Below are 72,089 nucleotides of genomic sequence, written 5' to 3'. Positions count from 1 at the left end.
TATTTTGCAGAAATCAATAAAACATTTTATGTATACCACAGGAATATTAGAGACGAATCCAATGCCTTGAAAGTAAATAAATAAAAAAAAAAATAAAAAAATCAGAGGAGAATGAATCTTCGGCTGTCACAAATGAGAATACTGAAGCAATGCTGAACAAAATTCAAACTGGTAATCCATTTGTATAAATGGCTTCTGATAAAATACCAAATTATGCCACTTAAAATTAGTATTAGTAATAGAAAATGCAAATGTCAATAAAATTATAAATGTTCTAGGTTTGACGAAAAATATGCATAATTATAGTAATTAATAAAGTTTTAAAATATTTAAATTTTTATTTTCAAGTTTGGAAAACTAAAATTTTTAATAATACTCCCATAATATGAAATCAAATCTTACTTTTAAATTTTTTCAATGATTCACCATTCATAACATGTCATTCTTTTATATAATGAAATTGTAGCTTTTTTTGAAAACTGAATTAGCTTTATAAATATTGTATTCATTAAGTCGCAAGTTTCTATGTAAGTTACTGCCGAAGCCTATCGGCTAGCTAGATGACGGATACAGAATAACAACTGCTAACTTAAATAAAAACCAAAATAATTTATTAAAGCTAATACCTTACCTTAGCTTACAATTTTTTTAACAATTCAGTTTGAGTTTAACAATAAAACACAAATTAAAATTAGTTCTGTCAAAATTCATGACATTTATTTCAGTGCTAAGAGGTTACAGACCCCACTGGCATCTGTCGGAAGTCTCGGGAAAAAAGTTTCTTTAATAATGCTTCAAAAGTGTCCTAAACCTTTTAAAAACAATGTAATTGGGGGAAAAAAGTGCAAAAGGAATAATAACGATTCTGAGGTACAAATGCAAGAAAGTGATGCATTGTCTGTTACTCTGGCAAGACAGGAGAATAGAATTTCCAAATAATGCTTAAACCTAGCAAATTATTTTTAAAAAAATCCTTGAGTGACGATAAAACAAAAAGAAATTTATGAAAGTTACATATTTAATATTGATACGAGATTACTAAATTCAAATTTAAGACTACATTTAAATCACTGTTACAACTAAAATTCCCCTCAGTTATCCATTACCAACCGCACAGTTTGATTAATTTAATGCTTTCATTACTTTGCTTGAAAAGTATTTGTGCTTGGTATACACTACCTACCAATGAGTATTTGGACACCTGTGATAGAAATGAAAAACAAAATATATTCATATTAAATAGCTGGTAGAGCCTTCACGATCGGCAATCACAGCCTCAAAACCTTCTGGGGTATGCTTTCCACAAGTTCTTGTATGACGACTGTTGATATTTTCTTCCACTCGACTTGAAGAAGATATGTAAGTTCATTCACTGATGTTGGACGTTTCTCTCAGGCCTTAATTCTGCGATCCAACTGGCCCCAGAGGTTCTTGAAAGTGTTCAGGTCTGAGCTTTGGGCAGGCCAGGCCATTCAGTTATCCCCATTATCACCATACCAATCCATGGTGGACCTCGTAATATGGCAGCAGGCATCAAAGTAACAAATCAAAAGTCGCAATCAAAGTAACGAGTTTCTAACTCTTAAAACTGCCACAACATAGGAAGCTCTCTGTCATCCAAAATAGTGCGGTAGGCGTCGGCATTAAGCTTACCAAAGTTTGGGCCGAGGGTCCCAGTTCATACTAGGAGACACACCTCCAGACCGTAATTCCACCTTCGAAGTTTACTATGGGCACAATGCATTCTGGAAGCAGACGCTTTTCCAGTCAGACGCCAGAACCAATGTAAATGCCACCCGAACAGTAGAGAATAAATCTTGATTCGTGGCTCTTGAGAACTTGTTTTGACTGATTTACGGTCCACTTCCCACGTGCTTTTGCACCACATTAACCAAGTAACGCGGTTGAACTTTGTGATTAAAGGCATATGAGCGGCAACACAATCATGAGACCCATGCAGATGTTCTTCCTTAGGGATGATACACTACCCGACATTAAAAATGCAAAACCAAGAAGAATACCCCTAAAAATTCTGCAAATTTCAAAGGTAGACGCACGTCACCGAGTTATGCAAATGATGTGAAATGCGCATCACTCAAGCATAAGTTGAAGAAGATATGAGGGAAGGAACATGCAGGATGTTCAATTTTTGTGCCGTTATTTCTGCTAGGCAAGTCATCGTAGAAAATTTGTTCTTATCTCAGAGGACGCGTGCAATAGCATAGAATGCCAGGCCGTCGTACGGTGATCGGACTCAGAAAGAAAGGTTGGTCCATACGGCAAATCTTAGCTGACAGACACCTAGACGCGTCCACAGTGAACCAGCTGGGGTGACGATGGTTGGAACAAAGAAACGTGGCAAGTTTGAGCGATGCAGGTGCAGCCAGAGTGACGTTAGAACGCGTGAATCAACGCATCCGCCGACAAGCGGTGGCGCACCCACAAGCCACTTCCTCTGCTATTCTGCAGCATATTCAAGACACAAGACACTGTCAGCATACCTAGATGTTTCCATATCGGCCAGCACCATTTCCCACCGATTGGTGGCTAGTGGCCTGTACTCCGGGCTTCCATTAAGAAGATTGCCATTGATCACACATCATAGACGCTAAAGTCTGCAATGGTGCCAGGCTTGAGCAATGTGGAAGACGGAATGGCACAGAATCGTGTTCTCAGATGAATCACGCTTCTGTTTCTCCAATGATAGTCGCCGCGTATGAGTGTGGCGTTGATGCGGAGACAGGTCCAATCTGGAAGCAATTGAGGAAAGCCAAGAAGAAGGTCTGGTCCAATCCGGAAGCAATCGTACGAAATTGCGCCTTAAACCATGACCCTGCATTGCCGTGCGGTCACCTCTAGTTCGTATTCAGGGCGCTATGAAGTATAAACAATAAGTAGATCATGTGCTGCGGCCAGTGACGTTCCCCTACCTTCAGGGAGTTCCCAGTGTCCCTTATCAGCAGGATAACATCCGACCACACACTGCTCGCATCAGCCAACGTGCAGATGCTTCCCTGGCCACCAGCAAGGTTACAGATGCTTCCCTGGCCACAGTTCTCTCTAATCTCTTACCAATCGAACACATTTGGGATGTGATTGGACGCCATTTTCAGATCCTGCCATTGCTGCGATCAGAAGATGAACTGTAGCAAATGGTTGATAGGGCATGGAGAGCCATTCCTCAGGATACCATCAGTAGCATGAAAATGGGCGTTCTGCGGCAGGAGGAGCTGAGGGCGTGGTCAATGACATCACACAGAGGGCGGGGCCAAAGGCAACGTCATCACACTAGGAGGCGTGGTTTCGAGTGGAGTTGAGTTGTTTTTAGATTGCTGGTTGAGTTGTAGACCTCCTGCTTTTCATTTAAAGTTAGTTTTTTTAAATTGGCAACGGGGTCATGGCGTCCTCTAGGGACGAAAAAAGAAAATAATCTATTTAGGAATTGCTCATGGCGTCCTCTAGGGACGAAAAAAGAAAATAATCTATTTAGGAATTGCTCATGGCGTCCTCTAGGGACGAAAAAAGAAAATAATTTATTTTAGAATTTTTTTTTTTTTTTTTAATATTCTATTATTCAAAATATAGAATTGAACTCTCAAACAAAATATCTCACCAGCTCAGTAGTTTGAAGATTTTAACCACTAAGCTGATGTGATACATTCAGATTCAGGTAAAAAAGCCTATTTAAGAAAATGGAATTTGAATCGACTCATCAATTTATTCTGATACTTTTATCCTTTCTAGTTTTTCATGAAACATTAACTTATTTCTTAGGTTTTCTGTTTCATAATAACATATTCATTTACTGTCATATTTTTTTAATACTTAACGTTTCTAATTTATTTGTAATATTTTATTTAATTTCCACATACTATTTTTTTTCATACCTTTCATAAATTTCAGAATACCTGATTTTTAACTTATACGTTATATTTCACAAACGTTCCCGCACGTGCTGTTTATTTGTTACATTACTTAATTTTAGATGCAATTTCACACTTTTTTTAACGTTATAATGTTCAATATATTCTGAATTTTAACTTCATTTACTTTTTTTAAACCATTCTAGTAGTCTATACACACTTTAACTTAGTGGTATGAAATTGTATTTAAAAAGAAATGTTTATTTTTCATGATCTTAGTTCTTTTACTTAATTTTCTACAGAATTTCTAATTTCTTTCACGTGTTTAACAATATATTCCTTACATTACCGAATATTTAAAAAAAAAAAAATTAAGTCTATAACTGTTAATTGCTTTTCTTACGTTCATGATTTCCCTTCTGTGTTTATATTTCTTAATTCTAGCTTAACTTATTAATTATAATGTTTTTATTTCTGTCTCATCACTCGTAATTCTAACATTTTATCCCTTTTTATTCATTTTAACGATATGGATTGTTTTCATTTACTCCATATTCAAATATTTCCTTACAATTTTTATAATACTTGTTTTATTCCTCGATCATAATAGATCATCTACAGGTTTTACTCAGAAATTTCCATTCACAACTTTACAGTTTAATACCATTTATATCTAAATGTATTTCTTTCTCATATAGTTTTATGGTCTTCAAAGTTTCTAACATCATGTTTAGTTTTAAATCCCGATTACCTTTAAGTGTGTTGATAATTTTCATTTCTAATTTTACAACCACGTTCAGTGTTTCATCCACACATACCAAAATATTTCTTACATTTTCTGATATTTAGTCTATGTCATATTTCAGTACTTCAAATGAATTTACACTGCGCACACTATTATTTTTTCATGTTTTAGAGACACTAACTATACTAATTTTACTATTTTCCTGCACTAATTGCATCTATGTCAGCACTCATGATAAACTAGCAATTGTTTTGCATCACATGCATAAAGAAATTCTTAAAATCAACTTTTTCAATATCCTACTCAAATTACTGTTTTCCAGATGGGAATTACCAGTATTTTTTGGTTTTACTCTGTTACATCTTTTTAAATTTTAACATCTTACTTTTAATTCTAACATACATCTTTTAAACAGTTTTTTCTTTTAATGATAGCCTTACCTTATTTGTTCAAATTAATTCTTTCATTCACCTTCTTTACTACCTTTCAGTACCTTCATAATTCACTATGCAAACGCAATGTCTTTCACTGACATTCTGTTTAATAATACCACAAGTTTCCTTAATTGACAAAAAGCGAATTATTTCTCATTTCAAAATAGAACTACTATATTTTTGCACAAACATTACCTTCATCCATTCAAGCCACCCCTTAACCTGTAACTGACGTAGCGATAGGAAAGGAGATTCTTATCATATGCTCTTTCGACATTTGAGGTTTCTAGAACTTCTTTGACAAGTATATCAATACCATCAGAAAATATACTTAACACTTTTACCCAGTTTAAAGGTAACATACTGTTATAAGAATGGTTTTAGTTAAATTTATAACACAAATAAACGCATTTTGTGCTAAATAGGCATAAACATTTAGATTCAGAATATTTCTTTTTAATCCGATGTAAGACTTGAATTTCATTCATGATACGGATTGTCTCTTGATTTTCTTTTTGTTTACCTTACACTAATAGAAAATTTTTATTTTACAAGTTCAGCTTTTAATGAAATAGAAATAAAAACTACGATACACCTGCTGTTTTTAAGAAAAGCAACTTTGATATATTTCTGGAAATGTAAATGCTTTTAGAGTTTTCTTTCAATAACGTTGATTTTCATTACTTTACTAACTTCAATAATTCTCTTATTAGCTAATATGAATGAAAGATTGTCAAAAATGTGACACAGTATAATTCTTACGAACATACGTACCTTTACCAGCATACAGATATTACCAATTGAAATGAAGAAAGATACAGATATTTTACTCCAATCTACATTAAATTAAAAAAAAAATATTTAAACTTTCATACATTCCAAAGAATAAACGAAAACTCAATAGATATTGTCATGTTTGTATATATGAGATAAAAGTTTTATGAATGGTATTTAAAGTAATGCTTAGAACTTCATAAAAGCGAACATTCACTATGTTAATACACATATCATCAGTTATTTACATTAATCAATGTAATATTAATCATTACATGTACTATATGCATATATATTTAAAGTTTAATTGTCTTACAATTGAATAATTAACTATTGAGAGAAAGAGGTTCATATCTTACACTATTTAATTCACATGGAACAAATTTTTCCATCAACCACATTGAACCACGTTTATTAAATTCGCCAAAGCTCTTTTATTTCTGCATTTTCACACTCACGACACATTTTAAATGTAACTATTGATTACCATTTCAAACACCGATATCATAACTCAGTGTAAAACTACATCATAACTCATTTTTTCCCTACTAACTACAATTTTATATATTCAAGAAGTACATCTAAGACATGATCATTTTCTATGTTCTAGCAAATCGATTCAATTGCGAACATACTATTAAGACTTGCGATTTTAGAAGACTTGTATGTATTAACGATGTCAACGTTTCTTCGTTTTTATAAGATTCACATCAAATCATGTCGCATTCGAATGTGGTGTAAGAGATCACTTTTTCTTTTAAACACTTGTAAACAATGGATGCAATTTATAAGAAGAGAAGTATCATGCTGTTTCAAAACATCATCATCAGCATATTTCTGTTTCTTTTGACACCGGCAACATTTAAAAAAAAAAGTTTCCTGAGATATTCTTCAAATTCTGTTTTACTTGAAAAAATGTCCGAACATTCAATACGATGTAAAGATTCATATTGCTTTAAATTCTCATGCTCACTAAATATTTTTTATCATGATTTACTCTTAAAAGTAACTTTATTAGTTTTCATATCCTTTTTACATGAAAAGAACTTGTGATTATTCACTACAAAATTCTAAGACGAGAAGCTTCGCGACTTTTCAAACTATAAACTTAAATTTCTTAGGACATACACTACATCTGATGTTTCTTTCATGAGATTTCAAATATCTCTTCAAATTACTCGTATTCAAGAAACCTCGCAAATATATCACATAAGTTCAGCGAATAATCGCTTCATAAACTCTTAAATTTTCAACACGAGTGAATCACTTGAAGCATATACTGCACTGTAAACATACAATACTTAAAAAAATTGTTATAAAAAATAAAAATACATTCATTTCACCAAGAAGCTTTTCTATTTAAATACATTTATTTATTTCCAAAGAACAAGTTTCTGTATTATACATAAAATATACTTAGAATTTTCTTTCATTAGTTAATATCAAATTAACAACAATATCCATTTACTGATATTTGATATACATGTTTGCTTTAAAATTAAAACTAAAATTTCAATATATTTCTATTAAAAAAAACATAAGGAAAAAAAATACTCATAACATCAACCAAAGACAGAAATTTAAATAGAATAGCTGTACTTATATTAGTGCATTTTTATAATCTTCATAACATTTCGATTCAAAAAACCTATTACAAAATAAATGAAACATTTTTTTCTGCCTTAAAGAATCTCTTATATTTTTAAAATTAATACATAAAAATATATCTTCACCAATATATTTAATTCTATCCTCAACACTTATTATAATGCAATCATGTCTTGTTTGTGAAGGATGATTTACAATGCAACCTTCGCATTTATATAGCTTTTTTATCACTGAATTTAATTCAGTTTTGATAGAGTTTATGAGTTCTTTAAAAAGTTCATCATCATCACTTACCATATCCGAACAATTGTTTTTACATTTGATTTGCAACGGTAAAATAATTTCAAAAATACTTTTATATAAAGTATTAGATACATCAGGAATAATTTCTTTCAATTTTTTTAAAATATCACAGTTTACTTTTAGGTATGTAGGTTTTAGTTTAAAAGAATTTTCATCTTGTTTAAAAACTTGTTGAAAAATACACTCATCTTCTTTGTTGAAAACTACCAACTCATTATTGCAAATGATGCTGGCACTCGTATAGACAAGATTAAATTCAAATATTTTTGAGGAAAATTCTTGCCATGTTGCAGGAGTTATAACAACACCGCGTGTAGTAGGGTATAATATTTTATTTTGTTCCACACATTCACGTAGATGAATGTTCATTCTGTTTTCAAAGTGATTTATGGACACAAAATATCACCAACCAAGAGTCCACTGTGCAATCAACTTCGAACTTTCTTTTTTCTGTTCTCGATTATTCGACATGAAGATATTTTCAGGAACAGACTTCATATAGTGGGCAAACCAGTCATCCTCTGGAAGTTCATCCTCATTATCTTCCAAGCGTCGTTTTTTAATTTTCGAAATTTTTATGTTTCGGAATGTGATACTAATTCTAGGATCTTTAACGTCAGGTTGAGAGGGTATTCCATGCATCCAAAATTGATTCGTTGGGGGTTTCATTACAAGGAGAGTTCCATGAGTTAAGTCCACGCTTCGAGATGTGAAATTTCGCCTGGTAAATACCATTTGACGTTTTGCACCTAAACTGATGATAGGTATATCACTTTCAGGTTCGAGACAAGTTTCATTGTCTTTATGCGTTGAAATTTTCGCCACTTCGTCAGGATAATAGTTCAATAAAGCAAAATTATATTTTTTGCCAGTTATCGTTTCAACATAATCTTTTACATTTAGAAGAGTTTGAGTCCATGGTTCTGCACAAATGCTCGTTCCAGAGAATTCGTAACTAAGTCCTTCATCACCAAAACCGAGTACTTTTCTTCGTGGAACATACTGAGTCCCATTAATTTCAAAACTAATATTTTTAAAATCATAATTTGATAGTTCATCTAGCAAAATATCAGCTTCATTTCGTGAATAAAATTCTTCGTATAATTCCACATTTAACTCTGTATCACATATATTCCTCATATTCGCTTCTGAATCTAACGACAATTCTGAATGATATAGAAATACGTAGCATTCTTAAATAGCAAAAATTATCTAAAACATACATTAACGAAATGATTTCATCAACACTTATCGTAATACATTCTTGTCATGTCTTGTTTGTGAAGCCAGTCTTTCCGGCGTCATATGTGTAAAAATAATCATGATAGGATAGTGGGAAAGAGTTATAGTGTCCTAATGTTGTTATTCTGAACCTCGATATTACATATATGCATAAGGAGAATCTTAAAAGCATCATCCACTTATCATGATAGAGTAATGGAAAATTTCTAAAACTCTGATAATCATACGCGAAAGAATGTATTATCTTAAGGTTATTGTTGCTATTCCAAATTTGACAGTACATACAGAAGTGAAGGAAGATCCTTGATAAGTGCTGTAGACTTCACGTTATCATGATAACGTGCAGCACTTATCAAGGGTCTTCCTTCACTTCTGTATGTATTGTCAAACTTGGAATAGCAACAATAACCTTAAGATAATACATTCTTTCGCGTATGATTATCAGAGTTTTAGAAATTTTCCATTACTCTATCATGATAAGTGGATGATGCTTTTAAGATTCTCCTTATGCATATATGTAATATCGAGGTTCAGAATAACAACATTAGGACACTATAACTCTTTCCCACTATCCTATCATGATTATTTTTACACATATGACGCCGGAAAGACTGGCTTCACAAACAAGACATGACAAGAATGTATTACGATTAGTGTTGATGAAATCATTTCGTTAATGTATGTTTTAGATAATTTTTGCTATTTAAGAATGCTACGTATTTCTATATCATTCAGAATTGTCGTTAGATTCAGAAGCGAATATGAGGAATATATGTGATACAGAGTTAAATGTGGAATTATACGAAGAATTTTATTCACGAAATGAAGCTGATATTTTGCTAGATGAACTATCAAATTATGATTTTAAAAATATTAGTTTTGAAATTAATGGGACTCAGTATGTTCCACGAAGAAAAGTACTCGGTTTTGGTGATGAAGGACTTAGTTACGAATTCTCTGGAACGAGCATTTGTGCAGAACCATGGACTCAAACTCTTCTAAATGTAAAAGATTATGTTGAAACGATAACTGGCAAAAAATATAATTTTGCTTTATTGAACTATTATCCTGACGAAGTGGCGAAAATTTCAACGCATAAAGACAATGAAACTTGTCTCGAACCTGAAAGTGATATACCTATCATCAGTTTAGGTGCAAAACGTCAAATGGTATTTACCAGGCGAAATTTCACATCTCGAAGCGTGGACTTAACTCATGGAACTCTCCTTGTAATGAAACCCCCAACGAATCAATTTTGGATGCATGGAATACCCTCTCAACCTGACGTTAAAGATCCTAGAATTAGTATCACATTCCGAAACATAAAAATTTCGAAAATTAAAAAACGACGCTTGGAAGATAATGAGGATGAACTTCCAGAGGATGACTGGTTTGCCCACTATATGAAGTCTGTTCCTGAAAATATCTTCATGTCGAATAATCGAGAACAGAAAAAAGAAAGTTCGAAGTTGATTGCACAGTGGACTCTTGGTTGGTGATATTTTGTGTCCATAAATCACTTTGAAAACAGAATGAACATTCATCTACGTGAATGTGTGGAACAAAATAAAATATTATACCCTACTACACGCGGTGTTGTTATAACTCCTGCAACATGGCAAGAATTTTCCTCAAAAATATTTGAATTTAATCTTGTCTATACGAGTGCCAGCATCATTTGCAATAATGAGTTGGTAGTTTTCAACAAAGAAGATGAGTGTATTTTTCAACAAGTTTTTAAACAAGATGAAAATTCTTTTAAACTAAAACCTACATACCTAAAAGTAAACTGTGATATTTTAAAAAAATTGAAAGAAATTATTCCTGATGTATCTAATACTTTATATAAAAGTATTTTTGAAATTATTTTACCGTTGCAAATCAAATGTAAAAACAATTGTTCGGATATGGTAAGTGATGATGATGAACTTTTTAAAGAACTCATAAACTCTATCAAAACTGAATTAAATTCAGTGATAAAAAAGCTATATAAATGCGAAGGTTGCATTGTAAATCATCCTTCACAAACAAGACATGATTGCATTATAATAAGTGTTGAGGACAGAATTAAATATATTGGTGAAGATATATTTTTATGTATTAATTTTAAAAATATAAGAGATTCTTTAAGGCAGAAAAAAATGTTTCATTTATTTTGTAATAGGTTTTTTGAATCGAAATGTTATGAAGATTATAAAAATGCACTAATATAAGTACAGCTATTCTATTTAAATTTCTGTCTTTGGTTGATGTTATGAGTATTTTTTTTCCTTATGTTTTTTTTAATAGAAATATATTGAAATTTTAGTTTTAATTTTAAAGCAAACATGTATATCAAATATCAGTAAATGGATATTGTTGTTAATTTGATATTAACTAATGAAAGAAAATTCTAAGTATATTTTATGTATAATACAGAAACTTGTTCTTTGGAAATAAATAAATGTATTTAAATAGAAAAGCTTCTTGGTGAAATGAATGTATTTTTATTTTTTATAACAATTTTTTTAAGTATTGTATGTTTACAGTGCAGTATATGCTTCAAGTGATTCACTCGTGTTGAAAATTTAAGAGTTTATGAAGCGATTATTCGCTGAACTTATGTGATATATTTGCGAGGTTTCTTGAATACGAGTAATTTGAAGCGATATTTGAAATCTCATGAAAGAAACATCAGATGTAGTGTATGTCCTAAGAAATTTAAGTTTATAGTTTGAAAAGTCGCGAAGCTTCTCGTCTTAGAATTTTGTAGTGAATAATCACAAGTTCTTTTCATGTAAAAAGGATATGAAAACTAATAAAGTTACTTTTAAGAGTAAATCATGATAAAAAATATTTAGTGAGCATGAGAATTTAAAGCAATATGAATCTTTACATCGTATTGAATGTTCGGACATTTTTTCAAGTAAAACAGAATTTGAAGAATATCTCAGGAAACTTTTTTTTTTAAATGTTGCCGGTGTCAAAAGAAACAGAAATATGCTGATGATGATGTTTTGAAACAGCATGATACTTCTCTTCTTATAAATTGCATCCATTGTTTACAAGTGTTTAAAAGAAAAAGTGATCTCTTACACCACATTCGAATGCGACATGATTTGATGTGAATCTTATAAAAACGAAGAAACGTTGACATCGTTAATACATGCAAGTCTTCTAAAATCGCAAGTCTTAATAGTATGTTCGCAATTGAATCGATTTGCTAGAACATAGAAAATGATCATGTCTTAGATGTACTTCTTGAATATATAAAATTGTAGTTAGTAGGGAAAAAATGAGTTATGATGTAGTTTTACACTGAGTTATGATATCGGTGTTTGAAATGGTAATCAATAGTTACATTTAAAATGTGTCGTGAGTGTGAAAATGCAGAAATAAAAGAGCTTTGGCGAATTTAATAAACGTGGTTCAATGTGGTTGATGGAAAAATTTGTTCCATGTGAATTAAATAGTGTAAGATATGAACCTCTTTCTCTCAATAGTTAATTATTCAATTGTAAGACAATTAAACTTTAAATATATATGCATATAGTACATGTAATGATTAATATTACATTGATTAATGTAAATAACTGATGATATGTGTATTAACATAGTGAATGTTCGCTTTTATGAAGTTCTAAGCATTACTTTAAATACCATTCATAAAACTTTTATCTCATATATACAAACATGACAATATCTATTGAGTTTTCGTTTATTCTTTGGAATGTATGAAAGTTTAAATATTTTTTTTTTAATTTAATGTAGATTGGAGTAAAATATCTGTATCTTTCTTCATTTCAATTGGTAATATCTGTATGCTGGTAAAGGTACGTATGTTCGTAAGAATTATACTGTGTCACATTTTTGACAATCTTTCATTCATATTAGCTAATAAGAGAATTATTGAAGTTAGTAAAGTAATGAAAATCAACGTTATTGAAAGAAAACTCTAAAAGCATTTACATTTCCAGAAATATATCAAAGTTGCTTTTCTTAAAAACAGCAGGTGTATCGTAGTTTTTATTTCTATTTCATTAAAAGCTGAACTTGTAAAATAAAAATTTTCTATTAGTGTAAGGTAAACAAAAAGAAAATCAAGAGACAATCCGTATCATGAATGAAATTCAAGTCTTACATCGGATTAAAAAGAAATATTCTGAATCTAAATGTTTATGCCTATTTAGCACAAAATGCGTTTATTTGTGTTATAAATTTAACTAAAACCATTCTTATAACAGTATGTTACCTTTAAACTGGGTAAAAGTGTTAAGTATATTTTCTGATGGTATTGATATACTTGTCAAAGAAGTTCTAGAAACCTCAAATGTCGAAAGAGCATATGATAAGAATCTCCTTTCCTATCGCTACGTCAGTTACAGGTTAAGGGGTGGCTTGAATGGATGAAGGTAATGTTTGTGCAAAAATATAGTAGTTCTATTTTGAAATGAGAAATAATTCGCTTTTTGTCAATTAAGGAAACTTGTGGTATTATTAAACAGAATGTCAGTGAAAGACATTGCGTTTGCATAGTGAATTATGAAGGTACTGAAAGGTAGTAAAGAAGGTGAATGAAAGAATTAATTTGAACAAATAAGGTAAGGCTATCATTAAAAGAAAAAACTGTTTAAAAGATGTATGTTAGAATTAAAAGTAAGATGTTAAAATTTAAAAAGATGTAACAGAGTAAAACCAAAGAATACTGGTAATTCCCATCTGGAAAACAGTAATTTGAGTAGGATATTGAAAAAGTTGATTTTAAGAATTTCTTTATGCATGTGATGCAAAACAATTGCTAGTTTATCATGAGTGCTGACATAGATGCAATTAGTGCAGGAAAAATAGTAAAATTAGTATAGTTAGTGTCTCTAAAACATGAAAAAATAATAGTGTGCGCAGTGTAAATTCATTTGAAGTACTGAAATATGACATAGACTAAATATCAGAAAATGTAAGAAATATTTTGGTATGTGTGGATGAAACACTGAACGTGGTTGTAAAATTAGAAATGAAAATTATCAACACACTTAAAGGTAATCGGGATTTAAAACTAAACATGATGTTAGAAACTTTGAAGACCATAAAACTATATGAGAAAGAAATACATTTAGATATAAATGGTATTAAACTGTAAAGTTGTGAATGGAAATTTCTGAGTAAAACCTGTAGATGATCTATTATGATCGAGGAATAAAACAAGTATTATAAATTTGTAAGGAAATATTTGAATATGGAGTAAATGAAAACAATCCATATCGTTAAAATGAATAAAAAGGGATAAAATGTTAGAATTACGAGTGATGAGACAGAAATAAAAACATTATAATAAATAAGTTAAGCTAGAATTAAGAAATATAAACACAGAAGGGAAATCATGAACGTAAGAAAAGCAATTAACAGTTATAGACTTAATTTTTTTTTTTAAATATTCGGTAATGTAAGGAATATATTGTTAAACACGTGAAAGAAATTAGAAATTCTGTAGAAAATTTAGTAAAAGAACTAAGATCATGAAAAATAAACATTTCTTTTTAAATACAATTTCATACCACTAAGTTAAAGTGTGTATAGACTACTAGAATGGTTTAAAAAAAGTAAATGAAGTTAAAATTCAGAATATATTGAACATTATAACGTTAAAAAAAGTGTGAAATTGGAGCTAAAATTAAGTAATGTAACAAATAAACAGCACGTGCGGGAACGTTTGTGAAATATAACGTATAAGTTAAAAATCAGGTATTCTGAAATTTATGAAAGGTATGAAAAAAATAGTATGTGGAAATTAAATAAAATATTACAAATAAATTAGAAACGTTAAGTATTAAAAAAATATGACAGTAAATGAATATGTTATTATGAAACAGAAAACCTAAGAAATAAGTTAAAGTTTCATGAAAAACTAGAAAGGATAAAAGTATCAGAATAAATTGATGAGTCGATTCAAATTCCATTTTCTTAAATAGGCTTTTTTACCTGAATCTGAATGTATCACATCAGCTAAGTGGTTAAAATCTTCAAACTACTGAGCTGGTGAGATATTTTGTTTGAGAGTTCAATTCTATATTTTGAATAATAAAATATTTAAAAAAAAAAAAAAATTCTAAAATAAATTATTTTCTTTTTTCGTCCCTAGAGGACGCCATGAGCAATTCCTAAATAGATTATTTTCTTTTTTCGTCCCTAGAGGACGCCATGAGCAATTCCTAAATAGATTATTTTCTTTTTTCGTCCCTAGAGGACGCCATGACCCCGTTGCCAATTAAAAAAAACTAACTTTAAATGAAAAGCAGGAGGTCTACAACTCAACCAGCAATCTAAAAACAACTCAACTCCACTCGAAACCACGCCTCCTAGTGTGATGACGTTGCCTTTGGCCCCGCCCTCTGTGTGATGTCATTGACCACGCCCTCAGCTCCTCAGCTCCTCCTGCCGCAGAACGCCCATTTTCATGCTACTACCATCGGTAATATCATTGGCTCTGTACCTAGACTTTTGCTTCGTGTATCGCCATCCAATGCGGTTTTACAACTTACTGGGCCGACGCTGCTCTCGTTCTATATTATGGATATCATTTCGAAATAAAGATAACTTATTGTTCGTTGCTGTCTCTCTTTGTTTGCCGAGTGTCATTACTTTTTGGCCACTCTTCTTTGGTGTTGCATTTTCAATGTCGTGTAGTGTATTTGTCAAAACAACACTTTGATGCCTGTTGAAACTTTCGGAGTATGGGCATCGGTGGAAAATGGTTCATTGGAATTTCTCTGGACAACACCCGTCTGTTTTTTTCCAGTTTCGAGGGTCTACCGTCTCGGGGCAGATTCCGCTTATTCATCGCTTACCTTCCACTTCTGAAACACTCACGATTTTGTGTAATTCAACTCTCTAAACATGGCCCTTAAGAATGGGCCATTTCTGTGACGATTATACCTTTTAAGGTTCCAAACTTTGAATGTACTGCAATGTGTCTGGAACGTTGAGAACTGATAGACGAATAATCGCTTAGTTCAGAGAGATAGAAACGTAAACGTACGAATGGTTAATTACCCTTTATTATTCAAAATAAATTTAACAGACGACTCCTTCTTGGAGTTACAATGAAGCCTCCACTCGGGTTTGAACTCGTGAAACTAAGAAATAAAACTTAAGTAATCTTAGCTAAAAAGATATAGCCGAACCTATCAAGATTCTAATAGAGTTGGCCCCTTAACGCTAACTAACGGTGAAGCTATCAAGGGCCTAAAGTACGGCTGAGCGTAATAATAGCTCGTGAGAGAGTATCGCCAAAAGGCTAACGCATGGCTGATCAGAATCTCAGACGAAGTCCATAGAACTTCACAGTTAAGCACTTCTCCTCATTTGCTTTCAACCGCGATTCTGAAAATACGTTATGGCTGGAAGTTGCAAGCTGAAATTAAGGAAAGACAGGAAGGTAACTTTATCTCAAAATTAACTGTTAGATAAATTAAGCTAAACCTTACAACCTTTCTCGAAATCAGATAACTCTGCACTTCATGGCATCTTGCATGTGACTAGTGCAAATGCTGTTTCCTACACGATATTTAACGGCGGAGGGCGTGACGTATATCAGGGTTGCAGATATCGCGATCAGCATGAGTGTCCAAATACTTATTAATGCGTAGATAGTGTGTGCAAGATGTCTCAGAGTATCAATAGTGGGATTTGAAGAAATGAACATTACGCATTACATAACTTCAGCTGTGCATTTTTTAGCAATTTCTGTGCAAGAGGTTACTTTTCCTAATAAATGAATTTCAATAGCGATTGCAACTTATTGTTATAAATTTGAAATAATTGTTGATAAAAAATTAATTGTTTAAAAGTTCCTGCACAACAAAGAATGTTGAACAATTTTGATAACAATGCAAATTCTTAATAAATCTGAAATAATTCAACGCATTTTTCCCCTGTTTTCAAGTATGTTGGTACAGTTCTTCTGGATCCGGATAATATCGACGCATTAAATTTTTTCGGTGAAAAACAGAATGTTGTATTTCACCGCTAAAGAAACCAAAAAATGAATCATCGAAAGAAATTAGCTGTTACTCTATTCATTCTAGTCAGTGTCACAAGAGGAAATAGTTTGATAAACGAATCGGTAAGGAAAGTTATTTCATGATTATAATTGCACTCACAGTGTAAAATGCCCATGGTTATATGAACTATGTAATTTTTTATTCATTCTGCTGTTTTAATCTAAAAAAATTTTTGCAATGAACTTTTTATGTTAATTCACATTTTCACTATATTCTTTACATAATGTTTTTAACCCGGTAGCTCACTATTTTTAGCATTCTATGAAACATTTTACCAACCGTCGATTTCTATTAAGTGTCTGTCTCGCAAAATAGTTACTTAAAATTACAAATTAAAAATACAAATTAAAAAACTTAAGTAGGCAATTAAAAACTTTAAATTTACAACCTGTTTCATGATAAAAAAACGCTTGATTTCATTTGACAAAATTTCATTCAGTTTGATATGGTATGAAAATAAATCTTAAACTTTAATTTAATTCAAAACATTAATGCAGGCGATATGTTTAATTAAAACCAATAGAGACAAGGTAATATATACAGACAGAAAAATGCTAAGCCTTAAAAAGAAAAGAAAAAAAAAAAAAAAAAAAAAACTGATTCATAAAAACTCTTCTCTAAATAATACCAAATAACATTTTCGAAAATAACGATGCTAAATGTCATTGCATATTAACCTCATTTTAATTTCAAAAAGCAAATTTAATGTGTTCTTTTTTTTAGTATTTATTTATTTTAAATAATATTAATAATATTACTTTAAATAATATTAATAATATTATATTTTTAAATAATATTTCTAAAATAATTTCTAAAATTTTTAATAAAATAATTTCTTTCTTTACAAATTATAGAAATAAAGTAATTTATAATTCCTAAAATAATTTTCGAAGGAAATCATTTCTAAAAATTCAGCCGTGGCATTTTAAAAATAATATACGTGTTCGAATTCTGTATGTTAGAGCTATAAAAGTTTGGAAGGCTAGTTTTTTTATTTTTATGGAGAACCTAAGCATGATCATAGTTTACGCTTAGTAATAAAAGGTTTTTGGTAAGATTAGGAACGCGGTTGTAAGGAATTTGTAAACAATTTAATATTCCATAATAAAATAATTACTTATTATAATGAAAAAAGAGAAATAGACAGAACCATTTGTAGACTAAAGATGTTACATCTCACTTTACCTTAATAATGCGTTTAGAAACATTTAAAGCAATATTTTACCTTTCACACTATTGATAATTATTTCAAAATAAGTTTCTCAATATCTACACCCAATACATAATTGATTATTAAATTATGTTGTGATAAATTCCCATTCAAACTGCTGGTAAATTGTTCATAAAGAATCAAACAATCTAATCACAGAAAGGAATACATTTAATTACTATTAGAAAAAAAAAGTAATAAATTTTTATCATTCCTGACTAGTTCATTCGGTGAGGGCTCTGCATATTTTCCCCATCTCCACATTTAAAAAAATAAATAAAACACCAATTGAAAATATTAATGTTTATTAAAAACAATGAGGAATATTTTGTTGTTACTCACATACATAAACCTTATGATTTTTTTTTAATTTTATGCAGTGCAATTTACCATATATCATTTGATTGCTTTATTTGTTTGTTTCATGGAATTGCCAGTTTCTCCTTTCCATCCTAAAGGCACTTTAAGAGCCTCAAGAAATAAAAGAAGTTCTAGATCTCCAGAGTTGACCGCCCGATCTCACGCGATTTATCCAGTCCACTATTTTAAATTGAATGCTAGGCCATATAGCTAAATTGCAGCAAAAACACTTTTTAAGGATTGAATTACGTTGTAGAGCAGGGGTACTCAACTCGCCTCGGGCACCTCGGTACCCGCGCGGGTACGGAGGTGCCCGAGGCGACCTTGCATAGCGCCCGTCAAGTTTCGGTAATTTTTTTTCCCTGCAACAGCCTTTCTTAAGATTGCACATAGAGGGGGTTCGGCGGGGGAGGGGTCAGAAACTTGGTTGGCCTTGTCTTGGGTTTCGGAAACATTGAGGGTGATGGCGAGTCTTGACTTGATCCTTCTTATCGCCTCTGTACGGATTAAAATGACAATGCTAACTAAACGACAATGCGAAAGCGCGCCACAGGCTTAGGAGGCTCAACTAATCAATTTCTGAAAAAAGAGAGAGAGATAAATTCCGGAAATACCTGTGAATGACACGCACATGACCTCGAACGCAGCTATCGGTCGAACGCAGCTATCGATTGAGACGGTCGAAAAATTTCACCGAAAGATATAATTTCTGTATTATGTTTTCGTAACGACCGGGTCTGGCAGGCCCGACGCGCCTCCTCGCGGATTAATAGGACGATAAAGTTTTAAGATTGGGATCACGATATTACAAGGCTCACCACACCAAAGAGGGCTGGCAAAGAGTGACAAAAGTGGAGGAAACTGCAGGTTCGACTCGGAAAATGCAGGTTCGACAAGTCGACTCTTGACTCGACTGTATGACACAATATATTAAGTATTTAACAAAGTGCAAAAGGCAGCTTTTGACCCGCGTTCTTCATCAGTTTTTTTGAGCTTTTATTAATGACAGTGTTAGTGGTGTACCCAGTCTTGTTCGGCATCCTCATTCTGCTTTGGGGCTTAGCGAATTGGTATTTTTTTACCGCTGCAGTACGATGAGTGGGCCCAGCAAAAGGTAGAAGATATACAATTACAATTCCAGCTGGGAAGAAACGTATTGCTTTGTTGATGTGAAAGAGAAGTGCGACGAATGGGTCATTTGCAACTAACTACCCGGAGGGTTCGGAAATTAGGAAGAAGAAGGTATGTAAGCTGAAATTGAAGCTTTCAGCGCAGCAATCAGTATTTGTTAAGACAGTTTCAAAGTCCAAAAATGCAACAACGGCTTCGTTTAAAATTGCTCACTTGCTGGCTAAGAAGGAAAAACCATTTCAAGACGGTGAGTTACTGAAGGAAGCATTTCTTGCAGGTTCCGTAAGCCTCTTTGACGGATTCTCTAACAAGCATAAAATCATCAATGCGATTTAGGACCTCCAATTATCAGACAGCACTGTTTTAAGGAGACTAGAAGCAATTGCTGATGACATGCAATCTCAACTGAAGAGAGACTTGGAAACACGTGATGGTTTTCTCTCCAATTTGATAAGTCCACGGATATTTCCGATACGTGGCAGTTAGCTGTTATAACAAGAATGGCATTTAACGCCTTTTCTGTTAAAGAGAGAATTATTAAAAATTCTGCCTTTGAAGATGAGAACGCGAGGGGAGAACATATACAACGTTTTTAAGACGTTTGTGGAAGAAATTGGCCTTGCAGATTAAAAAGCTATCGGCAAATACCACACGAAGCACTTGCCATGACAGGAAGAACCAACGGCTTTGTCGCTTTGTGCAAAAAAGACGAGTGTTTTCCAAACTTCATGTCTTATCATCATCAAGGCATCATTCATCAGGCATCATTCATCAAGAAGCGTTGTGAGCAAAGACATCCATTTGAACACGTCATGAATGTTGTCACGTCGATTATCAATTCTATTCGCGCAGTGGCTCCTTTGCAACACCAGCTTTTTAAAGCACTGCTGGAAGACTGAAGATAAAACAGTCTACCTCATCTTGCAGGCAGAAGTCCGATGGCTCAGCAGAAATAAAGTTCTATCAAGGTTTTTATCTCCAATCCAGCAGATAAAAAGAGTTCATGGACTCTAATCCTGGATAAATTCAGTAATCACATTAAAAAACTAAGCGATTCTTTGTGGTTACTTGATCTGGCTTTTCTCGCCGATATCACTGAGAAACTCAAAATTTTAAATCTGAATCTTCGGGGTAAAGACAAGGAGCTGGCTCAAATGATGGGATCTGTAAAAGCTTTTAAAGGCAAATTGACATTATGGATGTCTCAAATGAGATCAAAGTCCCTGGTTTATTTTCCAAACATGAAAAAAATGGCGAATGACGACAATTTCAGGTTCTTGCGATTTTCCAACCATTTCGAGACGCTTCTGGACCAATTTGAAAAGCGATTGCAAGATTTTAGTTGCCTGGAGCCAATGGTGAGCTTTTTTCTCAACCCATTCATTATTCACCACTGAAGCAACTGAAACCGCCACAGCAACTGCAAGAATTATTGCAGCAGAAGTGGAAAACCTCGAGGTGGAAATAATCGAACTGAAGACTGATATTATCCTGCAAGCACAATGCCACAGATGTAGACTTCTAGAAACTTGTAGAAAGGAACAAGTTTCCATTATTAAGAATTGCTGCATATAAAATCAAATTTTGTTTTGGGTCTACCTACTTCTGTGAATATCTATTTTCAACCGGGAACATTATCAAGTCGAAGAACAGGAGCAGGCTCACTGATTCGCATCTTGACAATTCTTTGCGTGCGGGAACCTCAGCGTATGCACCTAACGTACATATGTTGGTGGTTGAAATTCAGTGTTAAAAATTGCATTAAGTGCAACATCATAAACAGAAAAGACACGACTATATTGTTAAGTAATAAAATCTTTGTGCATAAAATGTATATTTTGTTTCTATCTCGATCCATTTTTTCGGTCTTTTTTATGAGGGCGCGTTTTTTTCTTACGGACTAGCATTAACTAGTAGCGTGATAATATTGCCAAGGGATGGCCTAAATATCCCCCGGGACGGAAATGTTATGTGGTGTCGGCTTCGCTTTCTGAAACTGCCTTGTGTGCCCCAGCACCAGAAAAGGTTGAGTACCACTGGTTTGAATAATATTGTGATATATTGGTTCATTTTACTTTCATGCTGTTTCATATCTAAAATGTTTGATTTAATATCAGCATATATATTTATATACACAACGATTATTGTATCAATTAAAAATATTGTTTGGTATTATTATAATATATATGTTAGGTATTATTATACAGTAAGAACGCTGTTTCGTTTAGCGCTGTTTCGGTTTAGCGCTCTTTTATTTCAACCCGGGGATTCCCCGAAATATTATGCAGCGATAGGTTTCTAATACATATCCGAAAGAGTGTACTTGTATTTCTTGTTTGGTGCGGTATTGTACAGACATATTTTGAAGGGGTAAATGTGGAAGATGTCAAAGAAATAATTCAAGAAGCAGCGGCTAGTCTTTCTAATGATGAGCTCAAGGAATTAACTGAACAAGAAGAAAACAAAAATGTTGACAGCAGTGATTCAGAAGAAGAGCAAAAAGAACTTTCGATGGCGTTTGTAAAAAGGAGTTTGTCTACCATAACTGAAATAATGGATCAATTCATTGAAAATGATCCGAATTTTGACAGGAGCTCAAAAGTAAGGCGTGGTGTTAGAGATGCTCTATCCGTTTATGAAGAACTTTTAAGAGAACAACGCAAAAGAAAAAGGCAAACAACATTAGATGCTTTTGTCACAAAAAGGCAGAACACTGAAAACGCGGAAGGCTAACTAAATATGACTGACTTAGAATTTTATTTGTTTTTTTTTTTTTTTTTTTTTTTTTTTTTTTTTTAAGAATACTCGTTTTGTTATTTGTATTTTGTTTTTATTTTTGCAAGAAATAATAATGTATTATTAATTTGGGCTTTAAGAAATAAATGTTTGGTTTTATTTTTAATAAAAAAACATACTCTTTAAATTTAATACCTAACCAATTTCCTAGCCATCTTCCCCTAACCCCAATATTTACATGTAAGGATAGCCTCGTTTAGCGCTGTTTCGCATTACGCTCTACTTTGATGGAACGTATCCCCCGCGTTAAGAGGGGTCTTACTGTAGTTCGGAATTTATTATTTCAAATCATTTGGTTTCTATACTTCTGCATTGTAGCATAAATTCATAAAACACAATGCAATAATTAATTAACAGTTTATTCGTTAAAACATTGTAAGTGAGGGGAAATTAATATGGAAAATTTTGTATTGGAATATGCATTCCTCGAAGGCATGCGTAAAGGAGGGAAAAAATATCTTATAAATTTTACAGAATTTTGCAATCCATGACAGAACGCAAACAAAGTAGTTATAATATTCAAAAAGCTTTTTGATTAATTCATGTTGTTTATAGAATAACAGAAGAAGAATTCAATATTTATCTGAGTTGCACGACTTCAATCATCTTAATCGGAAACTTATGTAATGTGCATAGCGCTTTATTACGCAAATGTATTAATTAGTATAACTGAAAACAAACTATTATATCTTTTCAGGTCAATAAGAGTAATAAAAAATGGACGAAGGACAGAACACCAAAACATTACAAGCTTTTAGTTGATCGTATTTGGCCTAAAAACCTTGTCTCGGAAGATGGAGCATTTACCCCTATTTTTAACATTATGGATTTCGAAGTAAAAAAGGCCGATTCCACGTACGAAAACGTAAGTCCACAGTTCAGAGACTTGAAAAGGGATGTAAACTTAACGGACACACCACTTCAGTCTGCGACACCTATCTTTGAGAAGGAATATGGTACTATCAGCCAATACGAAAAGATGCAGAATGGAACCAACAAGGAAGAAGCTGTTTCAAACAGTGATATTAGCATGACAATAACGCCAGACATAACAAATAACATTTCACCAACTGAGGAAACTGGAAAAACTTCAGAAACGTATATAGTTGAAGATCACAGTAACAAGTATGGTCCCTTGAAAATCGTACTATATAATGATACTTCAAAACCTCGCTTGAACCTGAAAATTCACGTGGATCCCGATACTAAAGTAAACGTTAGAGTTGAAAGGAAACCATTATCTAGCAGTTCAACACCTTTAAGAGATCATGCGAAACCTGTAGCTAAAAATGAACTGGAAATTGATTCGTTCCAGAACAAAGTGATAGAGACGAAGCGCAATAGGGTAGATATCGAAAGCGGAAATAATTCATCTGACTTGGGCCTGTCTTTTAAATCTAAGGCAGGAAAATTACAGGAATTTTTTAAGGAAATAGAACCACATTTGGATAAACTTAACAGAGAGTCATCAGGTATCATTATTTGGCATATTAACGAAAGTGCAGCAGACCGCAAGTTCTACAAGAAAGGTGAATATACAGGAGGAAATGGTATTTTCTATATTGAAGAAAAGGAGAAACCAGGCTCTAAAACCCACGTCTCGAAATTAGAATTATGCTTACAGTTCGTGAAAAAGAATTGGCAACTTCTTTTTCTGGCTGTTGCAACATTAATAATAATAGTCTTTTTGATTATTGTTTGTTTTTGCAGAAGAAGACCTAAAAGGGATTACAAGAGACTTTCTTTATGGGATATAGATATGGAAAGTGGAAGAGTTATGCCCGAAGCTAGAATGAAAGATTCTTTCAGCAGAACTGTTGGTGTGAGTACCAAATCAGAAATAAACGGCAGAAAAGGAAAAGCCCAAAGTTACACCGAAATAAACCGTAGAGTTTCAAAGGCAGATAAAAGAAGTTCGAAATTTAAAGGGAGAAAAGAACCCAATTTTCATGATGACAAGAAACAGGAGCAGAAACAAGATTGTTTTCAGTGGTTGCGAAAAATGTTCTGTAGGAAGTCAGAAGTTAAAGATGTGATTACCAAGCAAGTTCAGTGTTATAGTTCTGCTGCTGACTTATCAAAAGACAAAAAAGAGGTTTTTGACTTGGTCTATGACAGGAAAGAGTTGATATTAGACGAGAAACCATCAATAGAGGACTTGAGTAGTTTGATCAGCGAAGCACAACTGTCCCTTCATCAAAGGGTTTTACCTCGCAGAAGTCATGACAGTCTTAGGAGTAGACTTCTGACTACAGGAGATTGCCGAAAGATTGACGATATGCTTATTGGAGACGCGTGGGAACGATCACGGCATAAGCCGCGAAAGACTAAACAGCAAAAGAAGCTGAGTATTCATAAATCCACTGAGAAAGCCAGTCACGATTCTAAACGTGGTCTTCAGCTTAAAAGCAGCAGCATACACTCCCTACAAAATCGAGTTGGGAAGTCCATTGAAACAGCAGAGTGCAAAGCTAAAGTTCCCAAACCTCTTCCAACATACGAATTCAAAACAAAGACATACAACCTGAGGAAATAATTATATATTTGAATGTATAGAATTGTTTTGGGCAGTCACTTATTTAAAAATCTCTAAACAGCTTTTTGTTAGTTTCTTAAAACATTGCTAAAATTAGCAGCAACTTACTTAAGATATTGTTAAACATTTATAAATTCTTGAATTCATTTTTGGAAGAAACAATTCATATTTAATACCTTTGGATGTAAAATAAAGTTTGTAATATATGACCATCTCTACTTATCAGTAGTAAAACAAATACAACTGATTACTATTTACGAACTACAAAATTAATTAAAATATTTTTAATTACATCAGTTGCCTTATTTTACAAATATTATCAGGTTCAGTGTTCCTCCTTACTTGCTTGGGGAACATTCAAAAACCTGACTCGGAACAGGGAGCTTACTAAAGCTATGTTCAATAAATGTGCGAAGTAGACAAGATACACAGGAAGGATATACGAAACCCTTTATTTTTCACTCTTTACAATGATTTCCGGACTTCGGAATACAGAGACCAACCACTTGTGGTCTGAACGTAAGAATATAAAAATATTAACTAAATTCTAACTAAACTAACTTTGGATTAATAAACAAGTGTCTACTTGAAGATTGGCCGTATATTAACAGGAAGCCGTATGTAGTACAGAGAACTGTTAACACTACAATACGTTTAAAATTATTAAGAGAATTAAACCTCTGGCCTGGAAGGCAACCAGCAACCGAGTAAAACTGCTAAGGCAAGCGGCCTGCTTCTACTAACTCCTTCCTCTCTCTTGCTTGGCAAAAAGCCACAACTTAAGTACTTGGCGTTCGCCAACAAATTTGCATAAATAAGTTAAAGCTTTTAATTCTTGCCGGAAGTAGAAAATAAGAAGTGATAGTAAAGATTTAAAATAAAATAAACGTTAGTAAAACTTAAGATCCTTACAATATGAGATTCAAATTTTTTCCCCTGACAGCAGTTTCTTGCAATATCGAGGGACAGCATTTTACGTACGCATATTTTCATTACAATGATTATTGATTCAGCAATTTCGGAGGAAAAAACCCTTTCATCGTGTTTTGTTTTATAAAAATCAATGGCCATCAATTTTCATTCAAAAATCTCTCTCCTTTTTCTTTATTAACTAAAAAGCAAATTTAGTTTGTGAATACCGTATTTCATGTAAGCTTTAGACTTACTAAATCCAGTAAATCATCATATCAGTAACTGAAATGTAATGGGGGAGTTGAAGATTCTAAATAACAATTACAACGTGTTTTCCACACCACAGAACATTTAATAAGGAAAATCAGAAGAAAGTATAGATTAGATTAATCACAAGTGCCGTTTGATCCAAACAGGATTCTGTATAGCTTTTGCTAGTCTTATCACATACCCGATTAGTGCCTACTTGCACTTGCTGATGTATTATACAGTCAATTTACCACCTTCGCGTGGAAAACTACAGTTCCTTATTCTACACCTTCACGTGTAGACATCACACCACCTTCGCGTGGGATAGCAGAAGAAAGTCTCTTACTCCTCTTTCACCTCGCTCTCGCTGCTAGCGCATCGGTGAGGCCCTCTGGTGGTTGTGTCGCCCTTACAGATACTACAGAAATGTTTAAATAGTTGAGCTACTGGCTATTGTTAAAGCATCATGTGTCCATCGCCTGTAAATTTATCATTGCTATTCTACAGAATGGAAATTATATTGCATTCCCATCTCGACTGCAGACATCGTTTCTTCCATCATCACAAATCATCATCCAGAAGGAATAGTTCTAGTGCTAACGTTAGTGCGTCTGCAATAAAACTTATAAGTGTTATGCTTTGCTTAAGCCAATGGTCCCAAATTCATATTTCATGAGGCCGAATACACGATCTGAAGGTAACTGGTAAGATGGTTTTTTTTAAAAAAACAAATTTTTAAACGAAAATTTTAATTTATTTACTAAAAATTTATTAAAGCATTCACAAATAGTAATAATAGTGACGCAAAGGGACAAAGTCCAGTTCGCATTTATTTCCTGCCTGAAATCTAAAAGTGGATATCTGCCAGAAATTTCTGTTGGTTGCACTTTCTAATTCAGATGTATATTGATAGCTAAATATTGAATTTTCAGACTGACCTTTATTTCAAATAACTTAAGTATTTTAAGTTAACCACTACATAAACTAAAATTAAACAAATTACAGAATCTTTCCAAGTGGGGAGGGAACTCAAGAATGGATAATAACAACTTATTCTCTTAAATTCTTTTTCGACGTATGCAGAAAAAATACATATACTGACTGTAAATAATTATAAGCTGCCCAGATGGGATAGTGGTTGGTGTCTCTAACTGCCGTACCGAAGGCCCCGGGTTAGAATCCCGGAGAAGGGATGATGTTTGCAAATGTATAGTACTCAAAATACAGGAGAGTACTCTAAATACATGGCAAGCCGAAAGTCCTCTTGTGTATTTTTGTAAGAGGTAGTTTGGCTAAGTAGGGAAGAGGGGTGGGAGACCCTAGGACAGGGTCCTGGAGGAATTTGGTTTTCTTCTCAAAATTGGGATAGAAAGTAGAAGTCCAACCTCTTTGGGACTCTGGTAACCATTCTTCCAAGAAATATGGACCCGAAAACCACAACAACAAGAAATATTTACAAACTTCTTACTGCAAATTTCAACTACAACACCTCACGCCGTTTCGATGTTGATACAATTTGCCATCTCGGAGAAAAATTGCTAGCTCTTCACCTTCAAATGCATTCTCAAATAAGGCGATTAGTCATATTGCAAATATTAATAACTGAGGATATTACGCTTTTGACTAGAACACAGGAAGCTTAATAAAATTTGTATCAGATCTTTGAATAGTTTTTATTATAATGTAAATTATCTAGCTCCTTTTGTAGATTTTCAGGAGCGTTAATGAAAATAGTGTAAAATTCGACTCGAAAACATAAAAACTTTAAATCTTTCTTCAAATTCTTGCCCTAATAATTAGTATCACAATAATGCAAATTAATTTACTGGAAATGTATTTGTGGGCCACTTAAAACTGCTCCAGAGGCCCCCAGTTTGTGACCACTAACTTAACTTACTACTGCGTTCTACAAGATACTAAACCTACTAAGAACTGGCCAGTACAACGATGGGTTTGAAGACTGGGCATTTGTTAAATTAACTTCTGTATTGTTGATTATAATTGCACTTTTCGTGTAATTATAATAAATTCCGTTACTCATTTACAGGGTAATGAGCGAATAAGCTCTGATTTCAGAATCAAATATCTCTACAACAAAGATCGATAGAATTATGCGGTAAACTGAACGTTTATTAGCAAAACTGTAAAAATGGTGTACAAAAGTTTAGAAAATTTAGTTACGAAAATCGTTAACAGATGGCGCTCTAATCGCAATGACCTATCAATAGCCTTTAAAAATGTGCTTTGAATTCGAAAAGGATCAGTACGACTATTGACTAGTGAAAAAAGGTTAGCGTAGAAAGTGAAATAATGTATTCCATTGAACAACGTGTTTTTTTGGTTCTGGAATTTCACCGATTAGAACACAGTCCTACAGCAACACGTCGCAGTTTTCAAAACCGATTCAATGTTCCAGTTGGACTCGATGCGAAAACCATTCGCATGCTCTTCGAGAAATTTGAACTGACTGGCAGCGTGGCTCATGATCGAAAGGGAAATGCTGGGCCTAGGCAAACTGTAGTCACTCCTGAAAATGCAGCCAAAGTTTCTGGGATTGTTCAGCAAAATCCTAGGAAAGGCATACGACGGATGGCATCAGAGACTTTGAAGTACACGAGCACGCAAAAATAATTAAGAATAATTAAGCAAAAAATATTAAAAAATAGCCTATGGCTCTTTCCATACAAAAATCCAAAGTCATCAGGCCATACCCATGAAAGCTGTGCAACAAAGGGTTGACTTTGCGAATCAGATTCTAACAATGGTCGACAAAGACAGATTTGATGTGAGCTGCATCTGGTTCACAGAGAAGGCATATTTTCATTTGAATCGAATCGTTAATAAACAAAACTGGACATTTTGGGGTACCGAAAATCCTCATTTGTGTGAAGAGAAAGAAAGCACTGCATTCGCCTAAAGTTACTTCATGGGCTGCGGTATGCGCCAGAGGCATTATCGGACCATTTTTCGTACGAGAAACGATAACTACTGAACGTTACGTTACAATTTTGGAACAATTTTTCAGCACTCAACTAGCGTTGGAGGATCGATTGGTTCATGCAAGATGGGGCTCGATCACATCGAACAGATAAAGTTTTTCGCTTTTTTTCATGAATTCTTTGGAAATAAATAATTGCGTTAGATTATCCTCAATTTACTGACACAAGAATAGCTTCGCCTCCATATTCTCCCGATCTGAGTCCTTGTGACTTCTTTCTGTGGGGCGCATTGAAAGACAGTGTCTATCGAAACAATCCCGCTACTCTAGATGAGCTTGAATTGTTGATTGGTGTTGCATGTGATTCCATTTCCGTTGAGACATTGTAAGTTGTGATGTCAAATTCCATTGTTCGTTTACGCCACCTCATTGTTTCGAACGGTGAACATTTTGAAAAAATTGTATTTTGATTGCAAAGGCTGCTTCACTTTATTTATTTATTTATTTTTTCCTCTCCTTTCGGAGAAAGAGTTTTCATCGCAGAGCGCCGTCTGTTAACGATTTTCGTAACTAAATTTTCTAAACTTTTGTACACCATTTTTACAGTTTTGCTAATGAACGTACAGTTTACCGCATAATTCTATCGATCTTTGTTGCAGAGATATTTAATTTTGAAATCAGGGCTTATTCGCTGATCACCCTGTATACTGCCAATTGTGAAACTATAGTCATTTGAAGCACTGTTTTGTATACTGATGCTCAGTATTGTCTGATAATAATATTATCACAGCATATACAATAACTAAGTAATGTTAATAGAATGTTCTGAATACAGGGCTAATTTCTAAAATTAGAAATACCACAGCGCCATGGAAGATTGTCAGGAAGGAATAAATAAATTAAATAACTAAAAATTTAAATAATTAACCTAAATGTAAAGAGATAAATAAAAATTTAACAAAATATTAAACTAATTATAAGTAGCTGAAAAAAAAAATTTCGGACCTTGTCTTATTTGGGGCTCCTGCTGGAATTACAATTCCTCTCAGAGGCTAAGAAGCAGCTCAGCTGATCTCCGTCTGAATTTAAGCCCTGATTTAGGTATAATGCCCTATTTCAAGGGATGACAGATACAAAAACTATTCTTTGCTTCAGAACACCAATGAAGGTATGATGATTAAAGCGTCACTAAAGAGAAAAGGGAGAAGTTTAGAAACAGTATGAGGCTATGGAAGGAAATTTTAAAGGAAAAATGTAGCTTTGAAAATAAAGAAGGAAGAGTTCAAGACTTTCTGATGGCGATGCCCTGTCTATATAATTTTAGCCCTCAGGCAGGAATTTCTCTGAATACGATCCCATAACGAAGTGAAAATAAATGTAAGACTCCTCTGTACAACTGACAGTCGTGGTGTCCCGCGTTTGGTTACATCGTTCAAAACGTCTGCAGAAGCTCTGCAGTAGAAACACATTAGCATCGCATGTACACGACCAGCCTGATCACTTTTTGTACTTTCAAGAACTAAAAATGTATCTTCTAATTCATAAATAAATTCATTGTATTTCCTGGAGAATAAGCCTTTGACATGTGGGTTGGGGGATCTTTCTTTCCTTAAAAGTCTGAACCTCTGTCCAAGATTTGGGTTTGAGGGAAAGACAGGCCAGCATCAAGAATTTAGAACCGATTTTTAAAGAATATTTATTATTAATATAAAATTTTTCTGCTGAAATGGTGGTTCACTTACATAAAAGAAGTGCCGAAGCCCTTTTATCTAGGGCCTCCGGTGCGCTTTGGCTGAAATTGTAATTTATCTAAAAAACTGAAATGTACCGGCGCAGTTTTTAAGGCGCAGTACCTGTGTTTGTATATGTTTCTTAGGTAACTGATGCCAGTAAGGTACTGCACATTTTGTATTCTTTCATGGTCGTACTGATTATGAATTTTCTATCTGCGGTGATTTTACTCTCATATTCATTAATTAGTCTTATAATTGTCATATTTAATACTTATTTGATATTAATTTGATAATATCTGCATTCTGCCATTCATAAATGCTACATTATTACTAAATGTTCAGTGATTTTTTGCTTTGCTGTTACACATAGTCTTTGCATAATTCATTTTTTCTAAAATTCTTTCACCGACTGCCGTAACACCTTAGGATGACTACATTGGCAATCTTGCCAAGGATTAGCCTTATTCCGCTACATAGTTTCACTGCAGATAAATGAAAAGAATGCTGTATTTCAGTGGTTTTCTGTTCCAAATGCAACTGTATGACAGCTTTGTGATTTTTTTACGTTAGTATGAAGTATGTTGTAATTTAACTACATTCTACTTCACTTTTGGTATTGAATTATTTAATTCTTATCTTCCGGTTAAGTTTTTTTATGCCTTTAGTTAGTCTGCTTGCAATAGTTGTAGAATTATCATCAATTTTAAAGTTGTTGAAGTGCGGGTAAGCCTTTTTTTAACCATAGTAGCCATCTTGGATAACATTTGAAACTAGCAGAATAGTGAATTAATTCTTTCTGTACCTTCAGTGTCGTTTTGCCAAACCTAATTTTGTGCACCGCCTAAAAATCTATCTTCTTGCCTGCTGGTTTAATTGCTTGTTTTTACTTAGTGTAAAAATTTTTTTAATTGTTGTAATTGTATTTGATGTTTTGTGTTTTTCTATATCTTTCAATTTTTAATGAAGATTTAGAGTTTTTGTGTATTTTTGCTTTGCCTCGAAGTGAGAACAGAATTAATTGAACGAAAAATATTGTTGCGTGCGTACGGATTCGTTATGAAGTGAATGCACAAGTCCGATGAAAAATGAACAAAACTTTTTATTATCACAACAAAAATGCTTAAATTTTCTCAAATTATCATGAAGTATTACAATATCTCACAGTAGTTATCTTTTAACTACTCAAATGTACAATAGAACGTAATTCAAAACAGCTAAAGAACGCTAATCCGCGAATTCGCTATAATCAACAACAGCAGTTTTCTAAACAACAACAAACTAAGCAACTACTACAAACTGAGATGTTTTCCTCCTTTTATAAGATTTTAAAATCACGCGCTAGAATTTTCCAGTACTTTCTCGAAATCAAAAAGAGATATTTATTTATTTAATGCACGCGCTCTTGTATTTTCAATTTTCCGGCTTAGCTTTCTTTTAATATTCGTCACGCGCTGCACTGCGCGAGAAATAAAACCATTTAATTTATAATTAAACTAACATTAGCTTTTTAAATACCAAATTCGTAACAATATATATCTAATGAAATTCGAGGAAATAAGTTTAAATGAAATGAAGTCACTTGGTGTACACTTCAGATTTTTATTTGTACGTGCTGTTATTTTTGGGTTTTCATTAAGAGATATTTTCTATAATTGTCTTTGTCATTATTGTCTGCGTTATGGATTGGAAACAATCTCCGACTGTCTTTAATAAAAAAATTAAATAATTGCATCAAAGGAAAACCTGCTAATAACAAGAGAAGAGTGTAAAAATGACAGCACATGTAAAATATCACAGTCAAACCAGCTATACAACACGGCAGCTGTATGGTAATGAAAGAACCAATAGTATGATACCGAATGTAATGAAATTTTGATTTGTCAATATCAAAGCGTTAAGAGTATACTAAGATTTTAATTTGTCAAAATTCAAGTGTGTAGGAGTATGCTAATGAAATTTTGCAAGTGAAACGCTTATAAATTATTTTAATATTAATACTATACTTTTGCTTTCTCAGCTTCATCAAATTAACATTGCAGTAATGTTATTCATAGATAAATGATGTCCTATGATAAATTTCTTATTCTCAGAATTATGCTTCATGAGTTTCTTTTGCCGGTTTTTACCCGAAAACATCGCGGCAAAAATATTGCACAGGAAAACATCGCGGTGAAAGCAACGCAAGGTCAAAACGTCGTGGTACAAAACATCGTGGAGAGAAGAAAGCAGAGAAAACATCGCAATTCTAAAACATTGTGGTACAAACTATCATCGTCGAAAACAAAGCGGTTCAGAAACTTTGCAGTTTAAAAACATCGTCGCCGAAAATATCCCGGTAAAAAATAAGAACCTACAAATCATCGCATGACTAGAACATCATGCGTTTTTCAGATTTAAAATCATAATGGATATTCGCATTAATGATTTATGAGCGCAAGATGGAAAGAAAGATAATTTTTACTTTCATATAATAAGTATTTGCTGAAGAAGTAAGACGGAAACTTAAGCATAGAAAATTAATGCAACTCATAGCATTTAATAAAATTTTAAACTTAGATAGTTAACTAACAAAGGTCATTAATGAATTATTTTTTATGAAGTTTTACAGGTAATTTTTTATGAAAAATGTAGTCTAAAAAAGACTAGAAAAAAGAAGAAAAGTAACTGCATGTGCTCTCATCTGTAAAAAAAAAATCTTAATTAATTATGAAATTATTTTCTTTTACGTTTGTTAATTCTTACATTGAAAATTATTTCTTGTTTTGTTTCAATGTATTTTTGAAGTGTCATTAGAATTTTCATGCACAGCGTATGGTCAATTACTTGGATGTCGATTTGTTAGTTATGACGAAAATCAGCTATAATAACATTTCAGTAGGGTTTGAATTTATAAGATTATGCCAAAGCACACTACGGCTATCTGCTTAAAGGTTGGAATAACCTTTGTGGAGTATTTTCTCAGAGACGGAGTCATACCCACATTATTATGCTTTGGAAATCACATTATACTTTAGGAAAATCACGAAAAATCTCCTGCAGCCTTTTTTTTTTTTTTTTTTTAAGTTGTAGGGTTTATATTTATTTTAACTATCTTTCCTGTCAAGCCTTACTTTCCCCTGGAACTGCCAATGCCAGAGTATGTAAATTTTAGTAGAACGCGCAAGGATTCAAATTATCAGCGGAAGAATTCTGATTTAAATAGAAAGGAAACGAGTTCGAGTGTGAGATATTCTTACTTCACGAGCGCGGAGGTAGTTGGCCAGAAATTGAGGAAACCCGCGTTTCGGCCTATGTGCTTGCCTGGAAGTAGTGTTAATCGTTCAACGTGATATTCAAAGTTTTCTGAATTAGCAGCGGTATTGTAAAACGCGGTGAGGTTAGTTACTTTTAGAGAGCCTCGTAGTTAGAGTTTTGTTATTTCTTTTCAAGTTCTTATTTTTATTTTACCGCCGGGTCGGCGTAGTTTGTGAGCGTCAAGAGCACGCAATTGTAATTTATTACGTTGAATAAAAAGGGACTTAAACCCTTAACAAGACTCTGTCTTTTATCCAGTTTTCACAGTCACCTCTTGGTTGCGTGCAAGTTGGAGGCGCGCAACGCTACATTGGCGCCCGAACACTTATCGAACTGAAATGGCCGAAAATTGGATGGAAACCGCTGGACAACACCAAGAAATGACAAGCCAATTGGAAGGATTTGGATACCTGGTCCAGACCTTGAGAGCGTCAATCAAGCCAAACGTCCATTTCGACGGAAAAAATTCGGTGGCGGTATTTCTAGAAGATCTAGAAAACCACTTTCAGCTCTACCCTGTTCCTGAAAGACAAAAAGTTGCCATCGCCACATCCGCACTAAGAGACTATGGTGGAAAAATATAGGCACATTTTTATTAGGGGAATTTGGAAGCCAGACATATACATTTGAAAATTTCAAAAAATCGTTAGTAAAGGCCTTCCCCATAGTGAAAGATCGCGCAAGGCTGGAAGCCGAACTATATAGTTTCTATCAAAGGGATATAGCAGAATTGACGGACTTTATTCTACGAAAAATTAAGCTGACGGATATGCTGTATGGGAAGAAACCCGATGCGGAGATTATTGAAATAATCTTACCAAGATTGTTACCCGCTGTTCAAGACTACTTTGAAATTAGAAACCCAAGCACATTGCAGGAGCTCTTCGAATTGGCGGTCAAGTTTCAAAATCGCAGAATAGCGGAAAAAGCCAGAGGGGCAACGTATTCTCAAAGTACCCGAAGGAAATCTTCAAATGAGGAAACCAGAAATGGAAATCGCTCTTATGGGGGAAAGAGCTATCAAGCTAACTCATCGAAACTTGAAGGTCAAGACCCAAAAAGAAAATTCGAAAATAAACATCCGCGTACCCAGAAGGCACAAATTGAAAGGAAAGCTTTAAACGAGTAGAGGGGCCTGTGAAAGGGAGGGTCCAGACCCCGGAAATTTTAAAAAAACCCTCAAATAGACATTTCAATACGGTCATCGTAAAAAACTCACAGCTACCAATTATACAAGTCCTGGTTGGCGATACGGTCATCGTAAAAAACTCACAGCTACCAATTATACAAGTTCTGGTTGGCGATGTACCAGTAGAAGCCCTCATCGATACAGGAGCAGAAGGAAATTTTATGAGTGAAAATTTCTTCAAAAAGAATTTTTATAGGGTACGATTATTTAAAACCAAAAATACGGAAATTATAGCGGCGCAAGGAAAAACATGTCACTGCATCGGGAAATTATCATTAAACTTACAGGTAAAAGAGGAAAGACTCAAAGTATTAATTTTTGTAGTGAAAAATCTGCAAAATTCTCTTATTTTAGGTATGGAGTTTTTAAGGGCCGCGAGGGCCAAATTAAATTTTCAAGACAGTTCCGTGGTGTTGGAGATGGACCAGAGGGTGGTGGAACCTGTGGAGACACCGCAAGTGGACCTTAGCCATCTGAATGACCATGAAAGGCAAGCAATACAGCAAGTGGTGAGTAATTTTTCTAATTTGTTTTCAGAAAACCCAGGAAATTGTCAAATAGTCACGCACAAGATTCAATTAAATGCCGAAAAACCTTGTAGGACTAAACCTTATCGGTACGACAAACAAAAAGACGTAATCATCGAAGAACATATTCAGGAGATGTTAAAGAATAAAATAATAACGCCCATAAATAGTGAGTACGCGAGTCCAGTCGTACTATGTAGGAAAAAGAACGAGTTTCCTCCTTCGGGTAAAAGGGCTTGGAGGTTTGCTATTGATTACAGAAAACTAAATAGTATTACCAAATTTCCAGTTTACCCTTTGCCGGTTATAGACGAGATCATTAGACAGATCAAATCGACAAGATACATGTCTACTTTGGACTTAACGTCTGGCTACTATCAAATAGCTATGAGACCCGAAGACATACATAAAACCGCGTTTATAACAAAATCGGGCACTTACGCATTTTTACGCATGCCCTTTGGGTTGTGTGGGGCCCCATCAACATTCCAGAGAGCTATGGACATTGTTCTAAAGCCTGTCCTAGGAAAATCAACTTTAATTTATCTAGATGATATAATTATAACGAGTAGTACGTTGGAACAACACATTAATGATCTAGAACAAGATTTTAAATTATTAAAAGAGGCCGGTCTTACAATTAACGCCTCAAAATGCAAGTTCGCAACTAAAGAACTTAAATATCTCGGTTATAAAATTTCGCAAAAGGGTATAGAAACGCAAGATTCAAAAATAAAAGCTATCAAGAATTTCCCACCGCCCAACACCGCCAAGAAACTTTCTTCTTTCCTTGGGTTATGTTCTTACTATCGATCTTTCATAAAAGATTTCGCTAATATTGTTGAACCACTCTTAGTAATCAAAAGAAAAAGGGGTAAATTTACGTGGACAGCGGAAGCAAACACAGCATTTGAAAGATTAAAAGAAGCGCTCATTAATGCCCCTGTTTTAAAATTCCCGGAGGGGGACGAAAACCTGGAAATTGCAGCAGATGCGTCAGACTATGCGGTGGGTGCGGTTCTTCTGCAAAATAACCATCCTCTGGCATTTTTTTAGTAAAACGTTGAATCAGACACAAAGGAATTATACAGCTACAGAAAGAGAAACATTAGCCGTATTAATGGCTGTACACAAATTTCGAGTTTATTTCGGCAAAGCGCCAGTAACAGTCTTTTCGGATCATGCGGCTGTTGGTAGACTTTACTCGGGGAAAAACCTAACGCCCAGGTTAATAAGATGGGCTTTAAAACTCCAAGAATATAATATCAGAATAAAATATAAACCGGGTAAGGAAAACAATGTAGCTGACGCACTTTCTCGTATAAAACTGGACGATGAAGGAAATGAACTTAAATGCGCTGTGTTGACTTCAAAAATTTTAGATTCTAGAGATACGATTATTACTGAACTGAAAGCTGATCCTGAATTTGGAAATATCTATGCATATTTGAAAGATCCCGAAAGCTTTGAGCACACAGACATCGATGCGATAAGAAATAGAGTAGAAAACTATAAAATAATAGATAATTTATTATTTTATACGAAAACAACAAACGAAAATCTTGAGTACAAACCAGTCATCCCAGCATCGCTTCGATTAAGGATTTTGAAGGAATTACACGACGCGAAAACAGCGGGCCATTTAGGGGTCAGAAAGACTTTAAAAAGGGTACGCGAGGCGGTATATTTCCCGTAATTATACAAAATAGTAACGGCGTATGTCAGGTCCTGCAATCAATGTCAGTTAATAAATGATATTAATTACAGCCCGGCTGGGTACTTAAATAGCATTCGCGCTACATTTCCGAATGAAATTTTAGGCATAGATCTTCTTGGTCCCTTCCCCCCAGAGCGAGTTAAATAAAAATCGTTTTCTTTTAGTAATAGTAGATCATTTTTCAAAATGGACAGAAATTGTTCCACTTAAACGCGCGTCAGCCAAAACAGTCGCAGATGCATTCTTACACAGATACATTTTAAAATATGGTGCACCGATAAAAGTCATTAGCGATAACGGAAAACAATTCATTAGTCAAATATTTGAAAACATATGCAGTGGACTTGGCATACGCCATATCAAAATGGTTCCGTATAGACCACAGGCAAACATAGCAGAAGGAGTGAATAAAAACATAGTAAAAATAATTCGCAGTTACGTGAGCACACATCACAAGCGCTGGGATGGCTACATAAATGAATTAGCTTATGCTTTAAGAACGGCAAATCATGATACTACGGGAAAAACCCCAGCAGAATTATTTTTAGGCCGAACATTAATTACGCCTTTAGATAAATTATTCTTTGTGCAACAAAGAGAACAGGAGTTTAAACAAAAAGATCTGCAAAAGCTGATTGATCAGGCGCTTAAAAGCTCGGATACGGCAAGAAATAGGCAGAAAGTATATTATGATAGAAAACGCCGTGAAGCAGATTTTAAAGTTGGGGATAAAGTATTGAAGCGGAAATTTTCTTTATCAAGTGCCCCAGACAATTTTACGGCAAAGCTAGCTCCAAAATTTGAAGGTCCCTATGTAATTCAGGAAATCAAAGGAGTAGTATTATATCTTAAGAATGAGAGAGGAAAAATCTGTAAAGCAAGTCCCGACCAGGTGAAAAAATACTATAATCCAAATGATTTTGAAATCCTTAAAAGTTTCTTGCAGGACTCAAGTCTAAACGAAGTAGAAGGTCCAGAAATAACAATAACTATTCCACCACCCAAGAAGCAGAGAACTGAAGAGAGACCTAGCCCTTCTACAACCCGGACGTCGGTATCAAAAAGAAAAAATAACTTTCAAACTCCAGCGCTTAAGGAAAACAAGAATACAGATGCACCGCGTAAAGAAACCGTGGTAAAGAGCAAAACACCACTTACAACGGATCGCAGGAGAAATTATACATCAAGGAGAACGCGCACACGGCCACAGAGTCAGGTGCCAGCAAGGCCGCCATTCCGGAAACTGAAACGGCAACAGGAGGAACAAAAATATCAGGAACAGAAGAAATTCAAGAAGGACTCCAGACCGGAGGACGTCAAGACCAGCCGTCCCAGGAAAAAACGGAAATGCCAACAACCAGACGATTACTCCGCCAAGAGGCCAGCATGTAGAGGACGCAAAAGAAAAACTAATGTGGACGACACTCGGAGGTCAGTAAGGAGAAGATTGACGTCCATGAAACCTCTAACTTGAGACCAATATTGCCAAAAAAGAATGACGGAGTTTCAAGCATCGAAAACTCAAAGATAAGTTAAAACCTTCTATAAAAATTTTTTTCTCTTTTGTTCCGAAATGTTATGTATAAGTACGAAGTTCTATGTTTTGACGAAAGTCAATATGTCTCGGTTGAGACTTAGTTTTGTTTTACTTTATTTAGCTAAGGCAAAAGTATTATTTTCTTTAAGTATAAAAGCTAAAAACAAGCATTTTCTGTTGGTCGAAAGACTAATTCTGTTATGTTAAAGCCAAAATTTGGCCGAAGATAAAAATAACTTCGTATTCTTGTATTAATAAGAATTTTAGTTTCAGTGCCGCCAGCTTGGCGAAGAATGAGTAAAGTAAAAATTTATTTCTCTTATTCATTTTATGGTAAATTGTAAAAATCATATGTATTAAAATTTTGTAAATGTACGTAAATACTTGAAGGTTATGTAAAAGTAGAATTTAGTCTAGAAGCATAAAATTTTAGATGCTAAAAGTAAATGCTCAAAAGCAATGAATTCGAAATTTAAGTATTAAATTGTAGATAAAGTCATGCTTTAGAGTGAAAGCCTGCATGTTTAAAGATGAATGAGGGGGAAGTTAGAATGAATGTGTTTTGTAGGGTTCTCCACCTACACTTGAATTTTTTAAGAATATTAAAGTAGCTCATCGAGTTGTAGAATGTCGAGTAAGGTGTGTCTATTTGGTCGTTGAATTCTAACAAATCATGGTGGTTAGGGGAAGTGTTGTAAGACTAAAACACGAATATTCCCGTTTGACACCACACATGGTGGAGAGCCAGGGTAAAGTTAAATTAATGCTTGAAAAATTGAATGAATGTGAAGTAAGCAATAACTAAGAAAAACGAATCGTTTAAAAACAAAAAATTTATTGTGTCAAGAAAGTGTAAATTACAATGTATTTAGAAAGATACTGATACTTATTCCTTCCAGATGCTGGAAGGAAAGACCAAGATTGATTGATGAAGTCCAGGAAAAGTTGCTGTAAGAAGAGAGAGTTATAACTATCAACAGAATTTTAGTATACAATTTGTTACATAAGATTTTTTTTTTGTGTAAACGAGGTTCTCGACAGTTAGTTCAGAATTAGAGAAACTTACAACAGGTCGTTTGTAGGACCTGCTTCCAAGTTTTCCAAATTCTGGCAGCGGCAAATGTAGGGTTTATATTTATTTTAACTAACATTTATTTTAAGTTTAAACTATCTTTCCTGTCAAGCCTTACTTTCCCCTGGAACTGCCAATGCCAGAGTATGTAAATTTTAGTAGAACGCGCAAGGATTCAAATTATCAGCGGAAGTATTCTGATTTAAATAGAAAGGAAACGAGTTCGAGTGTGAGATATTCTTACTTCACGAGCGCGGAGGTAGTTGGCCAGAAATTGAAGAACCCGCGTTTCGGCCTGTGTGCTTGCCTGGAAGTAGTGTTAATCGTTCAAGTAATCTTCAAGTTTTCTGAATTAGCAGCGGTATTGTAAAACGCGGTGAGTTAGTTACTTTTAGAGAGCCTCGTAGTTAGAGTCTTGTCTTTAGTTTCTTTTCAGGTTATTATTTTTATTTGACCGCCGAGTTGGTGCAGTTTGTGAGCGTCAAGAGCACGCACTTGTAATTTATTACGTTGAATAAAAAGGGACTTAAACCCTTAACAAGACTCTGTCTTTTATCCAGTTTTCACAGTCACCTCTTGGTTGCGTGCAAGTTGGAGGCGCGCAACGCTACAAGTTTTTGAAGGATAAAAACTGCGCATATATTACATTGACTTTTATTTTCAGGGATTGAAACGTTTCAGGTACAATTTTTTGTGTTTAAATGACAAATTGTTTGTCATTTTTATATATCATTTTAAATGATTTATAAACATATGATTTTGAATATCAAACTTAATTTTAAAATCCGAGTTTGGTTCCTGCATAATATTTTTTAATTACAGTGATCAGAAAAATATATTTTCAATAAAATGAAAATATTTATCGCTTCTACGCATTCAACTACAAGCATCTAAGACATTTTGGAAAAAAAAGTCCATTATTATTAGATAAATATCCACGATTTTTTACCGCGATATTTTCGAAGACGATGCTTTAAAACTGCGAAGTTTTTGAACCGCTTTATTTTCGACCACGACATTTTGAACCACGATGTTTTAGAAATTGCGATATTTTCTGTTTGCTTTCTTTTCTCCTACAATTTTTGTACCACGACGTTTTTTTCTTGAGTTGATTTCTCCGTGACGTTTCCGTCCGCGAGGTTTTCGGCGGACAACCCTCCTGCCTGGAGGTGCTGTAGAAAATCAGCCAGTTTTTCAATATGCCCAGGATTATTTTCCTCCGAATGCTAATGCCAAGGCGATGATAGAATCGAATAGCAATAATAAAGGAATAGCGGAGAGACTTCACTGCGTACAGTCAACAGCAATACATCAAATGAAATAAATAAGAAAGTTGTCCTGCTTAAGAAAGTTTTCTACAGCTGAAAATCATCAGTAATGAGTGTCGATTTGCACTAATGTTTTCACACAAAATGAGGTAGAGCCTTTTTAGGGATTTGATTAAGACGAATAAAAAATTCATTATACTAATGAAAAAGATAGCATTTGACCTGAAAAGAGAAGTCTCATTTCACAGAAAAGCCAAGATAGCTCTCAAAGAAGGTTTTGCTTCGCCGAGTTGCGGTATATGGGATTTATTTTGAGTTGTTATAAAATAACCTAGGTTCTAATGCAGATTATTGGCGTTAACAGTCAGATAACTTAAAACGAAATTTAACCATCAAGAAAACTGCCTCGATCAATAAATTTGAAGCGATTCTTCACCGGGATAGCAATGAATCTCATGCTGCGAGAATAGCTTGACAAAAGATGAATATTGTGGAATTCTTCTTCAGCTTTTAAAGAGTCCAGACATAACCCTTTCATTATTACCTGTTCAGATCGCTGAAATTTTTTCTTCTTGGAAAATACCACAGAAACAAGATGTCGAAAATGTGATAAAGGAATATTTTTCAGATACTTAAAAAAGGGATAGAAAAGTTGCCTGAAAGGTGAGCAGAAAGTAATACATACTATATTAATAATTTAATTTTTCATTAAATACTCTTTTCTTTTATTTGAAGCTGTCTGTCTCAGTCTTGCATTACCTTTCGTTTAACCCGACAAAAGTTGTTACTCTTGTTCAGGGCTTAATTTCTAAGATTAGAAGTGCCGGAACCCTGTGGAAGACCGTCAGCAAAGAGGAACAAGAGTAAAGAAATAAATAAAATGACCATTAAACTCATTAATAATTTTAAAATTAAATAGTTAATTATTATAAAATTAATTTAATTAATGAATAGGTATTTAATTAATGATTATAAATTGCTATTTAATCAATAATTATATAATTAAATGTAATTTAATTGATAATTATTAGATAATTAATTATAATTTAATTGATAACCAATAGATAATTAATCAATTATAATTTAAGTGATAATCATAGATAATTAATTAATTATAATTTAATTTATAATTATTAGATAATCATTAGTTATTGAAATAATTAAAGATTGGAGTAATTAAATAATTAAAATTAAATAAAATGTAAAGAGATAAAATGAAATTTTATAACTAATTTTTAATATAATTTATTTTTGTTAAAATAAAATTTTCGAGATAAAATTTCTACTGAAATTGTTATTCAGTTAATTTAATAATTAAAAGAAGTGCCGCAGCCTTCTTATTCAGGGCTCTGGTGCGTTCCGGCTAGAATTATGATTTATTACAAAAACTAAGATGCACCGGAGCTGAAATCCGTTGGGCTCCGTCCCAATTTAAGCTCTGATCGTAGGGGGGAGTTCTTTTATCACCACATAAATTAAATGTACTTGAAGTATAGCTGATGAAAATTCCAGGGCAAAACAGAATGAGTGGGTGGAAACAAAAAATGAGGGGAATCTTGGTGAGAGAGAACGTTTTCTTCGACCGCGGCTCTCTGCTGATATAATTATAAAAATCAAGCAGATGTCTGTCAGGGATAAAATGAGTTCTGAATCTGACTCCTAAGGATGAAAGTAAAGTTGCTGGTTACGCTTCATCCCATTAGTGGATATTGTGGGAAAGACGATGTGTATGACGTGTTTGAGTAGTTTATCTCAGTATTTCACTCTTATTGTACTCGCTGTCACTTAACGCACATTTAAGAACACAAATTTTCCTTCCTGCGAGGATAACTAACACCAAGCATCAATAACAATACACTAGATACGGTGGCATGGCGAGAAATTTACGCGTTTCTAAACAAACTCCCCCAAGTTTATTGCTCTTCTTAAAGGGAAACGTTTCCGCATGTGAGTGAGGGGACTTTACTTGAACGTTTCACGTTCTCATAAGTTCGTATTTCTAGGGAATTAGAGTATTGCAAAGTCTGCTTATTGTTAAACTAAAACGTTAAGAATTCTAAGTTTAATTAAACCGTGGTTCAGTTTTATAAAAAAAGAAGTACCGGAGCTCATATTATTTAGGGCTCCGGTGCGCTCCGGCTAAAATTGTAACTTATCTTAAAAATTGAGAAGTACCGGAGCCAGGCTCCGGTGGGCTCCAGCTCAATTTAAGCACTGCTCTTGTTACCAATCTCACTTGTCTGACAATGGTCAGCACAAGCCCTTGGCATTCATCGTGGCGAGGAGTCAAATTCTCCTGTGGTTGCCGAGAGCCTTGAGCACCATGTAGGTGACAGCTCGATTTTAGCTCAGTCCCCCCCCCCCGTTTCGAGAAAGAGCGCCTCAAGGGTGTCGGGTCGGAGGGTCTTCCACTCGTCTTCTCCTACCACAACTTCTCGAGAGGACTTTCGGAACCCCGCATATTTAGAATGCCACCATACCGCAGAGACGCTATACATTTACAAACATCCATGCCTTTTCCAAGATTTGAACTCGGCTCCTTCGAGTCACTAATCACTAATCACTATCCCGGTTGGGTGCCCAGACAAAAGTATCACCGATTATGCAGCCAGTCCAAACGATGGATTTGGCAGGTGGCTGACAACTTCTGCTAAGAGGTATAAATGCAGACTCTTTTGACACAACGAAGGTAATTCTCTCTTTATCATTCTTGAAAGAGAATACTTTGATAATAACACTAATCCTTGAAGCACTGATGCGATTGCATACGTATTTGTGTTGTACATAATGCATTTTGTAAATTTCTGTGCACTAGTGTAAACTGTAATGAGATATAAGTAAAACATTTCTATAAGCTATTGCGATACTTTTGATATTTTATTGCATTAAAAGATACTATTAGTGTTACCTTTTCCAATTAATTAATATTTAAAAATTAATGTAATAGGTCACAAATTGCAATCATATATTTCAGAAAGCTGTTTATTAAATGCAAATTGCGCTCAGCAGTTAACGTGCATCAGAATTACTCCTGCGACTTAACTGGTATGCGATTGTTGCAACATCCAGCTGACTTCTTATCTTCGGCGAAGCATACCCATTTCTTTCTTCACTATGCATTCGCTGATCATGTTCATGAAACATTTCTATGGAAAGAAAATTAGTTAGTTTTCCAAAGGGTAAGAACTCAGTACAAAATATATATAAATATCTGGAAATAGCATTTAACATTCTAATAATAATCAGTTTTTTCACAAACTCAGCAAAACATGGTTTTAATACATTTGAAATACAGATTTCTCTAGCATCGGCAGCAGTGGAAATTATAATTACACAAGCAAGATGGCGCTGTGCGTCTGACTTCCTTTTGAGTAAAAAATTCTATTGCCATGGAAATCACGAAGAATGTAGAAAGATGAAATTTTCTTAAGTGCGAACTATATATATATATATAACTGGATTTACAAGTGTTTTCTTGTCATGTATTTGTGTGTGCCGTAAATATCTTGGACTGAATTGATCGGTTAATATTCCATAATCAGGGTGAGCGCCAAACTTGGCGAGAGTTTTTTTATTTGGCGCGATTTTGATTTGGTTGTGGTTTCCGGCTGTATGTTTTTTGTGGCAAACCTAGAGCTTTACATTAGTAATTGTAAGTAAGAGTGTGAATTTAGTGTAGCCAGAAGTTTTTTTTTAAATTTAATTTTAAATTACTGTGTTTGTTTTGAAAAGCTTTTACTGTTTAATATTATATATATACATATACTATATGTTTAATATTACATTTATATAAATATTTGCAGATGGTTAAGCTGTTGTTTGTGGAAGAATGTTGGATTTCAGATGACGTGAAGTTATAATTTATGAATGTTTTTATTTAATTTTATTTAGTTAATTATTATTATTTTTTTGTTTTTGTTTTTTTAGTTTTGTTTCTTACATGTGGAAATCGAAAGATTTGAATATTTAAAGTTTTGAACGAAAGTTGTTTAGTGTGTTGAATTCCACGACGATAGTAACTTGAATATTTTAGTGAGTTTATGATGCTGAATACGCATAATTTCCTATTCTGTTTACGTTTAAAACTCACTTCGCAGTGCTTTGATCTGATAAGTCTATATATTTATTTACTCAATAGTTATTTACAAGAATTGTTCATTCCACTATTTTATGATGAATTACATATACAGTCAAAAGTCGTTAATCCGGACTCGTCGGGACTTCGGCGATTTCGGATTATCGATTTTTCCGGATTATAGATCATCAGTTTAAATCTGGTAAGATGGCATGCAGAAATTGTAAAATTAAAAATATGAAACCGTAATTTACGAAATAAAGAACAATTATGATCTAAAGGGTATCAAAATTTACAAAAAAAAAAAAGCTTAATATTTATTTGTTTACTTTATTAAACATTTCTTTTAATGTAAGTTGTTTAAGTTGCTTCGTTTTTTATGTTATAATGCTTCTCTTTAATTCTATAAACAGACATAATTTCTTGTTCAGTTACAAAGTTCCGCTGTTCAAGTCCTATAATTGCTGTGTCGAGAATACCGACTAATCGAAATTTTGTCAATCGAAATTTTTTCGTTTTCAATAACCTCTGTCACTTTCTTCGCTATCGGAAGCGAATTATAATGACGAGGCATTTGATTTAAATCATATCAAAGACGAGATGAAATATGAAATACTACATTGAGTAAGCAATTATAAGCCAAATAAAATAAAAACATCTGTCCTTAAGATAAGGATAGTGCTGACAGATCAACTTCCAATTCAATGCACGCCGCCGCGGCGTTAAAGATAAATAATAATCCGGATCCAATTCAAAGATTAAGGAACAACGCAATCTGCAACATTAACTGAAATAGATAATTAGATAATTTTAGCTTAGCTTATCCCGTCCGTTATACATTAAACGCGCATTCGTAAACGTATTTTGCGCACGCGCACACGCAAATTCGCAGCGGTAAAGGTCTTACGCGCATGCGTCAACGCGACGCATGCGCAGAAAGTTTGTAGCTTTGAGGTCCGGATTATAGATCATTCCGGATTATGGGTGTCCGAATTAACGACTTTTGACTGTATAGGACTATGTTTTTACTTGTAAAGCTGTTGGACTTTGTTTTACTCATCTAGTATTTTATCAACTCGTTTCTCTATTCTGTTTCTGTTTTCTTCATTCTATTCTGTTTATATAAAATAACGGCGTTTCACTACTGCAAAAACTAAAAGTTGCTATTTTGTTTACGTTTAAAAATCACATCTTGGTGCTTTCATTGCCGCCTAAATAATTCGCCAAATTTTGAAAGCCAAAACAGTTTGGCGCCAACGTACCCCGCTTATGGAATATTAGCCAATTGATCTCGTCTGACAGGTAAGAAACTTTAATTATGTTATTTGTTCTGAATTTTTAATTAGATTTTTAGATGTAATTGTAAGTTACAATATCTTTTATAATAATAATCAGTCTTTTCACAAACTCAGCAAAACATGGTTTTAATGTATTTTAAATACAGATTTCTCGGGGAAAGTGCAGAATTGCCCACTGCTTGGGGCGTTTTTAAGAATTGCACATACTCGGTATCCATGTACACGTTGACCTATTTTCACTTTAAAAAAAAATATCCCAGAATTGCACAAAAATGGCATTGCGCACACTCTTGACTTTATCCATGTACACATCGACCTATTTTCACTTAAAAAGTCAAAGAAAATTGACAAACATCCAATTCTTCTTACTCTTGTAAAAAGCGCCAAACAAAGAAGTGGGCGATTCTGCACTTTAGCCGATTTTTCTACCATTGCCATTTCTTGTGTTGGATTGTGAATAAAGTTCACAACCCAAGAAAAGAGCTGCCGATGGATTATTCCTCAAGTGGATCGTGATATCCCTCACATGGTGGATCATGACATTCATCGCATGCCTATCCCATAAAATTAACATGGGAGGGATATCACGTCGTTTCTAGTATGAAAGAAGCGAAAGATGAAAATTAGAATAAAAAGGGTGTATGTCAAAGGATCATGGTGAAACTCTCTGCATTTAATGTTTTCGCTATCATATTAAATTTAACGCGTAATTCTAATTGCCTATTAATTGCAACTTCGTAATCTCTCAGGTGCCAATAATGCGTTCTAAAGATGAGTCAGACATTGAGTAGATAATAAATTTCCTTTATTGAAGTTTCTAACCTATTCATGACACACTTAGTTCATGACACACATGTTCATATTTACAGAGTTACTTATAAACTTTTAAGGATTATCTGTTCGAGTATGTTGAATCAGCTACTCTTTATAATCTATTACCTTAGAGTAGGCACACTTCAAGGGCCGTTGTTTTACCCTAAAGCATTTCTGATAACCATGGCAACGACTGTTGCGAATAAAAGGTTAAATACTCTAATTCGCTAAAATCCCCTAATTCTTCGGTGCAGTGATAAAGAGACACGTTATGATTGCAAATGAGGAAAGGGTCCATACGACTTTGAATTGCCTATTTTAAAGTAACAGAACAAAATACAGTTAAATCTTCAGCTATTAAGCTGATTTTAGCTGATAATTACATTTTATTCTAATGGTTAAATTAAAAAGTTTTACATTTTTGTATTCTAGATTTTCACTGCAATGTCCAATATTTAAAATTTTGATACGGCAGTAAACAGATACATTAATGTAAGTTTAAATTACACGATTTATTAACGTTAGTTTTTTGTTCAGGTCTCGAAAGAATTGATATTCACTTGAGTAAGTGTTTGAAATTTTTTGAAGATTGCTCCTGCGCTGACTATAAATTGTAATTCTTTGTTGAAAGTTCAAGAATTAGAATATTTCCAGCTTTTCAATACATTTAGAAGGTAAATTTACAAATGAGTTAGTAATGTTTTATAATTTGTTAAGTTTGTTTGTGACCTCATGACTCTTTCTGGTTTTGTGTTGCTTTACTTTAAGCTGCGGCACAAATTGTGATATACAAAGGAATTTTCAGCTATTTTAAATTTATTTATTGGGATTACTCGCGTTCATTTGAGTTCCCTAAGCCAAGCCATTAAGTGAAAGTAGATAATTAAACTTTAAAACTACAAGTAACAAATTATTATAGTCTTTTCTGGTACTCACGAAATAATAATAATCAGAATTTCCTTTTCAACTGCGCCCCATGTCAGAGGTTGAACTTTGGTGGACCGAATGATTTCCAACCCAGAACTCAATTTTAATGAGAAGTACCGAAAGCATTCCCACTCTTTTCTTACCCTTCTAAAACTCAGTTTTTTACCTTAGTTAAAGATTTTTCCTATAATATGAAATTTTACGGCTCTAGATTTCAAAGTTTGCTCCCTAAACAGAAATCTAACTACCATTAGAAAGAAGTATACAACAGAAGCCTCTGTTTTTCACATTTTTAACAGCAATATTGGGCATCGGATGGAAGATTATGAATATATTGAAAAAGCAAACAAAAGTACTATCAAAGAAATCAAAAATACAGATATTTAAAATTCTATGAACTGACCATTAGCCGAGAAGCTTAAATCGCAAATCATAATGATACATTTTCCCAGGTTCAAATCCCAATGTTCTTAACTCGTTGTGTGCATGAGTATTTTCACAGATTTCTTCACCCATGGGATAAATGTGAGCAAGTTCCCATGAAAACTTCTCCCAAGAATCCTTGCCTCAGCATAATTTATAGAATGTTATTTTCGTAATACTTACGGAGCACTTTGTATTACGAAAAACTAATTAGCCGATTAGTTTCTCGTAATAATAGTTTAGTTTAATTGGCTAAAAAAAAAAAGCTCAGAAAGAAAGATATAGTCTGTCATGCCCATACTCTATTGACCGACCAAACCTGCCGGAAGAACAGACTTATAGCTGAAAGGAGAGAGGAGAAAATCTGGCAACGAAAAGAAGAAGCGTGCTTGATGCGAGAAGGACGGCATGCTCGTGTGAAAAAACAGTTTACCTGAAAGGAGAGGGGAAAATCTGGCAACGAGAAGAAGAAACGTGCTTGATGCGAGAAGAACGGCATGCTCGTGAAAAAAAAATTTGAAATTAGTTTGACTGTATTCCGAGAGTAGAGTTGGTCTTTCTTGTTTTTTTTTTTTTTTTTTTTTTTTTTTTTTTTGTTAAGAGCTGAGAGATGCAATGTATTACTTGTGCGTTTGATGTAAATGTGAATAAAAGCAATACTTTGTAAAAAGTTAATGTGTATTTACAAAATTTAAAAATATAGCTCATGTTATTGTTAAACCTGCATAAGTGTCCCAGTTTATTTCCTGCAAATAGAGTTGACTAATAACATTCATAAGTGGATAGAAACGAACCGACAAAGATGAATTGATCAAAGGATCGATTTATGACAGTGATCAAAGGATCGATTATATGACATAGTGAGTATTGATTATCCTGAAAAATTTCCCATGAGAACTTGGAAAAAAGTGTTTCATCGGAAGATTAAATGAATTTGGTACTTTGATTACAGAATTTTCAGAGCCCAGCTATCATCCTCGCCAAAAGATCACGAATACCATAGGCTGGGATTTTAAGTTACGAATACCATAGTTTAGGATTTATGGTATATAATAATGGATCCTGTATTATGATAACATCAGCAATCCTTCGACGAACAACAGCATGAATTCGCCATTCAAGTATACAAACCTAGTCTTCACATCAAGGAATCTCTGCACTAATTTGGGCATCGGATGTGAACAGCATCTGGAGATTGGATGCAAAAATGTTTTGAAAATAAACCGTACCTTCGCTCGGAATCGAATATGATCTTGGCTTGGCTTGGCAAAGCATTCGGTGCTACTTTGGTTGACGGTTGCACGGATTTTTGGCGATTTACGTTGGCGCTATTGTTGGCGCGATTTTTACAATCGTCAGCCATCTTGAAAAACGCTGTTTTTACGCACAGTAAAATATTCGAAACTTAAAAAAAAAAAAAAAAATATATATATATATATATATATATATCGTTAAAAGTAATGGATTAATTTTTTGTTGAAAATGTCGTTTTTTAAGATGGCAGGCAAGTGTAAATAAATACATTTACTATGAGTATAAAATGCTAAAGTAAGGCTATTATTACTTTCATATAGCAAAAAATAAATAAATAAATAAATAAATAAATAAAAATAAAATAATAATAATAATAATAATAATAATAAAATAAAAAAATAAAAAAAAAAATAAAAACACCGCTATAAAAACATTGTGCCAACGTTTAATTAGATTAAAATATTACTGAAATTGAATATCGAAATAAAAAACATCATCCAACATTTAAAAGAATTAGAATATTATTAAATTTAAATACTTTAAAATACGTTATAGAATAAATACATTTACTACGAGTATAAAATACTAAAGAAAGGTTAAATTATTACTTTCATATAGCATAGAAATAGAATAAAAATACCACTATAAAAACATTGCGACAACGTTTAATTGGATTAAAATATTACGTAAATTGAATATCGAATTAAAAACCATCATTCCAACGTTTAAAAGAATTAAAATATTACTTAAATTAAAGACTTTAAAATAAGTAAATAAGAACGCTTCGTACACTAGAGCTAAAATGACAGCAATTAGTTTATTATCGGTAAAAAAGGAGAAATGTCTAATAATTTTCTTACCGTTACAGCGGTTATTTCTTCCAACATGACCACAATATCTTATACGGCCGTCTCAGAATCGGCTCTTCTAACGATCTTCATCTGTGATCTACATTTTCGCACTTCATTGAAGAAACAATTAGCGACGTTTCCTTCAAAAATTTAAAATAAATTTCCTCTGACCCATGTAAGAATTTATAAATAAATCTTTGATTAGGAAAGCCAGGCTGGCGAAAATAAGGTCTCAAAGGACAATTTTTTGATTCCGAAACCAAAAATTCTTGGCACTTATCAAAAACAACATTCATCTTTGAAGGAGACATTCTTGAAGGAATTCGAAGATATGAATTAAATTTTAAAATGGCGCGGTAATGCACAAATTTTCAGCAACCTATCAGGGAGCTGATTACAGCTAATTAATGCACAAATATTCTATAACCAATCAGAGAGCTGATTACATCACGTCTAGAATTAAAATTATTTAAATAATCATACATAATAAAATCATTTTAAAAAAGAAATGCAAAATTAAATTGTATTTTAATATTTAACAGCCATAAATAATGTTTAAAACATTAGATTAAATTTATAGGTATTAAAACCAATTACTTTTAAAGTAAGGTGACGTCACTGATTACATCATCCACAGCATAAAATTTCATAAAATATGATAAAGAATAAAATTTTTATTTCAAATAAAAATGCAAAATTAAATTGATTTTTAATATTTAGAAGCCATAAATATTAAAAACACGGAATTTATGCATAATAACACGCATTATTTTTTAAATAAAATGTCAACAAAGTATCGGTTACCATAAATAACTTATCCAGCAATGGGTTTACCATAAGTTGTATTACTCGCCAAAAGAAAAATCGCCAAAACATCGCCAAAATCCGTGCAACCGTCTACCAAAGTAGCACCAAGCATTCGAAGGTATGCCTTCTCTTAGACTTTCGGAAGACTTTCTAAAGGAAAACTGGCTCGTATACACGTTACACATGGGGGAAACCATGAAAACGCCCATGCAGCCAGCTCATTCGCCAGGTTTCCAGCCACAAACCAAGTTACCAGTATTTAGCGAATCTCGGATCCCGGATTATGGCATCCAAAACAAGTGCATAAGAAGGATGCCTTTAATTCTTCACATGCATATTTCACGGACCGAAATTCCCAGAATGCATACATAACGTCAACTGTTGAGAAAACAATGAAAATAAACAATCACAAATGATAAACTGTGCATAAATTAAAATCTCAGCGAAAGTTTTTCGCACAGGAGTGAAACATTTTGTATTTTAATTTTTAAAATGAATATAAATATTTATTAAATGTAACTATAGAGCCTGGGGAACCATAAAAAAGTAGCTTGCGTAGTTTTATAAAACTGATATATATATATATATATATATATATATATATATTCATTTAGAAACACTTTAGCATGAATGTTTGTCATTTAAAAGATGTTTGTAACTGGATATACATGTCCATTACGAACGATTGCGAAAACAGGACTCGCATAAAGTTTTGGTGTAAATTGCAGATACTAAATTAACACAGAAAGGACTTACTCTACAGTTCACGAGCATCTGCTTTTGCTCTGGAGTATATTCATCCTGAAATATAAAATACATCTGTCAATTGATTACTGAAATTCAAATTGGAAAAGTCATTGAAAATTGCAGTTTTTATTCGGCTTAGAAATTTTATATTTGTAGTGCGTATATTTCTGGATACAAATGCTTTACATGCATAAATATGAGAATATACTTATGAATAAATATATTGCCGTTTGCAATATATTTATTCATAAGTATATTCATATACACTAATCCACCTTCCATCCTCTAATAAATACTCAACTTTCTTTTTTTACTTCCTTGGCTTTCATATTTTCTCATTGGTTTTATATAAGGTGTAATGACTAATGACTCAGAAACAAGCTTGGTGTATCATGACCTAATTAAGTTATCAGTCATAAATCTTACCATTTATCCCTTTTATATTTTTATTGCATTTTCATCAAATTTCTTATATGCTTATAACTATCTTCAAGGTGGTGGATCTCCGCGAGATATTACTGATTCCCTTCCATCTTCTACAGCACCTACTTATGATGGCATTATCAATATTTTTTCAAAGTGTAGAAGTAAATACCTGAAAAAAATCTTGAAAGGTGAACCCTAAAAAACTCTGCTTTAGTTTTTGCTTCATCTAAAAGCAATGTACGAGCAATCAACGTATTAGTGCTATCGAAGATGCCAGTTTGGAGAAAACCTGGGAAAAGTATTAATTATAGCTGAATACTATTACTTTTGTGGAAAACCTTTGATGTGGATACCACACGACTTCCTTGCACGGCTTATTAAAAAATACATATTTTTTGCTGCACTTTATTTAAACTTATTCTCTCGAATTTCATTAGAGATCTATTTCTTATTCAATCAGTTCAGTTCTCATTTTGCGGCAAGGCAGAAATATAGAAAAACTCAAAATATCTTCATTCAAAATAGTAAAATACAAAAAAACTTGAAACCCAAATACAGTCAAAAACAGTTAAAAAAAGCAATTTATACAATTAAAATTACAGTTTCTACGAGAAACAAGCAACTCAGTCAACGAGCATGGAGATCAAATATTTGGTGCGCAAAATCGAAAATTAACTCTTGGTTCCACAGTGCAAAAAGGCATTGAAGTTGGTGCACCAATGACTTAATTCAAATGTAAACAAATGGCGGCCTTTTTAGGCTTGGTGCCTCTTAAGCTTTCAAATTGTTTATAATTTTACGACTGTTGCATGCAGATTAATTAAAGGCGTGAAAACATTAACCAGATCATAAGAACAACAGAATTCAACCACTTTAAAGCAAAATTACGCACAATTTACCAAAATTTAAGAACAAAAATACTGAACTCACTAAGCAGGGTAGTAGGGTAGGAATATATATGTAAGTTTTAATCTGAAATCTTTGTATGAAAGGTTATTCATTTTAGATAAAAACGTAGCTCGATTTGAAACGAAGGTGCTACTTTGGTAGACGTTTGCACGGATTTTTGGCGATTTACGTTGGCGCAATCGTTGGGCGGTTTTTACGATCGTCAGCCATCTTAAACGCTGTTTTGACGTATTTTACGCATAGTAAAATATTCGAAACATTAAAAAAATTAATTTCATTAAAAGTAATGGATTAATTTTTTGTTTAAAATGTCGTTTTAAAGATGGCAGGCAAATGTAAATAAATACATCAACTATGAGTATAAAATACTAAAGTAAGGTTATTATTACTTTTATATAGCATAGAAATAGAATAAAATCACCGCCATAAAAACATTGCGCCAAAGTTTAATTGGATTAAAATATTACTTAAACTGAATATCGAATTAAAAACTATCCAACGTTTAAAAACCATCCTACCTACGTTTAAAAACCATCATACCAACGTTTAAAAGAATTAAAACATTACTTAAATTCAAATACTTTAAAATAAGTAAATAAGAACGCTTCGTACACTAGAGCTAAAATAACAGCAATTAGAAGTTTACTGTCGGTAAAAAAGGAGGAATGTCTAATACTTTTTTTACCGTTACAGCGGTTATTTCTTCCACCGTGAATCACAATACCATATACGGCCGTCCTCAGAATCGGCCCTTTTAACGATCTTCATCTGTGACCCACATTTCTCGCACTTCATTGAAGAAGCAATTAGCGCGGTTTCCTTCAAAAATTTAAAATAAATTTCCTCTGAGCCTTGTAACAATTTATAAATAAATCTCTGATTAGGAAAACCAGGTTGGCCAAAATAAGGTCTCAAAGGACAATTTTTCGATTAAGATACCAATAATTCCTGGTACTTACTAATAACAACATTAATCTTCGAAAGGGACATATCCGTTTCCTATGAAATGTAAGGAATTCGAAGAGATGAATAATAAAATTTTAAAATGTCGCGGTAATGCACAAATATTCTGTAACCAATCAGGCAGCTGACTATATCAAGCATAGAATTAAAATTATTTAAATAATCATACATAATAACATCATTTTTCAAGAAAAAATGCAAAATTAAATTGTATTTTAATATTTAACAGCCATAAATAATGTTTAAAACATTAGATTAAATTTATAGATATTAAAATCAATTACTTTTAAAGTAATGTGACATCATTCATTACATCATTCACAACATAAAATTCCATAAAATATAATAAACAATAAAATTTTTATAGATTAGCTGCCTAGTGCATACAGGAAACGCATCGACAAATACCTGGAAATCCCGCTAAATAATGAAATACAATACTCAAGAAAAAAATTAACTCCCACTTTTAAACAAAAGACTGCATGCCTGAACTTCTACCTGAAAAATCAATTCAAAACTATATTTGTATAAAGAAAAATGAGATAAAAGCTATTCTCATTCAGATTTCGCAAAACTATATCAATACAAGAAGATATCTCAGTTACCTAAACCACATCGTCGAGTATCTCCAAAAAGCAAAGTTTCACAGTATAAACATTTAAACACGATACCTTTTCATTTCTTAGAAATAAGACCTTATTAAATTAATAAAAGTAACAAATTTCATTAATATGAAAACTGCTATAATTCAACGTGAAACAGCAATTAAATACACATTTACATCACTTATAACAAATTTTCATAAGCATGTACATTATTCATAATGTTCATTCTTCACATCATTTTATAACAAAACGGAAATATCCCTTCAGAGATACATACCGAATCTTCATTTTCAGTTCTTTTCTCATAGTACTCATGCACTGCCTGTAAAATAATTAAAATAATTTATTACATTTTTATCATTTTAAACGATAAATTCATACTATTAACATTTGTTAGATAAGTAAGTTTGCTTGCAGAAAATTCCGCATGAAATTCTATTTTTCCTTTAATTGTATGAAAAAAGCTTGTATCATAATGGCAAATTCAAAATCAAAACAGTAACACTGAAAATAGCATATCATGTGGATGTAATGAAGTGCATCTTGGAAAAGATACTTCTAAGACAATGTAGCTGAGCTCGCTATTATCGTGTTAATTAATGCATTGCATTAATTAGCACGGATATAGCACACATAATCGAAAGACTGAATTCCGGAAAACACAGATAATCTAAATTGGAAGTTCAGTGTAACACTGAGTGCCCACACACTTAATGCACGAAAAATCGAGCCGTCCCTTCCGCGATCTGTTGAGCCGAAGCGACTACGACACAAGACCGACACCAACAGCTTTTTTGTCATCATAGGCAGCTCAGAAACCGGTCTGGACTCTATGCCGTTGTCCATCCTATGCTGATATCTTAAAGAAATATGCTAACTATAATAATAAATCCCTGTAAAACTTAGTCTAATGCAAATTCTCCAAAATGTGAATGCAGTGAGAAGGGGGGGGGGAACATAAATAGCTATTTCGGTGAATGGCCTTGTACAATATCGTTACACCTGCGAAAACTCACTTAAAGAGCCTGGTTAATCTGGACCACAAACACTCTAGAACAATATAAGCACAAATAAGGAAAATTTTGAAACACTGTAAGGTTAATACCACTGTCTCTCAATAAGGCTTTACTTGCACATATAATTATTTTGTTATTGATATTATTTATTACTTACTTGTTTTTAAGTACTGTTTATTGAGCACTTACGTATTATTCCGTTGACCCAGAAACTGTGGCTAAGCACCATGATTTAGCGCATGATTATGGATGAGCTGGACGTGATTCGATTCTCGACAAACCATCTTTTACTTTTGTGAACAAGGTTCCATATTTTTCCTTGCATTTTGAAAGAAATAACAAAAATTTAGGACCTGCCTTTTACAGAATAGCAAATAGTGTACTTTTTACAAAGTTATATGATCCTTTCACGGGAAAAAGTATGCATTAATGGACAGGATATGGTTAGCTGAATATGGCCGAGAAAACAGTAATAGATTGGAGCAATTACTTTCAGGAAATCTGTGCTCTGTAAATAGAGTTTCTGGTACAATCGGAAAGCCTAACGAAAAAATAGAAATCTACAAAAGCATTTTTACGAAGTGTAAAAACAGAGTGGATCGAATACTGATTGTTTTCCAAAATATGAGGCGTCAATTCCTTCATAATTCCGCTGAAACCGATTAGCGCAACTTTGATGGAATCTCAGCCAACATTTATGGTTCTATAGTGGCTAACCTTCACGGTCGACAGGATATACTATGTATTGTTTATTGTTTACGATGGCATGGTCTGCATATTGTAGCGATTGTACGAGACTTATTGCATTGAAACTTATTGTACTGGCTCTAATAGTCTTACGTAGTGACTGAATGAGCATCTAGCTTTGTGAAATCCAACCGACATTGTTTGCCAATGTAAAACATTTTCTCTTAGATATCACAAATGCATCAAGAGGAAATCGTCCTATTAGGTTAACTTCCGGAGTCAGGAGCCATCTTGGCGGTGAGCTAACTCTAAAGAAATAACTTAATTCTTTCCCTTATACGTATGTTTTGTTTTAATTATAACCCTCGACTAAATTATGCAATGTCTTTTGCATGCCGGTACCGTTCCTACGCCGTGTCGATGCCATGCAGGTATCAGTCCGTCGCAATATTGATTGAATGCCTCAGACAACTCCAAGCATGTGACAAATATGCATTGATTACTTTATTCATTATTAAAATTTCTATTTTATCGTGCCGATTGTATCAAAATTTCTATTTTATCGTGCCAATCGTATGCTAATAACGAGTATTAGTCGTAATTAGTCTATGTCGATGTTGTACTAGTGTAGGTGCTACGCAGTATCCGTTTCATGAATGTAACTCAAAGTGGACACATGCCGCATGTCATGGGGCGTAAAGGTCCCACTATGCTAGATGTTTATACACAGTTTGCCAAGAAAATGTTGTTACAGATGCAGCAACGAAGACCTAAAAAGCTTTCTAACCATCATCTCTACAGTATTTGATGCCATGTTTCGATACTCTACGTGCGTCATAACTCTTTACGGCCTTGGCAAAACCTCCTGATTGCAGTATCCGTAGTCTGGAATTGGTACCATAATCTGCATACCACTCTTCAAGAAACTCATAACCATCGAATAATCTCAGCTTAGACTAGGCAGATTTAAGGCTGCTGATCGCTTTCCATTTCAGTCCAACCTCTAGTTGATTAATCATCGACTGTTTTTTAACTCAAATCACTCAGTCCTGTAATCTTTATTGCAGAAACACATTTAATAGCCGAACTTCATCTTTTATTTCGCATACATTGCATCTTTTACTAGTAATTTTTATTCCTCTGTTAGTTTCGTTTTCCATTGTTGTTACTTTTAGTGTTACTATACGCTTATCGAATCTTCTGTTTTCTTTAACTGAATTTGTATTTGCTTGTTCTTATGTCTCTGTTTATATTTATTTTAAAATATTAATTTTCAACATGGAGCTTATGTTCATGCGTTTAAATTAATCGCAAGCGTCTCTTCATTTTCCTTGCACTAAATTATAATATTTAGTTTTTCATTTAATATACGCTGTAATAAATCTAGGACACTTTGTTTATAATTTGTCCCTTAAAATTACAACTTAAATTTTAATTACTTTATCCTTACACAGGGTGCTACATATTATACATGATTAAAAGTATGAATACTTTTCTTTAATAGTAATGTTTTCAAATTACCTCAAGCTTGTTAAATTAAACTGACTGTAATAAGTTATACATATAAGCAAGTAGTCAAAAATAAAATCTCTCATGTCCCAAAAGTTTCAACTACGCAGCACATCCCCACCGTTAACTCGCTTCATCACTATTTATGGCCTATTTCTATGTACTATGACAAGCCACAATATTCGAAATATCGTAGTCAAGAGGGCAGTCCGTCCACTATGCCTACAACTGGGGCCCCTCAATGAAATCCACGCATTTGCTACTTCCATTAAGCAACACGGAAGCCTATCCACGCTTTGTTATAAAAATTCGTGCGGACATGAATAAAATTTTCAAGGTCTTTTACATCATGGCAGGATTTGGCCAAGATATGTGCCAACTTTACTAACGCACACTCACTAAACTAGTCTCACAAGTAACTGAGCATAACAAAATCGTACGTTCAGACTATTTGCAATAGCTCATTAGTATGCTTGTGTCAATAGTGTGTATAGTGAAGTAATTGCGCAGTGTACATACTGTGTATAAAATGCGCACGAAGGAATCTACCATACGCAATGGAACAAGTGGAAGTCGGAAGGAGCAATGTCTGGGGAATACGGCAGGTGGGGTAGGACATCCCATTGAAGCGCCTCCAAAGTTTCCTTGGCGAGTTTTGCAGCTTGTGGGCGAAAGTTGTCGTGCTGAAAGATCACTTTATCATGTCTTTTGGCATATTGGGGGTGTTTGAGCTTCAATGCTCGGCTCAGCTGCATCCACTGTTGTTTATAACGTTCCCCAGCGATGGTGTTTCGTAAGGCTGGAGTAGCCCAAAATAGATCACTCCGAGCTGATACCACCAGATGATACCACCAGATATCACTCCGAGCTGATACCACCAGATGATACCACCAGATATCACTCCGAGCTGATACCACCAGATGATACCACCAGATATCACTCCGAGCTGATACCACCAGATGATACCACCAGATATCACTCCGAGCTGATACCACCAGATGATACCACCAGATATCACTCCGAGCTGATACCACCAGATGATACCACCAGATATCACTCCGAGCTGATACCACCAGATATCACTCCGAGCTGATACCACCAGATGATACCACCAGATATCACTCCGAGCTGATACCACCAGATATCACTCCGAGCTGATACCACCAGATGATACCACCAGATATCACTCCGAGCTGATACCACCAGATGATACCACCAGATATCACTCCGAGCTGATACCACCAGATATCACTCCGAGCTGATACCACCAGATGCACAGCATTAGCTTCTTGCCATGAATATTCAGTTTGGTCGTTGAAGCTGAGTCATGGCCGGGCTTACTCCACGACTGTCTGTGCTTTGGGTTGTCGTAGTAGGTCAATTTTTCGCCCCCCGTCACGATTCGATGCAAAAACTCCCTTCCGATTTTGCCTTTGGAGCAGTTGTTCGTACATGAAAAAACGACTTTCGACGTCTCTTGGATTGAGTTTATACGGAAACCAATTTCCTTGCTTTTGCACCATACTCAGGGCCTTGAGACGCTTTGAAATTGCTTGTTGACTCCAAGGTTTTGGTCACTCCCAAAGTTTTGGTGAGATACTCTTGAGTTTGGCATGAATCTTGGTCCAATAACCCCTTCAAATTATCGTCTTCAAACTTGACTGATCACAAAGTTGGTTATTGATAGAGCTGGTACTACAGTTGGCTATTGATAGAGCATGTTCTCCATATGCTTCACACAAAAATCGATGTCCGTTAGCTGCACTTTTCTTCAAATTAAAACAAAAAAGAAGCGCTTTCCGCATTTTTTTTTTTTTTTTTTTTTTTTTTTTTTTTTTTTTTTTGGTACAAAGGCTCACATCTCACATTGGTTAAGCACAAAGAAAATTTGTTGTTTACACTTCAGCGAAATGAAACAGACTGATATTTAGATGGAAAGGCTGACGCTTTAACATGGATATAGTTACAAGATTGTTCTATAGGATTTAATACTAGTAACGTCATCTTATGTAAATCCCTTAAAACTTATTTGTACACCCTATACAAACTGTGCAAAATTTTTGCTCCTAAAGTGTACAACGTGTAAAACTCTGAAGTCCATAAACTATTAAAACATTTCTGTTTGAATTTCAAGACATAAGTTAGCATCTCTGACAGGCATAAACGATTTATGGATTATCTGAATCAGATATCTTTTTACTTCCTACTATTTTGCGAATTTTGTGAGCAACCTCAATGATCTTCATTGTTTCCATTAAAAAAAATATGTTAATCTGTAGTAATATCTATTCAATATGTTAAGCTATAATTCTAATACGGTAAAAAGCAGAAGTCGATTAATTCAGAAGCTGACAGGGGGTAATGTACATACTTAATGATATATTGTCTTGTAAATGTTAAAAACAAACATTAAATATTAAATGCAAGAGATCTATAGAATATGCAATAAATAGAATTAAAGCACAATAAATACATATGAAAAAGAATACATTTCATAAAAATCCCAAATTAAAACATTTTAAAAATTGGACATAGTTTCAAGTTTTAACATAGCTTTTTCTATAAAACCTCATATTTAAAATTTACGTAATTAGTCTACTTTACTTATTTGAACTTATTTGGATTTTTTATACCTCTCTTGCTTGTTCGATATTACTACATGTAGCGGGTACTAGTTTTTTGAAGTTCTCTGCTTCTACTGGGAAGTAAGTTTTCATGAATTCCAACACCATGCTCACATCCTGCAACAAAATATAGATCAGTTTGCTGATTGATCAGTATAAACAGATGCAAAAAAGAAACAAATGACGAAAAGGAGTAAATCCTTGAAATTTGAAACTGCAATTACTAAAATCTACATATTCAAAGGCTTTATAAACTACATATTTAGCGCAAGGTTTTTCTAAAATACTTTTCTTTGACCAAAAATTAAAATAAGAGAAATTATTTTCCCAAAATAACATTGGTCTTGACGTATATGGTCGCATATATGTTTAACAATCAGTTACATATTGTTACGAATTTTGTAAAATTGGTGCGTATGTACGGGTTCGAAGCAGTATGTTAATTATAAATTGCTTAAAGACATATAGTTAAACTCCGTTTATCCGAAATGGAGTAGAAGAGTCATTTCTAATAGTGAACAAGATGGTCATAAAGTAAATTCATTAGTACTTAGCATGGTTGTTGTATGACGTAATTTTTGTGTTATATCAGCCTATATTCATAACAAATTTCCTTGAAATATTATTACGAATTTTATATATATGTAAAAAATTTTAGTGAAATTATATGCGAAATTGTTGTACCTTTTGTATAATGTTACTTGAAATGCTTGAAAAAGTGAAACTCTGCCGGGAAAACATAGTTACAGGGGCAAGTATATTTAACATTGAGGCTATCTCGCTAACTGACGAGATACCGCCAAGATGGCGACGGTTTTGGCGACTAATTTTTGTTCGCAAATCTGGCAAGAAATTCCCAAAATGCACCAAAACTGACGATCATTTGCGGACATTTTTGTACGATCTCTTTATAACTTTATTTGGTACTATAGTTGAAGAATTGTAATTGATTTCTATATTTAACTATAACCATAACCGGCCCTTCTATATAGCTTGACATGTCTTCCAGTAATTTAGAGAAATGTTAGCTACTAGAGATTTCTCGGCGGCCGGGTAAACTTATATAAAACAGGACAGCCCATAATCTCTCAGTTGTTAGTTCATATCTGACTTCGGAGTATTAAGATCTCGTGAAAGCTTCGCCTCTTATATGCACTTTGCATTATGTTGTGCTTAACATTCTTAGTAGTTTGAAGTTTAACTACTGATTGTGCTCTGTGATACTCAGAAGATCTGTGCAAATGGTTTTGTGGAAAGTTCGAGAACTGTAGTGTTTCTTTTTGGAAAAATAAATTTTATCAAGATGCCATCGATTGTGTGTGCATTCAATCCATTACGAATCCATAGGTACGCAACAATATATCCATGGTTCTGGAGATAATCGAAAAAATACGAAACACTAGCATATTTATCAAATCATACTTTCATTCCCCGTAATATAACGAAAGTTCTAAAAAAATGATTTTTTGTTACTTTATCTTTAATTTTTCACTCAATTTTGCTGAAATTTTGATGGAATAAAGCTAAATTTTTAATAAAATAATACATAATGAAAGCAGTTTTGACTAAGCACTTACAAATGTGCTTGAATTGCTTCTTTTCGTGCAAATGATTTTAAGAATCTAAATTTAAGTTAGCATACTTCAATAAGCACATATTTCGCATTTTAAGCAAGTCTAAATAAATTAATTTTATCAAGCGAATTCACATGAAAAGTTCTTTCTTGAAATTTAGATTTAATTTCTATGCTATTGCCTTTCAATTAAATACGAGACATAATGCATCATTACTTTATGAAACTGATGAAAAAAATAAGATTGACGTTATTTAATTTTATTATCATCATTATTATTTCAGAAAAATGCCATAAAAATGATATTCTTGAAATTAAACGCGCGATAAAATTTATTAGATAAAACTGCAATCGTCTGATAAATATAATCTTCAGAAATGTGCTTTATTTAATTCAAATTATATTCTTAGAGCGGAAATTCTAGCTGATTTCTAACTGCTACATTCAATTTCTAATTGTTACATTCATTCTACAATAAAATTTTAATATGAATATAAATATTTATACTATACCAGTTCTGCCAACATATGTAAGCAATGCAAAGCTTTTGGGATTCCAGCTGAAAATAAGAACACATGATAAGGAAACGTATCATAATACAGACCGCATTATATACATTCTTAATATTTAATCCAAATTCATACATTTTTCTGTAGTTTTAAAGTCACGAAAAAAACTTCTTGGGATCTGATTTAATTTTATTTTAAATTAACAATTACCCAATAATGCTAAAATCAATAGGTAAGGCTAAACTGCATACATATTTATAAACAAAATAAGAAGTTTAAATCTTATGTGCTGTTTCATAAAATAAAGTAAACAAAATTTAATGCAACTTGCATTGAGACATTACAAAATGTACACATTCCCCAAACGGCTATTAAAGGTAATTTAGAATAACTCAGAACACGTCAGCTTGGCTTTAACACTTCTTGATTTTTAATTAGAATTAGGACCCACCAGCGGCCGAGCGGTAAAGTCTCTGAACACTGGTAGTTTGGTCCGAGGTTCGAGTCGCTCGAACGGGCTGGCTGTAAGGGCCTTTTCGTGGTTTTCGCAAAGTATAACGTGTATTCGAACCAGTCTTCCTTAGAAAGTCCCCCACGAAAGCATCCCTCCCCTTAGGCAGATAGTCCTTGTGACTTTGCCGTAATCACACAAACCAAACTAAATCAAATAGAATTAGTTTAAGATTAGATTTACGGACCCGTCATTTTGACGGACTTCGGACTTCATCAAAAAAAAAAATTATTTTTATAGTTTCCTAATAATTTAAGCTGAAAATTATCAGTATAATGAGAGGAATATCCGCATTATACTGATGATTCTGCAAATTTGTTTCCCCTTCAGGCCTTTAGTTTTAGAGTTCTGTATGATCTCTATGGATTCTCTATTCTATCTCTACGGGTACCCGTCAGAATGACGGGTAAGCTAGTTACGGAGTTAAACGTAATAACTCGGTTTTTTTAATCAAATAATTTTTCTGGTGACAAATGTAAACGTAGTTATCACGTAGATACTAAATAAAAAATCGCAATTAAAAGGAAATATCTTACGACAACTTCGAACCAAATATCAACGCACTGCGGCTCATCAGAGTAAGGGGTAGGTTATTTTAAAGCAGGGGACGTGAAAATGTGCAATGCCCCTCGTCGGAGCTCGAATCTGAACTTCTCGAATAGGCACCAAATGTGATGGCGTTACACTATAAAAGCGTGCTACAAGGAGAGAGAAAACACCTTACATACTCCCTCTTTTAAAAGGTGACTGGATAGTAGGAGATTCACTCGCCAAATCCTGGTGGTGACGAATTATTGTCCATCATCTTTTAGTTCGGGCGCCACTGTAGAGTTATTAGGTTATTTTAAAGCAGGAGATGTAAAAAATTAACAATGCCCTCGCCTGGACTCGAACCTGGACCTCTCGAATAGGCGCCGACTGTGCTACTGTTAGAACACGAAAGCTTGCTGGACGGAAAGAGAAAACACCTCATAGTTTATTTGCCAACTATGTGCTTAAAGCGTAAACACAAAGCATTAGGCTCAACACTAAGAAAAGATTTGCATTCGTTAAATTCCAGTTAATGTGTCAAGACATTTTAGAAAAAGTTTTAGTTAGTGCGAGCAGAGACAATTGAGAAGAAAGTATGAGACTAATATGGGGAAGCATTAGTAATATCTTTATAAAATTAGAGGAAAGTACTAGTTTTACTTTAATTTGACGAATAGTCACCATGAGTTACTCAAAAACAGATACTAAATTGCTAGAGAGAATAGTTAGTGTCAGCGAAGATTGCTCTGATAAGTCTGTTAACACTAAAACTATCACAACCTTTTCTGCACAGTACACCTGAAAACAACTACAAATTCATCAAATTGATGGTTTTTGGTAGTTCTAGTGTTGATATAGTGTTTTTAAATTAAATGAATCTTTTTTTTTTTTTTTTTTTTTAATAAAAAAGATTGTTTTCTGTACCCATCAAGTTGAAGGATGTTCGTGAATATCGGTATACAAAAATTATCCCTAACTTATTGTTAAAATTAGGTTTACTTTCTTCAGATAAATTTAACTCTGAGTAAATTATTAATTTCCCATATAAATTTAGTACAAAGCCTTCTAACGAATCACTAAGTCCGCCTTGGATCGTAGAAGCAATAAATGGTAGCTTAATCGCATTAACCTCAATCAAACCAATCATCTTGATGTCTTAATTGCGTTTAAGTAGTCGTTAATTTATATATTTATGGAGAGAATGTGCATAAAAGTAAAGTACCATTGTTTTTGCAGTAAAAAAATAAGAGAAGATCTCTATTCTTATGCGACATGTCCATCTGAAATTTAGGGCAGCATTTTTGGTTGTCGTTGCAATTTTTTTCCTTTGAAAAGCCAAGACAGCAAGATTTATACAAAAAAGAATATTCAGTTTTCTTTTATTCTTTTACTTCAATTCTTTTTTATTTGTAGGTAGTTTTTAATTGTTTGAAAATATATGTCATCGTTTGATAAAGTTACTAAGCTTCTAAAAAAAGTTAAATCCTTTCAATCATACCAATCAACAAGAATTTTGTTTAAAAAATATACTTTAATCCCTCTTAATTATTTTGTGCTTCTGTTTTAATTAAAAAAATGAAATTTATTCCTTTGGTTCCTTTTTTATTCCTTGTATGAAGTAAAAAAGAAGTAATGTAATGGCGAAAAATTTCGGGTATCATATTTCAACGAAACTATCCATTTTGACCGCTACCGAATGCAATTTAACGATGTTTTTGCCTGACATCTGTACGTAAGGACAGATTAAAAAAACTCTTCCCACATAAAAAAAAAAAAAAAAAAAAAAAAAAAATTATAAAACTGATTTAAAATGAATTTTAAAGAGATGTTTTTCGTGACTTTTTTTGTCGTTTTTTGAGTTACGTACAAAGGTTCGTAACTCAAAAACAAGTAGCCTCAAGAACGGTGAAATTTTGTAGTATATAGGGCTACTATAACATGTAGATGTGCACCTCCTATTTTGGTTGCAATCGGCCGCACCAAAAGTTTATAAATATATGTGTGTGTATATATATATATCCACTCTGTTATTCGGTTCAGTGAGCTCAGTTTCTTTATTCCTAAACGTTTGCAAATTGTGGATTTTTTGCTTTAAAAATGATTGATTTAAGTTGTTCTTATCTTTCGGATTGAGCCCACCAGCGGCCGAGCGGTAAAGTCGCTGAACACTGGTAGTTCGGTTCGAGGTACGAATCCCGCGAACGGGCTGGCTGCATGGGTGTTTTCGTGGTTTTCCCCATGTGTAACATGTATACGAGCCAATTTCCTTTAGAAAGTCCTCCACGAAAGGCATCCCTCCCCTTAGGCAGATAGCCCTAGTGTGCTTTGCCATAATTAAATACACCCCACCTTATTTTTCGGTTAAGATTTTTATGCTTTTTGTTAACCTGCATGCAATAATGGTGGAATTATCAACATTTTTAGAAGTTTTTTAGTTTTTAGTTTTAGAAGCTGAGCCTAATTTTTTATTACGATAGCAGCCATGTTTGTTTACATTTAAACTTAGCAGAATAGTGGATTTGTTGCCAATCTAGAGAAACTAAGCTTCGCAACAACAAAGTAACGTCTTCTTTTATTATTGTGGATTAAATTATGCTTAATTCATTCTGGAATTATCATTTAAATTATTAGCTTGTTTTTGTGTACAAACTGTAATTTTAATTGTAAAAATTGTTTTTTTAATTGTTTTATCTGTACTTTGTGTTTTATGTTTTTCTATATCTTTCAAATTGTTATCAAAATATTTCGAATTTGTATGTATTTTTGCCTTGCAGCGAACTGAATTAATTAGTAGCGCATGCGCATTAGGTAAGCGGTGCTGAATCGTCTGTGAAAAACTGTTTCTGTTTTATTTGTTTAATTTATTTTATATATCGTTTTAGATTTATTACAGTATTTGAATAGAACTTGTGATAATTCTTCGGATGTTATAATTTTTGTGCACTCTGAGTTAAAAAATGAAAGAGATGTAACGTTGTTAAGTGGAACTAGCACCGAAGTGTCGCTAGGGTAAATAAATATAGTGAACTTTTAAGAGTGCCTTTATTCTATTGCTCTTTATGCGCTATGCACGAAGTAAATTTAATTCAAAATTCGTTAACTGTTAATTCAATATGTTTAAATGAAATGCAGGAAAACTGCGTATAATTTAATATTCCGTAGAAGAAAGTCAAGTGGTGTACACATCAGATTTTTGCATAACAAAATTATGACAATTTCCGAGAGGTTAATATCTTTCTGAATTCTGACATACCCCATCTGTAGTGTTTTGGGCTCGTGAATACATTTCATTACAGAATCTTGTGAAAATATAAAATTTTTGTTAAGCAGTATAGTTAACGAGAAAATCTTACGTCTGAGAATATCTGAACTACAACTTGTACAAATAAAATACTCTTGCTTTCGATTTGAGGGGATCGAGGGAAAGAATAATATCATACCATAAGGTTCTAGTCTAAATTCAGATATTAAAATGCACAAATCACCTTATAAGGTATTTCTCCCACTTTCCTAGCGTCCTTCGTGGTGTAGTGGTTCTGCACGCTGGGCCGGTATTCCAGAGGTCCGTGGTTCGATTCCCGGCGAAGGCGTTTGCTAATTTTTCCTCTCTCTGGCTCCAAAAAATACCTAATGTCTCTACAGTGGCGCCCGGACTAAAAGGGTTGTGGATGATGATTCTCCGCACCCAGGATTTGGCGACTAGGTCCCCTAAAACCCTAGCCGCCCTTTAAAAAGGGCAGTATATAAGGTATTTCTTCCACTTTTTTAGCGTCCTTCGTGGTGTAGTGGTTCTGCACGCTGGGCCGGTATTCCAAAGGTCCGTGGTTCGATTCCCGGCGAAGGCGTTTGCTAATTTTTCCTCTCTCTGGCTCCAAAAATTACCTAATGTCTCTACTACCTATTCTAATTAAACTAGGCTTGGTGAAAAATTTTGTGATGGTAAATGGTGATAAAAAAAATTATTTTTGTTTTCTGAAAATATTTTTCCTAAATTACCAGGGCTCACCAGCGGCCGAGTGGTAACAGCGCTGAATAGTTCTCCGACCTGGGTTCGAATCCAGGCGAACGGGTTCGTAGTTTTCTCCATGTGTAACGTGTATACAAGCCAGTTTCTCTTAGAAAGTCCTCCATGAAGACATTCCTCCCTTTAGGCAAATAGCCCTAGCGTGCTTTGCCGTAATAAACTAAACCAAACTAAATTAGTAAGAATAAAATTAAGGATATAAAGTTTAACTTATCCATCTTTTCTTGATTAACCTTATCTGGGTTAGATCAATTTTTGACGTCTCAAAATGACTAATGGATAAGCTTAATTTCAATAACACAAGGATAAATTCAGCTAAACATTTATATGTTATTCTTTGTGCTTTTTTTTAAAGCTAAACAAAATTATCTACCACTTCTTGCGGGGTTTAGAATTAATACAATATCTGAATGACAAGAAATTTCCTTTATTAGAACATATCTTTAAGTTTGTATACGTGAGGTACCCACGTCTTGGGTTATTTGCAAGCGCTAGGAACACCGCTAAATTTTTAGTGCTTAATCTAGAATAATTTTGAGTACCCTCATTTAAGTTTAACTTATCCATCTTTTCTTGATGGATAAGGTACACTTAAGGTTCTGCCTATCAAGTTCCGGCTCCAACTTTCTCACTTCGCGCTGTTTCAAATGTAAACAAGCAATGGCCGCCATCAAAAAAATTATTAGGCTTAGCGGCACTTCAACAACTTTAAAATTGTTGATAATTCTATGCTTAAGCTAGAATAATTTTTTGTACTCTCATTTAAGATTCTGCCTATCAAGTTCCGGCTGCAACTTTCTTTCGTCCAGCTAACCCTAGCCCATCAGAAGAAATTCTTTAACAGATTTCTTAATCTTTATACTCTATGCTTTAGTTTAATTTTTTTCTCTTTTAGAGAACTTAAAGAACTTAATAATAAATGAAGATATGCAGGCCGTTTCCATAAAATTTTATTAAAAATGGAAACATGTTAAAAATGAAAATGAAATTCTAAAATGCTAGCTGACTAGGTAATGTTGGCGTATGAGAAAGAATGTAAAATACAGATTGTAATTATATTCTATGATAAATAATAAATATCACTAACTGCTATAATTTATAAATGTGAAATAAAAATATTTAAAAAAATAGATTAACTAAAAAAAAAAAAATCGATAATCGGACTTGGAGCAAAAATTGCTGCAAAGTCCAGTTTAATTAAATGAAAACGGCTAAACTTACATGGTTCGTGACAAACTTCATTCTCCATGCATTCTCCATAGATATCATCTACTCCTTCGTCACTATTTATCTGTAAAATAGCCGAAAAAAGAGCCAAAGTAGACAAAAAAGCATTGAATTTCATTTTAAGATGCAAAGTAAGAATTCAAAACTTCTCTCACAAGCTTCGGATTAAAATAGAATGACTGCAATTAGATACAGAATAACTCAATACTGCGCACTGGTGTAGCTGTCCCCCCTCTGCTCCTGCTTTTTCCATAAGACACTTCTATTTTTTGCATGTTACAACTGAACACACAATTATGAAACATTATGTTCGATATTGACAGTAAACACAACAAAGGAAGCATCTACTCTTAACTAGTTTTCATCGCTGAAAAACTACTTTCGTGACTTACAGATTTTACTCTGTAGGAGGAAACAATTTTTTCGTATGTCAATATGCAAACCCATGAAAGCTGTCTTTTGTGAAAAAAATTTTACTGTTTTTAACTACTTATTCTTCTAGTTTTTTGCGTAATATTTTATTCTGAAAAACACATTGAAATAAAAAACATTTCCTCATAGGTACAGAAAAAAATAATTTGTACACTAAATTTGATCTAAATGTCATCTGTGTTAGATTGAAATATGCCTAATACGAAACAGATATCACGAGAAATCTTGTAGAAAAGATGTATAAGTATTGTTATACATCTTTCCGCAAGTTTTCTGTGATATTCGTAGATTTTGTTAAACAGTAGACTCAGACGCTGGATCTCCAGATTCATATATTGTTCGTTAAAAAGCCTTCTTCATTACCTTCAAATTAGAAAAGAAATACAATGGTTTCTGGTTAATACACCATATTTTGTTTTTGCTAATAAACAACAAAACATTTTAAAGATAATAATTACTTATGTCAGTATGCAAACCCATGAAATAATATGATATTTGTTTTGCATGTTTGCATATTGACATATAATAATTACTTATTTATTTTCAAGACATGCAAGGAAATAATACATTCAAGACTGTACTCCCTCTATGTATATGAAATTTTTAGAAATCGTGGATATTGATGCAAATTAAATACTACAGTTTGCCGTCCAACCGGAATAGTGGTTAGTGACTCGGAATGCCATAGTGAAAGGCCCGGGTTCGAATCCAGGCGAAGGCATGGATGTTTGTAAATGTATAGTGTCTGTGCGTCATGGAGGCAATCTAAACATGCGATGCACCGAAAGTTCTCTCGAGAGGTTGGCGACAAAAGAAGAGGGGTGGGAGACCCTCGGGTACTCGCTTTCTAAATTAGGGGCGGAAATGAGTTAAAGCCGGGTTGTCACCTATATGTTGCTCAAGACTCTTGCCAACGACAGGTATGTTTGACTTTTTTGAAATTGATTGTCAGAAAAATGTGATTGGTAATAGCAATAACACCATACTAGAGTTTAGATGCAGTTCCAGTGTTCTAATAGAATTTGCTCAGTGGTCAATTTTCTACCATATTAAACTTCAAACCATCTTTTTTTGTAGATATTTCTTTTAAATTTCATTATCTGTATGATTTCGTATAAATTCCGTATCCCAAAACAAAATTATAATATCTGTGTGCCTTTAAATCTGGAATTAAGTAGATTAAATTTTCATTATGGAATTTCATTATGAATTCAAAAAAAGTTCCCGCTTTCGAGAAAGTTGACTGTTTGGGCTTCAATCTGTGTATAGTTCCGGCTAGCTCTAACACAGGGTTCTGTGTTTCCTTATAGGGCTCCATGGTAGATGGGACAGTCGGACCCGAATCCTTCCTATTTTCAATATAGAAACTTTAATTTCTTCCAATCACATGGAAACGAAAAATTTTTGTGCTGCTGAGCGAATATGCACTTCTACGATGTTATCCCAAACAAAGTCCAAAGTTCTTAGTCATTACTGGTCAACTAGAAAATCTACCACCATTCCATATCCACAAGCATACTGTGGCCGCGGTTGGCGAGCCAAAATGCACAAAAAAGCCCCGTTCAGGATGTATCCTTATTAAGACGATATCTCATGCGCAATCCGCCTCTCTCCTAAAAATGACAGACACGGATGAGTATTCTATTAATGTGCCCCCACATAAGTCTTTGAATATGTCCAGAGGTGTTGTTTCAGAAACAGACCTGTTATCAGTCCCTGAGGAAGAACTGTTAAAATAACTGGCTGCGTAAAACGTGTGTGAGGTTCGCCGAATTAAAATCCGTAGGGATGGGCAACTTGTTAACACAAAACATGTTATCCTGATATGTTCTCATCTCCAGAGCTATCGAAAGCCATTAAATCAGGATACCTGA

General features: G+C 33.6%; 1 protein-coding gene across 1 annotated transcript; it reads right to left on the bottom strand.

Moving 5' to 3' along the window:
* Window positions 1-44,330: 44,330 nt before the first annotated feature.
* Window positions 44,331-70,019, bottom strand: LOC118182510 (uncharacterized). The gene is made up of 6 exons (XM_035351864.2): window positions 69,778-70,019; window positions 63,494-63,540; window positions 61,418-61,525; window positions 55,850-55,894; window positions 52,679-52,723; window positions 44,331-44,620 (listed from the first exon to the last, which is right to left on the bottom strand). Exons 1-6 carry the CDS (start codon window positions 69,899-69,901, stop codon window positions 44,552-44,554), a joined length of 438 nt encoding a protein of 145 aa, XP_035207755.1. The 5' UTR covers window positions 69,902-70,019; the 3' UTR covers window positions 44,331-44,551.
* Between the last annotated feature and the right edge of the window lie 2,070 nt (window positions 70,020-72,089).

This window comes from Stegodyphus dumicola, chromosome 2, assembly GCF_044657685.1.
Source record: "Stegodyphus dumicola isolate Sdum_Otavi_A_Nest chromosome 2, ASM4465768v1".
NCBI lineage: Eukaryota > Metazoa > Arthropoda > Arachnida > Araneae > Eresidae > Stegodyphus > Stegodyphus dumicola.
The sequence above is the reverse complement of the archived record's forward strand: the minus strand, read 5'-3'. Positions and strand labels throughout refer to the sequence as shown.

Coding starts and splice junctions, on each gene's coding strand:
- LOC118182510 (XM_035351864.2), bottom strand. CDS start 69,901: ATGAAATTCAATGCTTTTTTGTCTACTTTGGCTCTTTTTTCGGCTATT. Junction 63,541..69,777: donor TGAAGTTTGTCACGAACCAT/GTAAGTTTAGCC, acceptor TCTTATTTTCAG/CTGGAATCCCAAAAGCTTTG. Junction 61,526..63,493: donor TACATATGTTGGCAGAACTG/GTATAGTATAAA, acceptor ATTTTGTTGCAG/GATGTGAGCATGGTGTTGGA.